The 72,089-nt window shown below is 41.8% G+C and overlaps 2 protein-coding genes and 1 long non-coding RNA gene across 3 annotated transcripts in view; all 3 read right to left on the bottom strand.

Annotated features, from left to right (window-relative positions):
• Positions 1–838, bottom strand: part of LOC307173428 — a 1,736-nt gene extending 898 nt beyond the window's left edge. The window contains exon 1 of the long non-coding RNA XR_013823848.1: positions 1–838. This exon is cut by the window's left edge and continues 567 nt beyond it. This is a non-coding gene — a long non-coding RNA (uncharacterized lncRNA).
• A 17,735-nt stretch (positions 839–18,573) lies between these two features.
• On the bottom strand, positions 18,574–58,625 carry LOC307154773 (uncharacterized protein). The gene is made up of 75 exons (XM_079864860.1): positions 58,583–58,625; positions 58,283–58,494; positions 58,113–58,198; positions 57,897–58,015; positions 57,587–57,763; positions 57,035–57,066; positions 56,847–56,944; positions 56,695–56,729; positions 56,498–56,519; positions 53,886–53,913; positions 53,721–53,796; positions 53,401–53,559; positions 53,101–53,312; positions 52,931–53,016; positions 52,715–52,833; positions 52,405–52,581; positions 51,914–51,945; positions 51,726–51,823; positions 51,574–51,608; positions 51,377–51,398; positions 50,631–50,658; positions 50,466–50,541; positions 50,146–50,304; positions 49,846–50,057; positions 49,676–49,761; positions 49,460–49,578; positions 49,159–49,332; positions 48,897–48,928; positions 48,718–48,815; positions 48,606–48,634; positions 48,487–48,508; positions 48,348–48,375; positions 48,187–48,271; positions 47,920–48,096; positions 46,697–46,893; positions 46,442–46,542; positions 46,210–46,322; positions 45,510–45,686; positions 45,398–45,429; positions 45,203–45,300; positions 45,056–45,078; positions 44,942–44,963; positions 44,789–44,816; positions 44,195–44,279; positions 43,961–44,107; positions 43,522–43,730; positions 43,343–43,446; positions 43,153–43,265; positions 42,910–43,065; positions 42,323–42,531; positions 42,158–42,243; positions 41,959–42,086; positions 41,718–41,843; positions 41,425–41,618; positions 39,195–39,283; positions 38,976–39,103; positions 38,726–38,844; positions 38,200–38,317; positions 37,886–38,101; positions 36,656–36,826; positions 36,418–36,567; positions 35,110–35,159; positions 34,892–35,021; positions 34,725–34,807; positions 34,507–34,636; positions 33,387–33,577; positions 28,960–29,050; positions 28,734–28,866; positions 28,355–28,542; positions 28,107–28,262; positions 27,881–28,017; positions 27,508–27,656; positions 27,313–27,407; positions 26,691–26,928; positions 18,574–19,251 (listed from the first exon to the last, which is right to left on the bottom strand). Exons 1-75 carry the CDS (start codon positions 58,583–58,585, stop codon positions 19,157–19,159), a joined length of 8,358 nt encoding a protein of 2,785 aa, XP_079720986.1. The 5' UTR covers positions 58,586–58,625; the 3' UTR covers positions 18,574–19,156.
• A 321-nt stretch (positions 58,626–58,946) lies between these two features.
• On the bottom strand, positions 58,947–70,369 carry LOC307154772 (uncharacterized protein; the record flags this gene model as incomplete). The annotated part of the gene is made up of 41 exons (XM_079864859.1): positions 58,947–58,978; positions 59,779–59,800; positions 59,976–60,010; positions 60,128–60,225; positions 60,316–60,347; positions 60,807–60,983; positions 61,117–61,235; positions 61,333–61,418; positions 61,503–61,714; positions 61,803–61,961; positions 62,123–62,198; positions 62,288–62,315; positions 63,257–63,278; positions 63,456–63,481; positions 63,599–63,696; positions 63,787–63,818; positions 64,339–64,515; positions 64,649–64,767; positions 64,865–64,950; positions 65,035–65,246; positions 65,335–65,493; positions 65,655–65,730; positions 65,820–65,847; positions 65,937–65,958; positions 66,058–66,080; positions 66,230–66,321; positions 66,401–66,432; positions 66,525–66,701; positions 66,870–66,979; positions 67,065–67,165; positions 67,269–67,471; positions 67,588–67,731; positions 67,831–67,915; positions 68,012–68,256; positions 68,366–68,440; positions 68,586–68,798; positions 68,909–69,021; positions 69,118–69,221; positions 69,359–69,537; positions 69,619–69,738; positions 70,352–70,369. 41 exons carry the CDS (start codon positions 70,367–70,369, stop codon positions 58,947–58,949), a joined length of 4,167 nt encoding a protein of 1,388 aa, XP_079720985.1.
• Positions 70,370–72,089: the final 1,720 nt, after the last annotated feature.

Below are 72,089 nucleotides of genomic sequence, written 5' to 3'. Positions count from 1 at the left end.
AAGGAATGCAATATCTGTCAAAAGTATAAACATGACAACACTAAACCCAGTGGTTTTTTACAGCATACCCAAGTGACAGAACCAGGGCATACATTGGGCATGGATTTGATGGGACCCTTCCCCAGCAGTAAGAAACAGCACACATACCTCCTAGTGATTGTAGATTACTACACCAAATGGGTAGAGATGTTCCCCCTTAGGGATAGCAAGACACAGAAGATTGTTAAAATTCTAAGGGAAGAAGTTTTTACTCGTTGGGGGGTTCCCAAATACCTGATATCAGACAGGGGAGCACAATTCACCTCCCACATACTGGCTGAGTTATGCAAGACCTGGGGAAGTATCCAAAAACTCACCACCAGTTATCACCCTCAGACAAACCTGACAGAGAGAATAAACCGGACATTAAAAACTATGATTGCATCATATGTGGGACAATACCATCAAGCCTGGGACCAGTGGTTACCTGAGTTAAGATTTGCTATTAATACTGCACACCAAGAAACCACCGGTAGAACACCGGCAGAGTTGATGCTTGGCAGACAGCTTCTCGGACCGCTGGAGAGGTTAATCTTCAAACCCCCCACACCAGACCAATCCTCGTACAATCTACTGGAACGACAAAACATCATTGCAGAGGAAGTAAAGCAAAGAGTGGGTGTGCAGCAAGCCAGACAAGCTAGATATTACAATTCCCGTCGGAAAGATGCGCAGTTTCAGCCGGGCGATCTAGTCTGGATAAAAACTCATCCTCTCTCTTCTGCCTCTAATAAATTCTCTGCTAAGCTAGCGCCCAAGTGGGAGGGACCAGCTGAAATAATGAAAAAAATGGGGCCAATAAATTACACAGTTCGTTGGGGTGACCCACCTAAAACAGACATTGTAAATGTGGTTAACCTGAAGCGCTGGTTCGGACGTTCTCCTCCGATGCCGATGGCTGGGGGGGGGATCTATGTAGCGTGGCCACATAAGGGGAAGTATATTTATAGTAGATCGACCTATAAGAGTGATTGGTTGATCATTTTGTTTTATATGCTTTCTCTTGTGTCTGTATTTTCTCCCTAACCTGTATGTGTTGTTGGTCTGGATCTCCCGTCTCGCGAGATGCGTTCCGAGCGAGACGGGTTGTCACGTGATTTCACGTCACCCAAACAGGAACTGAGAGGGTGTTTTTAAATATATAGGACCGGCATACCGGCGATCGGGAGCGCGCTCATTCATTCTCGATACGGACACGATCGTAGTGGATTACCTTTTTTTTTTTTGCCTGGCTGTTTTTGGAGCTTGGACTGATGATCCTTTGTGGAGTATATCCTTTCTTTGGAGTGTGGATTACTCATCCGGGGAACTTTAAACAGCTGGAGACACACAGATTCTGCTCACGGATTTACCATCCTTGCCGGTGAGGCTGATCTGACTTTGTACATAGTACACGCTGGACTGAGAGACTTCCACACACACACACACACACACACACACACACACACACACACACACACACTCGCGAACCTTTATTCACGAGTGTGCAATTGGTTTACTGGGTTTATACTGTTGTCTTATAAATACACTTTGGGCTTTTTTGCTATTCTATTTGTCTTATTTTGTGTTTATTACTCCTCCATTCTTTTTGATTTATTCCAACTGGACGACGGTTCTCCTTTTATAGTTTAAACTCCTCTTAGTTGCTTAGGGGAGTGTTACATATGTACATTTTTATAAATGTTTTTCGGAAACTATGAAATGTTGAATTTTCTCAAATAACACAGTTGTGGCATATAGAATCCAGCTCTTCTTTTCATGTGATTATATTCTTCTGCAAACACACACAGTTTGGTGAACTGCAATGAGGAACATTTATTATTTTCTTTATCTAATAAAAGCTCTTTTTTTCTAAATTTATTTTGTTGTGTCATAATTTTATTCACTGCATATTTCACTGCATGGAAATATTCTTAATGAATAGACATTCTGAATAATGTGCTGTAAAGTAAGACTGTCATGGGAAAATGCACAAAACATAATATTTCATATATTTATTTTGAACTCAAATTCTCCAGTGACAACATACTATACCCCTAATGGTGGGTAAGTTGAGCCACTTCTGTGTCACTAACTAACTAAATTTCTGTGTCCTTATGATCCTTTCCTTTATTTGTCCTGATAGAAGACAGCTGAAATATGATTTGTTGTATAATAATGCTGAAGCACAGATATTTGGCAGTGAAGAATATGTTCTCTGAGCTTCATGTTCTCTACAACAGTCTCAGCCTTCCTCCAACGTCAGGACACCTGAACGAAGCTCGACAAAATCTGTCCGATTAAACATTATTCAGCTGGAGTGTCTAAATCATTTCAACAAAGAGCAGAAAAGAAGTGTCCAGTGATGCTCTTCCCATGAAAGCAGCTGAGCGTTCTGATGCTTTAGAAGCAGAATGTGAGATTCGTCACGTAGAGCTGGAATATTTCTTCTCATGGTGCTCCATCAAGTCATGGTTTAATCTGTAGTTGCAGCACAGTTTGTGTCTCCAGGAGCTTTTGTTCTGCTTTTGCACACGTTTCTCCTCAAGTGGCTCCTGGAAAACATCCACAGCACTGCAAGTGTTTGTCAGCGCAGGTTTTTATCTATTTATTAAAATGATCATCTGTAAAGATGCCTAACTTTTAAGTCTGGACAACAACAAAGCTTGTGCTCTTATTGCTTTGGAGAAAAGATGCTGTTCATTTCACACATTTGACCGCTGTGTTGTGATGAACACAATGATCTGTCATGAACTTCAGCATCAACTCTAGAGAAATGTGTCCAGTAGAGGAACATCTGTGACTGTTGTAGTTAAGAGAGTTGTTGGCATCATTGAGCTGATAGGAAAGAAACACACAGGACACCTGAATTCTAGAGAGAGCGTAAGTCAGATTAATGGGATCAGACCAGATTTTTAAAGTGGGGGTGAAACACTCAGTTTCAGTCAATCTCATGTTAATCTTGAGTACCTATAGAGTATTATTGCATCCTTTATATCTCCAAAAAGCATTTAGTTTTATTATATTTCTAAAAGAAAGATAGGCTGTACCGAGTCGTTCTGGAAAAAAAACACGTGGCTGGAGGCGTGCCGTGTGGGCGGAGCTAAAGAATCACGAGCGCGAAGCTTTTGCGTTGAGAGCGTCTGGAAGCTGTGATATCCTTTACCGTGAGGAAATGGAGTTTTACAATAAACAAACAGACACCTACAGAGGCCAGCTAAACAAATGTATTTAAACAGACACACACACACACACACCATACATTGCATGCTCCATAGATACATTAACTATACGTGATCATGTTGTTTACTTGCTGTGCTTACCGCCTGCGGTTCCAACGCACGACCGTGAACCTTTATCATTGGGACTGCTCCATCCTTAAGCATTAGACGATCTGCAAATCCGGCGTCGAACTGGGTCTTGTTTATAAAACAATCATCGTCGAAATGCAGGGAAAAAACAAGAACACTTGCACAACTCCGTTGATGCTCTGGAAAAACAAACTCCATCCACTCGTCCCTTAACGCTGGGTTCTTTGGGAATCTGTGCAGGGTTGTCTTGCCCTTGCAACCAAAAACACACTTCTTTGGTGACATTGTTTATTTCTTTAAGTCCTGTGACTGCAGCGCAGCCGATGACTGCTCTAAAGCCGAGCACAGCGCTTTGATGGGCGTACTGCTTTCGCTCTCTCGCTCTGGTCTACGGGTGCACGCGCGCCCTTCCGGGAGAGAAGTGCCCTTAGGACCCGTATAAGGAAATTCCACCGCATCTGATGTCACAGTACTTACTTGAAAAAAACTTTCCGAAACTTGTGACAAACCGGAAGGAGTATATTTGGCACAGAAATATTCCATCAAACGTACAACTTAATTTTGGAAACTTTGTCCATGTTTAGCATGGGAAACCAACTCTTTTCCAACATCCAACAGTGTAAAAAACCCAGTATGCATGAAATAGCATTTCGCTATTCGCTATTTGCTATACAAATTGGGTATGAACTTGTCTCAAAATACTGCAGCATAAAAAAAGTCACGTTCTTATGCTGTTTCTCCCCACACTAAAAGATCATCTACTGTGTTTTTCACTCCATAATACAATCATTAAATACAATTATATATGTTTTCAGTGTGTCAGTGAGGCCATGTTTAAACTGTAAGCTACTGTAGTTGTCCTTCAGCAACACATGTAGGGATATGAGGCTGGAGCTGAACAGGAGCTAATACAGCTCCACATGCACTTTTCTCTTCTTCACAACAATGCACTGCTCTATTCTGTAGGTTGTCTGGCTGTATGGTGACATTGTTGTCTGGTTGTATGGCTGTATGGTGACAACCTATTCTGTAGGTTGTCTGGCTGTATGGCTGTATCTGAGTTCAAACTCCTCACACCTGAGAGAGCTGGATCTGAGTAACAATCAGCCATGAGATTCAGGAGTCAAGCTGCTCTCTGGAAAACTGAAGGACCGCTCACTGCAGACACTCAGTTATGTCAAATACTAATACTGACATACTGAACATGTGTGCATGATGCATATCTACATTAATGTGTGTTTATAGTGTAGATCAGGATGATTGCAGGACCACAAAAGTGTATGTATATACACACACACACAAATGTTGTGTTATTGTTATAGATGTTTCTCTTTTCTTGTTCAGATGCCTGTGATCTCACATTGAATTCAAACACAGCAAACACTCAACGCTAACACCGGCGCGGTACATAGAAGCGTTTTGACATGTTGGAAGACACTTTGACAAACAGGAGACCAAAAAAATTTGACTTTATCCCTCAACAAATCAGTGAGAGGTGCCACAACACTAGAAAAGTTTCTACAGAATGCTCTATAATAACCTACCAGGCCTAAAAAACGCATCAACTCTTTTTTTAGTTGTTGGAACTGGAAACTGTTCCACCGCCTGAATTTTTGCATTCACTGGACGCACCTGACCCTGCCCAACTACTCGGCCAAGATAGGTCACTGTCGCCCTCGCAAACTCACACATTGCGAGGTTGACCGTGAGCTTTGCCTCCGCCAAACGAGTAAACAATTCCTGCATACGTTCTAAGTGACTATCCCAAGTGTTTGAATAAATGACTACATCATCAAGATATACAGCGCAACCCTGCATGTCACCTACAACATGATTCATGAGACGCTGAAAGGTCGCAGGTGAATTCCGAAGCCCAAACGGCATCACCTTATACGAATATAAACCCTTTGGAGTAATAAACGCAGCAATCTCACGAGCACGTTTAGCCAAGGGGACCAGGTGTTGGCTCTGTTTCCCGTAATTAGTTCTCCGTTTCAGGCAAAGTTTGCAGGCCCCTATACGGTTGTAAAGAAGGTGTCAGAGCAAAATTACATTATTGCAACTCCTGAACGTAGGAAAAGTACACAGCTTTGTCATGTAAATTTGTCACGCCGGACGCACAGCCAGTGCGGCCTCACCCTGAAACAGATCACATTCAAGCATCACTTTATGCAATGGCACATGCAAAACATTTAACCCCATTCCCCGAACTGGCACTAAACTACCCAATTCGGACTCCCGAGAAAAGGGCAGTACTTTGGCCAGAATAAAGGAGTCAAATGCTTCCGTGTCTCTCAGAATTTTTACAGGCACTTTTACAGCACTGCCTACCAAAGACACAAACCCTGTTCTAACAAAAGGCTGGTATGAATTCAGTACTGCAGAACACAAGGTTTTACTTTGTCCAGAAGTATTCTCATCGAGTGAACTTGCGTCAGATGAACGCACAGGCACCGCTAAACCCGTACCTTTAGCTGAAGCACCTGAAAAAAATTTAGGCTTAAGGCCATTGCACACTGACTCCGAAATTCGCATCCGAAATTTTCGCACGTTAAAAAAAAAATTCGACCTCACGTTATGTCAATCACGCTTGCACACTGACCTACGAAACTTTCGTCCGTAAAAAAAATTTCGGATTGGGTTCGATTTTCTGCGTTTTTCGCATCCACAGACAGTGTTTTGAGAGGTTTTTTGAAAATTCAGAGCCACCGTAGCGAACGACAAAATCCAGAATGAGGTCTGACAAGTTGATACACTTCGTCTCGCAGCACAAGTACTGTATGAAAAATAAAATGCGGATTACAAAGACACTGAATAAAATATAACCTGTACACAGCTGTTCTGTCTGGCCAGCGCTTCTGCCGGTCGCGCGTGTGTGTGTGTGTGTTTGTGTTTGTGTGTGTGTCCGTCCATAGACATACTTCTTCCAGTCTCTGTTCAGGGTCGACTGGTTCACGGAAATTGGTGGTCTTCTTTTTAATATGTGGCTCCAGTATCGCTAGCAAAGCATCAAACTGTTCCACTGACATTCTGAGGTAAATTTTGAATCGCTCGGGATAATTTCGCAACTCCTTGATAAGGAGGTGAAACTCTCCTTCCTCTCGGCGCAATCTCAGTATTGGATGGACCCAATATTTCCTCTTTCTTTTTTTCTTTTTAAAAAGAAAGAGTGCAACAAATTCATCCTCACTGCTTGACGAATCTTTTTGTATTTTTTGCGTTTTTTTCCGCAAAGGTTTAATAAATACGCATCGGACTCAGTGTGCAAGGTTTCTGTGCGTGACGAATTTTAAGGCTGACGAACACGAAAAAACGCATACGAAAATTTCGGACTCAGTGTGCAATGGCCTTTCGATTTAAGCACATAACAGTCTGCTTTCCAATGACCCCGTTTATGACAATATTGACAAAATTTATCTGAGTCACGCAAACTATTATTTCTATTTTCTGACTGGAATCCTCTACCCTGGCGCAAACCAACATCGTCAGGCACATTAACATTTGGCATACTGTAACTTGGCTGGTACTCGTACTGATCAAAAGTACGTTTGTGCATTAACACATAATCGTCTGCAAGCATTGCCGCCTTGGTTGCAGTCTGTGCTTTTTGTTCACTAACATAGACTGCAACACGACTAGGAACCGAATTTTTAAATTGTTCCAAAATAATTAAGTTGCAAACCACTCAAAATCACTGACTTCGGCAGCAGAACACCAACGGAAAAAATGCATTTGTAAATCACGAGCAAACTCCAGATAACTCTGTTTTTCACTTTTCTTCCAAGTTCTAAATTGTTGCCTGTAAAATTCTGGAACACGTCCATAAGCTTTTAACACTGCTGCCTTTACTTCTACATAATCCTGACTATCTTCCACAGTTAAAGACGAATATGCCTCTTGTGTTTTACCTGTCAATACAGTCTGAAGCATTAATGCTCTGGCCGCATCCGGCCATTTACACGCATCGGCAATTCGTTCAAAAAGTACAAAAAAAGAATCTGGATCTCTTTCGCAAAATTTCGGTACAAGCCGCAAATTTCCTACGACATCAAAACCAGAAATACCCCTACTTGAGAAAGTAGTTGACTGCGCATACGAATCTGTACCAGCTGCAGCACCTTCCTTGTCCGTTTCTAGTCTAAATTCCAGCTCGAGCTTAGCCTGCATGTTTCCTGTCGCATTTTCTCCACTGCCAAATCCCTATATATTTCGACCTTTACTTTGAACCTTTCGTGCTCAATTTGCATGCTAAGTAACTCTCTCTGCTGTTCAAATGTTAAATTTGAAGTCGACATAGAACGCACAGGTAACGAGAAAGACTGGTTTTCTGCCAAAACTCCCTTTTCTATTAAGCTACTTCTTACAATTGCTTTCTGCCGCTCTTTAAGCATATTATTACTGATATCAATATCATAATGTTCAGCAATTTTAAGTAGTTGCTCTTTTGTGCAGAGATCTAATACTTCTTCCGACGAAGATGCTATAAATTCCTCTACAGCCGACATTTTAACCACGTGCGTGAAATCTATGCAGACTAATGGCAATCAAATTACTACAAACATACTAATAACAAAAAAGGTGTGCCCCTCTAACTACCTCAACCCCAAATTTATTACATAAACTCAACCCTAGTCTTCATGCGGCTACTATATCCTGTAATATATCATGCTGCGCCGCGTTATCGATTAGGCAGAACAATCCTTCCATCCACCATAGATAATTTTTCAAATAGCTTATCTGATCTGTCTCAGCTGCTCAGTGAACCCAAACAAACAGATGAACTTGAGGAATTAACTAGCACTATGAGAACCATTCTCTCTGGAACATTGGATATTGTTGCACCCATTAGATTAAAAAAGGTCAGAGAGAAAAGTAAAGCACCATGGTACAATAATACTACGCATGTTCTAAAGAGAGAAACCCGTAATTTAGAGCGTAAATGGAAAAAAAATAACTTAGAGGTCTTTAGAATCGTGTGGAAAGACAGTATGTCACGTTATAAAAAGGCCCTAAAAGAGGCCAGGGCTGAGCATCTCCGCAAACTAATAGAAAACAACCAAAACAATCCTAGGTTCTTATTTAACACCGTGGCTAGACTAACAAATAAACAGATGTCTCCTGAACAAAATATTCCGTTACAGTTTAGTAGTAATGATTTCATGAAGTTCTTCACTGAGAAAATAGAAAACATCAGAACCACAATTGTAAACGTTCAATCCTCAATTGCGCCTTATAATTCAGCCTCAATTATCACCCCGCAAGAACAATTACAGTGCTTTACAACTATAGAACAAAAAGAGTTAAATAAACTTATCACTTCATCTAAAACAACAACATGTTTACTAGATCCTATACCAAATAAACTATTGAAAGAAGTGTTACCTATAGTGGAAGAGCCTCTCCTCAATATTATTAACTCGTCTTTATCTTTAGGTCATGTTCCAAGAACATTTAAACTGGCAGTTATAAAACCTCTCATTAAGAAACCACAATTAGATCCACATAATCTAGCAAATTATAGACCCATTTCAAATCTACCTTTTATGTCTAAAATACTAGAAAAAGTTGTGTCCGCTCAACTAGGCTCTTTCTTGCAAGAAAATGACACCTATGAAAAGTTTCAGTCTGGATTTAGGCCGCACCATAGCACTGAAACTGCGCTCGTTAAAATCACAAATGATTTACTTTTAGCTTCTGACCAAGGCTGTATCTCAATACTAGTATTACTTGATCTTAGTGCTGCGTTTGATACTATAGATCATACAATACTCTTAGATCGACTACAAAATTATACTGGTGTTCAAGGACAAGCATTAAGCTGGTTTAGATCGTACCTATCTGACCGCTACCATTTTGTTTATTTAAATGGAGAAAAATCGATCATAACTACAGTAAACTATGGAGTGCCGCAGGGATCTGTGTTGGGCCCTCTGTTATTCTCAATATATATGCTGCCACTTGGAAATATTATAAGGAAACATGGAATTAGTTTCCATTGTTATGCTGATGACACTCAAATATATATTTCATCACGGCCGGATGAAAACGCTAAATTATCCAAATTGACAGAGTGTGTTAAAGATATAAAAGATTGGATGACGCGCAATTTTCTTTTATTAAATCCAGACAAGACAGAGGTACTAATCATCGGTTCAAAAAACCACCCACAAAACCTCTCACATTACAACTTTAACATAGTAGGATGTCCTGTTACTTCATCCTCTACAGTAAAAGACCTGGGTGTTATATTAGACTGCAACCTGTCTTTTGAAAATCATATTTCATATGTTACAAGAACAGCCTTTTTCCACCTTAGAAACATTGCTAAGCTACGTAATATGCTATCAGTTTCTGATGCAGAAAAGCTAGTTCATGCATTCATGACATTGAGACTAGATTACTGTAATGCTTTATTAGCCGGTTGTCCTGCAACCTCAAAAAACAAGATACAGTTAGTCCAAAATGCCGCCGCTAGAGTTCTTACTAGATCAAGAAATATGATCATATAACACCAATTTTATCATCACTACATTGGTTACCTATAAAGTTCCGTATTAATTACAAGGTATTGCTACTGACTTATAAAGCCCTAAACGGCTTAGCTCCAGTCTATTTAACCGATCTTCTATCGCCCTATAATCCATCGCGCTCTTTAAGGTCACTAAATTCAAGGCTTTTGGTTATACCTAGGATATCCAGATCCACCAAAGGAGGGAGAGCATTTTCACATTTAGCTCCAAAACTCTGGAATAGTCTTCCTGATACTGTTCGTTGCTCAGACTCGCTCTCCCAGTTTAAAACTAGATTAAAGACGCATCTCTTCAGCCAGGCATTCATATAATACTTTTAATCTTACAGTTAAATCCGACCTCTAGTTCATAAACGCCAGAGGAGAACTGGCCCCCGACTGAGCCTGGGTTCTCCCAAGGTTTTTTTTTTTCTCCAATAGGTCACCTGATGGAGTTTTTCGCATTACCAAACGTGGACATTCCACTAGAAACAAACATTGATGTATTGTTTTAATTTATTACTATGAAGCTGCTTTGATACAACCTATGTTGTGAAAAGCGCTATATAAATAAACTCTACTTGACTTGACTTGACTACTTATGGTGGTTCCATTATGCACCAAACCCGATGGCAAGGAAAAGCAACCAGAAACTGGCGACTCTCCTAAAATCCACGGAGTGCCCCCGAGACAACTGCTCTGTCCACTTTCACCGCAACACTACACCACCCCACCAGACGAAACGCAAAAGGGTAACGCCACTAAACCTACCAGAGATGCACCCCTTTGATAACAAATAATTACAATTTAAAATAACCTACTTACCTAAACTTCCCGCACACCGGTTAAAATCAAAGTTCTCCTCCACTATCACCGCGCCACACGGTCAAATACTGGCGTGTGACATCACACCAGCGAAACTTCATTCACAAATAAACCTAATATCCCGCCACTACACGACTTAATACGTAGCGAACAGAAAGAAAACAAATGGACGAGCCCCCGTTTTGTCATAACCCGGCTCGGAGTTTATGACAAAGAAGTAAAACGGAAACACTTAATAAAAAGATAACCAATTTATTTACCAAACAGAACCAAAACTAAACACAAAATGCCGGCAATAACAAAAACATAAAGGAGAAGACACGCCGGGGAGAGAACCACTCTCTCTCCCATGGAAGGCAGGAAGTAGGAAGCTTTTAACAGGACGTTAAACTCCAAACGCAGGTGTCCTCCATCCACCCTCAGGATCGCAGCCCCGCCCTACTGAAACAAAGAACAACAAAGACAGGTATGCAGGCCGTCACAATATTTAAAATGATTTAAAACAAGAAAAGATACTTTAAATGTGAAATTGAAACCACCAGTAGGTGGCAGCAAGGCACTGTTAATGAGCGAACCATTAAGATTCAACCGATTCATTCAAATGGCTGATTCTTCAAGGAAAGAAGCATTTGACTATCTTAATCTATCCTAGTCAACTGATCCGCTCAAATGGCTGATTCACTCAGTTAGGAAACTCTACCATGTGTGGCTTTGTTTTGAACTATTTTCATTGGCGAAATAGAGCAAAATCAGACAATATGGTGTCTAAAATGTAAGTCACTTAATATTAACTTCTTGTTTATTAAACTTGTATAAAATCAATATCACATGTGTTATGCTGATATTTGGAGAAAAAACGCACTCTTATGATATTTATTACTAAATGATCTAAATAAAGACTAAATCACGCAGTGAAAGTGTGCACTCTAAATGTGCACCCGCACAAGACTAATCTACAAGACTACATCACGTAGAGTATGCATGCACTCTCTGGGTGTGTGTGACGGATATACTCGATAATGTCAAATCGCACATCGTTTAAACAACAATTACAATATTATCGCAGACGATATATATCACACACCCTACTCTGCTCCCTTTATATTGTGATCCTTTCCTCATGTCTTTGCTGGTTGGTGTGTGTGTGTGTGTGTGTGTGTGTGTGTGTGTGTGTGTGTGTGTGTGTGTGTGTGTGTGTGTGTGTCACAGTTCTTCAAGTCAGTGCTAGATTTAGTTTTCCTTGTTTGATCATTTTCTTTTGATAATTCTATAGTTTTCCTTGTTCCTGTGTTTTCCCTCTAGTCAAGTTTCAGTCTTTTGATCCAGTTCTTATATTGGATTCTCTCTAGATTTTTATGTTGTTGCTATCTAGTTTTTAATTCTGATTTTCTCTAGTTCCCTGCAATGTATTTGTATTTCCAGGATTTTCTAGGATTTTCTTTCTTTTAACTCTTTCTTTATTTCTAAACTCTTAAAATCTTTATTACCTTTTGTTTGACTTCTTTGAGAATGAGACCTTTGTACCAGTTGCACTGAGAAATTTCAAATGATACCAAACATGTGTAATACTGTATGATAATTATTCACATTAAACCATATAGATTCTTGGGTGAATTCAGGTAGGGATGGGTGAAGGGAATGATGTGTAAATTGGGAGGTGATCAACTCAAGTGTGATCATGTCTCGGATGGGGATGGTAATATAGCAAGATAGTTCAAATGTTAATTTCCTTTGTTTTCTCAGAGAGTAGCCCTCTCTTACAGTTCTTCTAGTTTCTCCAGCCCAAACATATGCACACACATTTTTTTTTTATGCTCTCGCCTACATGTAATTTAGTCCAACACTGTAACAAGTATCCTCAGATGTGTCAGTTGTTTACAGTTTTGTGCTGTATTTCATTTCTTTCAGTTTTGGTCGTTCTAATCTCACTAGTCAGCATTGTCCAACTATGTCATCAGCTTACAGTCTGCAAACTGCTTCCTCAGAGATCTGCACCTGAGCTACAATGACCTGAACGATTCCGTGGTGAAGTTGCTCTCTGATGGACTGAAGAGTCAGCTGGATTCAAACTGCCCTTCAAACTGTCAGCTGGATAAACTTAGGTATTTTACAGTTGTATAATTCAACAATATTTGACAACTAAGTAAATTTTAGCAGGATTACTGGCAGTGATCGTATAGTTGCAGTGATTATATAAACAAGAAACATCTTGGGTCTTTGGATGAGTTTTGGTTTTGACTTTATAGGGAACACTCTCGGAATGACCAGAGTCTGAGCACGTGTAAACAGACACCAATCTATTGGCAGACAGCAGTTCTTGATGTAACACGTGGAGCACTAATGCACATACTAGGGCACTTAAGTTGCACATCATCAACTCTTTTGTTTGAAGGAGATGGGCAAGTATGCCCTGGAGAGTGGTAACGAGATGCAAGATGTTTTCATTCGAAGTGGAACTTTGATGCTTTGTCTTGGTGTTGACAGTATGGGGAACACAATACCCACTACGCCATGCTGAGGAAATGCCTGCCCACTAGGTTGTGAAATGCGCCAAAGTGAGCATAACATAAAGTGACAAATAGCATGTCAACCTAAGCACATCCTATGTGACTTTATAGAGGCACTAATGTCAATTTTAGCAGAACATATTCTGGCCATAGGGAGCAGACAACCGCAGGGAGCATGCAAACTTCTCAGTTAGTTCTTCTTCTTCAGTTACTTCAGTAGTTAGTGAAAAGGTTAGACGACTACAGCGTCTCAATGTCACCCAGTTGCCCTGCTGCACGGGCTCTACAGCCGGAACCGAACACTAAGCTAGTCGCATCCAAAGCCCTTGCACTCTTACAATTAACCTCGATTAAAGTTTGGATGTGTGTCTCTAGTTCTGAAATCTTCTCCATCAGCCTGACTCTCTCCCTGCATTTATCACATGTAAATCCTGTGCTGACAGAGAAGGCAATGCTATACATGTTACATGAAGTGCAAGTGACAATAACAGGAGAAGACATTACTCACCGTGTTTGTTGACTGATCCTACTCACCACAGTTTTTTGATTTGTAAAAGGCACGGGCGCGCGCGAGAGAAAAGACGGCAAGCACGGATGGCAAGTTAACAGGCTAGTGAGATACTAGCGTGTAGTGCAAGCAATAACGATTTAGATAAAAGCTAGCGATGTCAGATTAATGTGATAGGCAATATTAGACAATAACTAATATATGTTGATGAGTAAGTTAAACTTAGCAAATGAGAACAACGAGGAATGATATTAAATAGTGATTCAAAACAGAAGGCTATACAGAGCTTACAAACACAGACCAGCAGCAGCAGACAGGAGCAATCGATTAAGCATATTAAGCATATCGATCAAGCATATGTGTGTTCAGCTCTGAGTTTAAACCCATCACACATGAGAGAGCTGGATCTGAGCTACAATAAACCAGGAAAATCAGGAGTCAAGCTGCTCTCTGACAAACTGGAGGTTACTGACTGCTTACTGCAGATCCTCAATTATGAGACCCTGTTTGCACCTAGTATCACAATTAGTCTTGTCTGTCAAAGGTTCAGGGGCAGGGCCGCATTAAGACTATAAGGGGCTCCAGGGCTTTACTGCTTGAGTGGCCTTTCATCCACCAGAACTATTATCTACATTCACTTAATCTTCTTAATCTTAACCCCCTGAGGTCGGCTGTCGCGCCGGCGCGATAGGCTCGTTTTTTTCCGTATGAGTGCAAAAAAAAAATAAAAAAAAAATATTAATTTTTATCTTATATGCTTGTGTTATACATCAATCGATCCTGTTTAGTGTGTATTTTTTTGGTGTATGCTCATAATAAAAACAAAGTGTTGTGCTTTTCGCCAAATAAAGAAAAATAAACATGATGCGAGTTCTGCCTACTCTCCGTCAGTGAAGTCAATTCTGAAACGCGTCCGAAAATGAACTGTAACTCAGCGAATACTCAGTCAAACAGGCATGCAGTCACACAGGCATGAAGCTTGAATTCTCTTCTTTAAAATGAAGTAATTTTTATAAAAAACAAATATTCACAGTTTATGTAATATGCATGCAAAGAGAGAGATGTCAGTCGTTCTCATCTCAGCTCATTAAGTTTTAATGTGCTCCGCCCACGGAGAGCGCGCGCTATTCAAACGCAAATGTGAGGCGATCCAAACAAACCTGTGAAACGCCCACATCAGCTGGATAACACACACCGCGAGTTCACTTTCAGACTTATGTACTTTACGATGCTGTGAGGAATAATACTATCTTGATAATAATCCTGCAAAAATTTACCTCAGAAGTTCTGGAAGTATCATTTCGAGGAGCAAACGGATCCCGCTGAGGAATTAGGTCAGTTCTGTTTGCTTTGTTCTAATCGGAATGAATGAACGCACAGATGCCTGCTGTTGTGGAGCTACTACAGCTGGCAAAAATACTGTTTAAATATTGATCGCGTTTCTGTGTATGTATGAATGAATGAACGAACGAACGAACGCACAGATGCGCGCTGTTGTGGAGCTACTACAGCTGGCAAAAATACTGTTTAAATATTGATCGCGTTTCTGTGTATGAATGAATGAACGAACGAACGCACAGATGCGCGCTGTTGTGGAGCTACTACAGCTGGCAAAAATACTGTTTAAATATGAATCGTGTTTCTATGAATGAATGAAACAGCGCACAGATGCGCGCTGTTGTGGAGCTACTACAGCTGGCAAAAATACTGTTTTAATATGAATCGCGAATACAAAGAAAGATTACACTGGAAATATTGTTACAATTTTAAATGTTGTTGTAATTGTATAACCTTAAAAAAACAAAAAAAAACAAAAAAAAACACACATATATATATATATATATATATATATATATATATATATATATATAAGGATAGATGTAAACAAAATCTTAAAAGGTCATTATAAGCCTTCTCTTTAAATAATTGTATTATGCTTTATTAGTGACACATTTGGGAAGAGAATATATTCCAAATCTGAAAATACAGTATGAGAACAATTAACTGCACAATTACTAGAAATGTTTACCTCGGATATTGTACAATTTGCAAGCAAAATTTGTGGAAAAAAACAACAAACCAGTTATATATTGTCCTTGCATTCTTGTGGCTGAGTCACACACCTGAATGAAAGGCTCATTACGTATGCAGCCTCATTATGCGGGCCCCATTGTCTCCGCAGGTGTGAATCACGCCCACCCGCATATGGCCTTTCCAAACAAAAAGTGTTTTACAAGATTTAAATCAATGTATTGTGTTATGTGAATGATTAGGCAGGATGATTTTCACATAATTTTGAAGAAAAAATTCTAGGCAACGTCATCCATTAGTCAGAAGTCTTATTTACATATATTTAGAATATGTTTTATGGCCTTATTTCAGAAACTTTAGTTTTTTGTTTTTGAAAAAAACATGCATAAACATTATTCTATCAAAAATACAAACATGTACATGCAAGTTGTTCACATATTATGGTAGCCCTATTTGTGCTAAATAGAGTGAATTTACACCTTTGCCATTAATATGTTTATAAGCAACTGAAAAAAGCACAAATGTCAGGGCATGTCAGAACATCTCAAGGACCCCAAAAACCCATCAGACCCCAGAGGGTTAAAGTGCAAGTTATCAGCCTTTTATTTTGTAGGAATAAATGCCATTGACAAAACATCCGAACTATAGGTCTATCATATAAAATATACACAAATATCACTACATATTGGTGAGTCTGATAGTTTGAACATAGTCTGAACTATATGCACAGGCTGCTTACTACTCTGCCTACATAAGCTCCATCTTGCTTACAAATCAATCTTTTGTTTTGCAGAAATAAATGCAATAAAACTTTCATATACCAAACTTCACTCAGTTTCATTTATAATTTCATATAAAAAATATAGCCTACAAAAAAAATTACTCTCTGATTTTTTTTTTTTTTTTGTAATTCTGAAAATGTTATCAGATCATGGGGTCTACCTTGCAAAGAATCTTGTGTATTGTATTGTGTATCTTTTAGCAAAACATTTGTCTTTCTGTGGCTTGAATGAAGTTATGCTTCACATAGAGAGATAATAATATAGGCCTTGATTGAGATTTCTCTTTCCGTTAGCTCTGTTTTTTTCAAACACCGAACTTCAAACTCATCTACGTCACTTCGCTCATTCTTGAAGTGAACTTTTGCCTGTTAGGTGATTAGATTTACCTGTTTTGGACTTCTGTTGTGAACTGAAAGTGACACGTCCAGTGTGTGATACCTGTGAGTTGCTAGACCCCATTTAGAAAGTTTGCTGAGGCCCCTGGTTATACTGATAACCTGTACCTGCAGTGTATATTTTAGGTATCAATCACATGATTTTTTTAGGCAGTCCATTTAAGCCCTTGAGCAAAACACTGAGGAAAGTCCTTTTAGAGTTACAGTAGTTTTACAGTAGTTTTTTATTATGCTCCTCATGTTCTGTCAGTTCCTCAATTGCATTGTGTTAGATACAATTGGTAGCGGTCAGCAATATACCTCATATACCTCATTGTTTAATTTGATTGTTGTTCTTTTGAACTGTCAGTCAGTTTTAGACAAGCCCCTTATTATTCAGCAGATCAAAAACAAACATTATTAGATGCCACTTTAATAATTACGCATTTGATTAAGTGTCATTTATTTGTTATTTATGATTTATTTCATGCATCAGGCACAACATAGGCTACACACTATTCATAAAAATGTCATTCAGCGACTAAATTCAGCTTTATTTGTATACTATGCGCATATAATTTACTTAAAACAGGGCCTAATTATTGTGGCTGTTCCTGATTCAGATTCACAATCTAAAAACAAGTAAAATTTATAAATTGTGTCATGTTTGCATTGACGGACATGGTGCTTTGACACATCTTCTGAAAGAGTATAGAATCTCCTGATCAAAACAAATGCGAAGAAACAGCAGAAACAAGCGATCTCATATGTAATCATGTGCATATGTAAAATAAATGATCATCAACATTAAACGGCATATAAATCAAAACTGCCTAATGTTACTGAATGAAATGTCGACCCAGGACGAGCTATTCTTCAATGTTGAATAAAAAAAAAGAATGCATGAAGCTAGAATGAAACAGTTTGTTTTTTTTGTTTTTTTTTAAGCAGAGGGTCTGTTGTTTTGATATATAGCATATTAAGATATTCATACTAACAAATATTCTGGGGTCCATGACATTTTTGTGAAAATTATCAAAAACACAGGCGATATTTTTAAAAGATGCTGACGGGGAAAGAGTTCAGAGTTAAAGTCGCATGATTGGACTGTAAAATTGATCAACAAACCGGCACTTGTGTGTACTTTGTATCCAATCATTTTCCAATCAGAGTAAGGGCCACGGCATACTACACAATTTAAAATTGTATTATTTTTAGGGAGCTTTTCATTAAATCATAAACAAACTTTCTGTATTCTCTTACTTCTCTAATAGCATTGACTAGTATTTTGGCAAGTTTTCTGTCTGTGGTGTACGGATCTTTCTCACTCAGCTCCTCAAATTCCTTGTCATTATTACACTTGAATAACTTTATGATGAACCCTCTGTTTATTCCGGCAATTCTTTTTTCTTTATGCTTACATTTGTGAGTCCCTCCACACAAGGAGAGCACGGACCTCAACCAGTCAACATCACGGTGGGCGGGTTTATCGAAATAACACAGAGTTCTCTACGAAATTAGACAATAAACTTTAGATTTGCCAGATAGATGCTGTGTTTGTGAGGAGAAAACTCTGAGCATCTTGTGAACACAGTATCAGACTTTGATGGTGATGGTCTGTTGGATTTGTTGGTGGCACTATGTACATGCAAGCGATGATAAAAGCCCAGCACATTATGTCCTCTGCCTACCCATGCTGAACTCTACAGTGTGAAGAAAATGGTGTGCAGAATTTGAAATAAAATTCATTGAATGATTAAAAAGAGAACAAAATTATATTGATTTTTTTTTTTTAACATAGAAGGAAATGTGTGAAAATGATAACCAAGACAACAATCATCTATCATGTGCTGTTATCCATACACAGTTTTTACATTTATTATAGTTTCAGCTCCTGCAGTGTTGATGGTTCATGGATAATCTCTTTACAAGGTTTACGACAGTTAACATTACATTCGCAAAAGTTCATTTTCATCACACATATGCAAAACAAAAACGATTTTTCAGTTATTTTAACTAAATGTATTTGAGATACAAATTTAATTTGAATTTAATTGGGTCGAATCTTAACAATGTTGATGTAAATCAGATGTGAGCACATCAAGCGTTCTCTCTGAAACATAAGCAGTAAATGACTGACTAGGTCCTGATAAATGTGTGTCATCTGAATCAAATATGATTTATTCGTCAATTCCACACAGAAACAGTTCACGACAATTTGTGAAAAGTGAAAGTGCATTACAGGCGAAAGTACAGAAACTTTTAAATACTAGACACAGAGAGGAGAAATGGTCAGTACAGAGAGGATGATGTCATCAGTGTCGTCATGGTAACAGCCAATAGGAGCAAGTGCAGAAAGGCCGGTGCCCAAACTCTGGATGCAGCAGCTGCAGAGACACACACAGATATTAAGATCAAATTACCGTTTACAAACACACATTCAGCACATTTCTTCAGTCACCCGAGCTGAGCATTTCAAAAAGACTAATGGACACTTGACATCTTTAGATCTACATCAGACACAAACAATGATAGTTCAAGGCTGATTTCCACATCTATAGCACAACCACACCTTTGATGATTGAACTGCACTCAGTCTTAAATGTATTCATTTTATATAGTGAAACTCCCCTCTCAGTTCCTGATAACTCTCATTAACCCTCTGGGGTCTAAGGTGTTTTTGGGGTCCTTGAGATGTTCTGACATGCCCTGACATTTTTGCTTTTTTCAGTTGCTTATAAACATATTAATGGCAAAAAAAAATTACACACTATTTAGCACAAACAGGGCTACCATGAAATGTGAGCAACAAGAATGTACATGTCTGCATTTTTGAGAGAATAATGTTTATGCATGGTTAATGAAAAAACTAAAAACTAAAGTTTCTGAAATAAGGCCATAAAACACATTCTAAATATGTGCCAATAAGACTTTTGTCTAAAAGATGTCATTGCCTAGTGTTTTTTCTTCAAAATGAAGTGAAAATCACCCTGCCTTATCATTCACATAACACAATACATTGATTTGAATTTTGCAAAGCACTTTCTGTTTGGAAAGGCCATATGCGGAGTGGGCGTCAACGGTCATGTATATGTAGTGGTTCACACCTGAGGAGACAATGGGGCCCGCATACTTAATTAGCCATTCATTCAGGTGAGTCACTGAGCCACAAGAATGCAAGAGCAACAGTTGGAAGCATCTCAATTCTTTTTTATTTTTCCACATATTGGGCTTGCAATTTGGCCTATAATATCCAAGGAAAACATGTCTAGTAATTGTGCAGTTAATTCTCATACTGTATTTTCAGTTTTGGAATATTTTTCCTCTCCCCAAATTTGTCAATAATAAAACACAATAAAAGTTATTTAAAGAAAAGGCTTATATTTACCTTTTAATAGTTTGTTTACATCTACCTTGTAAATATATTTTTTTTTATTAAAAAGGTTACAATTACAACAATTCAAGTGTAATCTTTCTTTGTAAAAACTAAAGTATACATTTTATCATACATATTTCAAAGTTAAGGATTTGATTGATTATTTGATAACTTTATTTTTGACAAAACATATTATATTTAACATAAGCAAATATTGGCAAACTTATTTGAAAGCTTATTTGAGGTGGCAGATATTTTACATTAAAAATGTATAATCTATCCAAAACTAATCAACGAAATGTTGTCTTTCATATGTCTGTAATATAGGTCTTTCATTTTTATTATAAGAAATATAAATGTTAATTTGCAGTTTAATACGTTGCTTATACAAATACATTTTATTTCAACATATTTTAGTCGATATTTACTGAGTGTAGCAATACAGTTTGCTAAAACCGAAACATTCATACACAAACAGAAACGCCTGACTGTAACGTTGTTTTTATGAAATATTAGGGCATATAAATGTTAATTTTCAGTTTAAAACGTTGCTTATACAAATAGCCTACATTTTATTTCAACAAATTTCTGTCGATTTTTACTCAACTCAGTACGGCAATACAGTTTGCTAAAACATCATCATTCATTCACACAGGAACACAATTTAAATTTAAACTGTCTTTTTGCGAGCTGTGGTAAACAGCGCGCATCTCTGCCGTTCATTCATCAAAAACAGAAACCCGATTCACGTGAGAAGAAAAAAAAACTTACAGTATTCCTCAGCTCGCTCCTCGATATACCCGCACTTCTGAGGTACTTTTTTCATTATTGTTATTCCTCACAGCGCTGCGAGACGGTGTAAACAAGTAATGATCTGAATAAACTTGTGTTTCTCGAGCTGATATGGGGGCGTTCACAGGATTGCGCGGATTGCCTCATTCATTTGCGTTTGAATAGCGCGCGCTCTCCGTAGGCGGAGTCACATTACATTTGAATCAGTTGTAATGAGGTCGACTGGAATCGCTCTCTTTTAATACAGATTTCACAAGATGAGAATATTTGTTTTTTATATAAATTACTTCATTTAAGAGAAGAGAATTCAAGCTTCATGCCTGTATGTCTGTTTGCCTGTTTGACTGAGTATTCGCTGAGTTATTGTTCATTTTCGGACGCGTTTCAGAATGGACTACACTGAAAGATAGAAGGCAGAACTCGCATCACGTTTATTTTTCTTTATTTGGCGAAAAGCACAACACTTTGTTTTTATTGTGAGTGTACACAAAAATAATACACACTTAACAGGATAGATTGATGTACAACACAAGCATATAAGATAAAAATTAATATTTTTATTTTATTATTTTTTTGCACTCATACGGAAAAAAACGAGCCTATCGCGCCGGCGCGATAGCCGACCTCAGGGGGTTAATAACAGGCCATCAGAAGAGCAGTGCAGCTTGTCATCATCTTATCTATGTTTGTAATCTATGTTAGTAATTTATGTTATCTATGTTTGTAATCTGTATGTAGTCTATGTTTGTAGTCAATGTTATCTGTTTGTAATCTATGTTTGTAATCTATGTTTGTATTCTATGTTTGTAATCTATGTAATCTATTTTTGTATTCTACGTTTGTAGTCTACATTTGTAATCTATGTAATTATGTTTTTAATCTATGTAATCTATGTTTGTAATCTATGTTTGTTATCTATGCAATCTATGTTTGTAGTCTATGGGCCCTATTTTAACGATCTGAAACGCAAGTATCAAACGCGAAACACAAGTAACTTTGTGGCCGGGTCTCGGGCGGGATAAATGACTCTCGTATATGTTATATATGTTGGGATGTAAAAAAATAATCTTGCATCACAATATACAATATTGACTAATTTGGATAAATATTAGGTACACAAGATAAAATAGGCATTTTTCTCAAGAAAAAAAAAATCTCACCTAATGCTGTAGGCTAAACATACAGAGAGCCCTATCAGCTGGTAGTATTATTTAAGGTTAAAAATAATTCAAATTAAATATAATGCGTTTTTTATCATAATAACAACTCTATTAAATGACATAATAAATATGTAATATACTGTAGTACACATATTTAGCTAAATATTCTCTATAGCTGTTTTTTTCTAGCCAACTAACGTGCTATAGCCTATATTATGGTCATCAAATGGCTTTCCTGAGGTAAATGTTATGTGACAATTGTTCTCCAGCTGTTTTACTGACCATTTCCGCGATTGAAAAACACTGATTGATCGATATTATGTATGATGAATATACATTTCGGTAAGTTGTACTGTTTCTTTTAACATTGTGGTCATTCGTGTTTATTTAACTTACTTTTAGCTAGTAGAGATGATCGGTTCACGTGCGCTAGGGATCAGTCACGTCACATTTACAAGCGCCAAAACGGTATTTATTGTTTGAATTGTAATAAAATTGACAGAATCTGAGAGCTGAGATTTTTTATATCATAACTACCCTGCTCTGTCTCCGTCGTCTACAATAACGGGAGGTCCTCCAGTAGGTGCTCGTGCTTCCATGGCGGTTTCAGTTGTGCTTCCTCCTCCTTTGACATGGCAACAAACAACCATTACGCTGAAATAGAGCATTTCTTCTGATTTTATTTTGTAGTAACGAGTAACGAAGATGCTTAGTGGAAATATATTGGAGTCAGAGTTTCCGCTAGAAAAAAATGGTGTCTTAAAGAGGTTTCGTTTTCCGGACATTTTGAAGATATGCCGGTCAAATGTCGCCTCTTAATTAGTCAAGTTGAGGAAAACTGGAGGAAGGCTATGTAACTTAAAAAATGACATAATCAGGCCGAACGCAACATGTTTATTAGCCTAACTTTCAAATAAAAAAACGGAAAAAAAATATGAACATCCGATTGGCGTCAATCAACGCCAATTGTTTTTTATGGTTTCACATTCATAGTTTAACAAACCAATCCCCCTTCCCCACATAAAATATCTGAAGCCTATTGTTTTTACTCAAGCGAACTTCCCAGTGTCTCTCCACAACTTGCAATGCGCATAAGCCGCGTAACCCGCAAGGCGACTTCGCTGCTTCGTCTTGATCCGATTCTGCAGCGAGAACCCCCTCTCTGTAGGAACACTCGAGACCCATTTTCTACTATGGTTATGTAGCCTACGTTTCTTCATTCGGATCTATTTGCGATCCATTCCATTCTAAACAAACAACGCAGTTTATATGCTTCGTCCTTGTTTCATTATTCATTAAGATAATAATTAATAAATGCGCCCATAATTATCAGTGAACTTGATAAATGTTGCAGATATGTTTTGCTATGCATGCACAAACAAATGCCTTTCAACTTATGTGTGCAAAATTCAGAATAAAATGAATGTGCAGCAATTTGTAGAGAGTCTAGGTCTACTATACGTGTTGTAGTTATTAAATGAGCTGATTTAGTTTAATATTTGTTAAAATATTATAATGTTATTTTTTTTATTTATGTTGATTATGAAAAGTGAACCGCACGAGTAAGATATGATGCGCAATATCGAGAGACATGGAGCGGGTCAGACATGATTTTGACCACTTAATTAAGTTTGGTTTTGTAGAATGACTTTTTTGAAGTGAATTTCGTTTTGTATAAATTGTATCTTAATTTTAATAATTTTTTTATCAACCAATTGCCTGTATTTAATAAATAAGCAGCAAAATATAGCAGACGATAGGCCTAATCATGCGCGGGCGCCTCGGTCACTTGCATTGCTCGTGAACAGGAGCGCATCTCATCCTAATTTAATGAAACTCAACGTAGGCCTCACAGACATGAAATGTATCTTAAAGCTTGAAATGTATTTTTAACAATTTAAAACGAAAAGAAATAGGCTACTCTCTGATTATGTAATCCATGATGTGCATTTCTCTCTATAGGCGTGTTCACTACGGAGATGGCGATCGTCAACTTCATCTTTACAGCTGTTGTTGCTGTTAATAAACTAAAAATAATAGGCCTATAATTTTATTAAACAATAAATTAAATGAAATTGTAATTGTATTAAAAAAGCAACAAAAAAAATCCTGTTTAAGTTTTTTTTTTTTTTTTACCTATACGCATTAAATTCAGGTAGGCTACTGAGTCACTGCCCTCAGTGCCCAGAAAAGCGCTGAAACGGAGATGAAGGGGAACCCGTTTTTATATATTTTTTGGCTTATTTTAACTGGCCCATCCAGTTTTCTGGAGGTGCACCTCAAAATCCTGGCGCCGCTAGTGCTTCGCAGTGGTCTGATATCAAGAAATAACAGACCGCATTCCACATCGGAATTCAACCAAGCCATGTAATAATGTTTAAAAACTTTCAAACGGTAGAGCCTGTTCCTTTATAACATAGCCAAAAGTCGGTGTATTTTTGCTTTATTACATTTTAGGCTTATTCTCAAATTCAGATTGTGTTAGGGGGGTGGGATTATAAGGCAATTTTAATCGGACAATTTGACCGGAGAGATTTAATTTTGTCGGACATTTCATTTTTTTTCCGGCCAATGTCCGGCAATTACCGGACAACGGAAACCCTGATTGGAGTAAAAGTATACATTTTATCTAGGAAATGTAGTGGAGTAAAAGTGAAAGTTGAAATAAATTTAAATAGCGAAGTAAAGTACAGATACGTGAAATTTCTACTTAAGTACAGTAACAAAGTATTTGTACTCCGTTACATTACAACACTGCTGTACACAACATCATAATGATAAAAATCCATCCAGTGTTTTTTTTTTAAATCTCCTTATATGTTTTCCCCTATCTCAAATCAAGCCGTTCGATTTTGTGACGTCACAAAATCGACGCCCCTCCCATGATTGTTGATTGACAGCAGCGTTTCAACGCAGACCCGCCCTCGCTCATGAGCGAGCTGTCAATCATAGTCCGCGGTCATTGTTGATACGCTGGAGCACTGTCTATGAGCAGAATGGCGTCTAAGCGATTGTGGTGTGGTGTTCTGTTCTTGGGTGTAATAACGAACACAACAGTCATTTTGACCCGAACCGCTGAAGACGCAGTGGCTGAGTTTTGTTTTCGAAAGGAAAAAAATATTAATCTTTATATTAATCTTTGCAAATCGCTTGCACGCTTCACGATGAATGCGGCTAAGGTTTACACTCAGGGTACATTACGGCATGTTTTCTATGTACGACGTTATCAATATAATTCATAATCCGATGTTTATAATGAACAACGCGTTATGGTTATTGTGTTATTGTGTTACGGTGTACACACAGAACAGAGGGGCAGGCACAGTTTTCCTGGTCTGTGGCGGAATTGGTTTCTGGAACTGCAAAATAGCACCAGGGAACGTTTGCGCCGGAACACGCCTCCTCTTTTCGCTGAACCGCCCCCGGGAGCGCAAGTTCATTCCCGAGTTTACCGACGTGCGTCTGTGGAGGGAAAAGTCTGCTGTGCGCGGTGCAAAATGGGAATGATACATGCGTCGGTGTACAAAGTCAATTGCGCTGGGTGCAAGAAGATAGGGCCCTATGTTTGTAGTCTATGTAATCTGTTTTTAATCTATGTTTGTAATCTGGATGGAAACCCCAGGAAGTGCATTCATTCTAAAAATGTGCATAAAAAAGGTATGCGCTCAATTGAGGGGGATAATTGTTTTATCCGAAACACATTTACTGAATAAATCCCCCAAACCTCATGTGACTTCGCCTCAGGAGAGGCTGTGATTGGATCACTGGACTAACCAGCGGACCAATGGCCCGATTGCAGCAACTTACAGTTTTATTACTGATATTTTGCACCAGTTTCCCAAGAAGTGAGGATTTTGTTCTCTTGATCACATGGGTTGGAAACACTGCTTTATTCAGTGATTTCATTTCATTTATTTCATTTATAAAGCACAATTAAAACACCGTAATGTTGACCAATGTGCTGTACAGTCACACAATAAAATGATATAAATAAAATATACTTTCAGACAAAACAATGACTAACACACATCTGTGAAGAGCCTCTTGCCAATTAACTAACTGAACCAAACACTAATTCTAGCAAATGTAATTTCAGGTTTGGTTTAAAGTAAGCAAAAGAGGGAGCCAGTCTAAGATGTAGAGGTAGATTGGAGCTGCTACAGCAAATGCTCGATCACCACTCAATTTCAGTCTAGTCCTTGGAATGTCTAGGATCATCTGATTTGCTGACCTGAGAGACCTAGAAGCTTAATGTATATGAAGGAGATGCACTAAGTATGCTGGGGCCAAATTATGCAATGCTTTGTATACAAAATTCAGTAATTTAAAATCAATTCTGAACTGCACAGGCAACCAATGAAGTGAGGCTAAAATCAGTGTTTTTTACGAGTCCCAGTTAAGAGTCTAGCAGACGCAGTAATGTTTCATGAGATATTCCAGTCTTACGCAGGAGATACGGTGTGTGTATGCGCTGGTGTTGGTGGGGTGTGAGTGTTACCTGTGGTGGCGCTGGCTGACGGGGCTTTAGTGCTGCTGGTACTGGTGCTGCTGGTGCTGGTGGTACTGGTTTCAGTGACGCTGGAGTTCCTGCCGCCCGTCAGGCCGATGTTCAGCGAGTCCAGATCCGACTGAGGCTGAAGCCTGATCCACTGCTGCACCGGTGCCGTGTTTTCATACGTCTTCAGATCGCCTACATTCACTCCCAGCAAACCCTTCACATCAGGCACATTCAGCACCTGCACAAACACACACCAGCTCATTATTAATGATCAATAAACACCTCGACCAATGACGCGGAGCAGACGCAAAAACAAGCAGCCCACATACAGATTACATTAGTGTCTGTTCGCTAATGTTTCCTGTGCATTTACACCAGGGGTTCCCAAACTGCTCTGTCAGCCAAGCCCCTTTGACATTAAATGTGTGTTAAGTATTTTTATTTTCCACCACAATTCCACATTGAAAGCCTTGAGCTTATAACTTATCAAATCCTCAAGCTGTTATGTTTGGAATATGGAAATGCTGTAAATTCCTGTCTACAAATGATGAAATGAATCTAGCACACACACACTGATGATTCCCAAGCGCAGGTTAAAGCAGCAGGAGTGACAGAGACTCACGTTGATGATGTTCTGGTTCAGACTCATGAAGGTCGGCACGTCCATATTCACACTGGAGTTTACAAGTCTACGGATAAACGTAAAATCGGCACCACCTGAAAACACACACACACACAAACACAAGTTGAGCCTGACTGCAGAAGTGTGAGGTCAGTGTGTGTGTGTGTGTCTGTGTGCGTGAGTGTGTGTTGTTACCGAGGTAGTTCTGCAACAGCTGGTACGTCGGGATGCTGACGCTGTTTGTACTGCGTGTGTTTGTTGCGCTGAATGCGTTCAGAGCGATACTGAACAGAATCGACTTCTTCTCTGAGCTGCAGTTGGTCAAAGAGAGAGCAGAAGCTCGCCTGAAACACACACACACACACACACACACACACACACACACACACACACATCCATGTCGCACATATGAGTCTACAGGTTTAAACTACATTTGTCCAAAAGTCCCAAAAAACAAAGAACAACCAACAGGAAAACAGATCAATAAACAAACTAAGTGTGTGTGTACTCACTCCACAAGACGTGTATGTGTGTGTGTGTGTGTATGTACGTGTGTGAGTGTACTCACTCCACACTGGCGGCCGTGATGTTGTTCAGCACACTCGCGGTCAGCGCACACAGGTTAGTTCCTCCCAGTGCGTTCAGCTCAGAAGTGCCGAGAGTGTTTCCACTCACACTGAGATACTTACTGACCAGCAGCTGGACCTGAGAGAGACACACACATCAGAACACTGAACCAGCCCGACTTCATGACGTTTGGTTTGCTGAAACACACACACACACACACACAGTACCATCTCAGGGTCCCAGTCTCCGTTGCGTTGGTCCATCAGAGACGAGAGTGTGTCGATCTTCGTCACGTTCCACTTTCTGACATCATCAGGTGTGGCGGTGCGGGAGGCGGAGCCTAAGACCTGCAGCACCTCGTCAGACAGTCTGTCAGGATACGCCTGCGAGGGGCGGGAAACACTCAACGTTTCTATGGCAACACTGTGATTGACAGCACAGTAACAGCAGTGTTCAGGTGTGTGTGTGTTGTTACCTGGTTGAGTCTGTCCAGGACGATCCTCTGGAAGCTCCTGTCGTGAACTCTATCAGTGATGGCCTCCAGGTTGTCCTTCACAGTTTGGACTCTCAAACACGCGTTAAACTGCGTCACGTCGTAGGCAAACGGAAACATGTCGCTGTAAACCTGAACCTGCTTTATTTCTCCAGCAGTGCATGCTGTTTCTACAGGACACGACAGAAAACACACACCAGTGCAGCTTCAGAAATATTAGAAATATGAGCACGGCAGTTCATAATGTAGTGTGATTATATCTGTTGTTCTTGAAATCCTGCTGTTTCTGCTGTGTTTATACTTTTTCTGCTGGGTAAATACGTAAACTTTAGTGTGATAATGTTTCTGTGGTAGCTCTCACCTGCGGATCTCTTGATTTTGACTCGTGTGATTTTGTTGACCTCGTTCATCATGTTGAGGATCTTCGCTTCTGAAGCCTTTGCATTGTTCCTCAGGTCACGGATAAACGTCTTCAGGAACCTCTGCTTGTTTTCCTGATAACACACACACACACACACACACACTCAGAGATTTATCAGTGAAGCACACAAACAGCCGTGTGTTTACCTGTGTTTACCATACTCTACCTGTGAGAATTTGCTCCATATGTTTGTGGTGACGTACAGTGGCAGGATCCCCAGGTTGTCCAGAGTCGCTCTGTTCCAGCTGGTTGGAGACCTGAGAGGAACATCTCACATCATGTAATGACAGCAGAAGTGTGTGATATGTGTTGCTGTCAGGCCCGTTCACACCAAGAACCATAACTATTAGGGCCGGGACAATATATCAATGCATCGCCATTCGTGGATCGATTCCTCGTGGATGCCTCGCGAATCGATTCTGAGCTTAGTTTTTAACTGCAGATGGCGCTCTAGGCTAGTATTTAACAGCAGAGGGCGCTCTAGGCTAGTTTTTAACAGCAGAGGGCGCTCTAGGCTAGTTTTTAACAGCAGAGGGGGGCGCTCTAGGCTAGTTTTTAACAGCAGAGGGCGCTCTAGGCTAGTTTTTAACAGCAGATGGCACTCTAGGCTAGTTTTTAACAGCAGAGGAGGGCGCTCTAGGCTAGTTTTTAACAGCAGAGGAGGGCGCTCTAGGCTAGTTTTTAACAGCAGAGGGCGCTCTAGGCTAGTTTTTAACAGCAGAGGGGGGCGCTCTAGGCTAGTTTTTAACAGCAGAGGGGGGCGCTCTAGGCTAGTTTTTAACAGCAGAGGGCGCTCTAGGCTAGTTTTTAACAGCAGATGGCACTCTAGGCTAGTTTTTAACAGCAGAGGAGGGGGGCGCTCTAGGCTAGTTTTTAACAGCAGAGGGGGGCGCTCTAGGCTAGTTTTTAACAGCAGAGGGCGCTCTAGGCTAGTTTTTAACAGCAGATGGCACTCTAGGCTAGTTTTTAACAGCAGAGGAGGGGGGCGCTCTAGGCTAGTTTTTAACAGCAGAGGGGGGCGCTCTAGGCTAGTTTTTAACAGCAGAGGGCGCTCTAGGCTAGTTTTTAACAGCAGAGGGCGCTCTAGGCTAGTTTTTAACAGCAGAGGGGGGCGCTCTAGGCTAGTTTTTAACAGCAGAGGGCGCTCTAGGCTAGTTTTTAACAGCAGAGGGTGCTCTAGGCTAGTTTTTAACAGCAGAGGGCGCTCTAGGCTGGCGCTCTAGGCTAGTTTTTAACAGCAGAGGGCGCTCTAGGCTAGTTTTTAACAGCAGACGGTACTCTAGGCTAGTTTTTAACAGCAGAGGGCGCTCTAGGCTGGCGCTCTAGGCTAGTTTTTAACAGCAGATGGCGCTCTAGGCTAGTTTTTAACAGCAGAGGGCGCTCTAGGCTAGTTTTTAACAGCAGAGGGCGCTCTAGGCTAGTTTTTAACAGCAGACGGTGCTCTAGGCTAGTTTTTAACAGCAGAGGGTGCTCTAGGCTGGCGCTCTAGGCTAGTTTTTAACAGCAGAGGGCGCTCTAGGCTAGTTTTTAACAGCAGAAGGCGCTCTAGGCTAGTTTTTAACAGCAGAGGGCGCTCTAGGCTAGTTTTTAACAGCAGAGGGCGCTCTAGGCTAGTTTTTAGCAGCAGATGGTGCTCTAGGCTAGTTTTTAACAGCAGAGGGCGCTCTAGGCTAGTTTTTAACAGCAGAAGGCGCTCTAGGCTAGTTTTTAACAGCAGAGGGCGCTCTAGGCTAGTGTTTAACAGCAGAGGGCGCTCTAGGCTAGTTTTTAACAGCAGAGGGCGCTCTAGGCTAGTTTTTAACAGCAGAGGGCGCTCTAGGCTAGTGTTTAACAGCAGAGGGCGCTCTAGGCTAGTTTTTAACAGCAGAGGGCGCTCTAGGCTAGTGTTTAACAGCAGAGGGCGCTCTAGGCTAGTGTTTAACAGCAGAGGGCGCTCTAGGCAAGTTTTTAACAGCAGATGGCGCTCTAGGCTAGTTTTTAACAGCAGAGGGTGCTCTAGGCTAGTTTTTAACAGCAGACGGTGCTCTAGGCTAGTTTTTAACAGCAGATGGCGCTCTAGGCTCTAGGCTAGTTTCTAACAGCAGAGGGCGCTCTAGGCTCTAGGCTAGTTTTTAACAGCAGAGGGCGCTCTAGGCAAGTTTTTAACAGCAGACGGCGCTCTAGGCAAGTTTTTAACAGCAGAGGGCGCTCTAGGCTAGTTTTTAACAGCAGAGGGCGCTCTAGGCTAGTTTTTAACAGCAGAGGGCGCTCTAGGCTAGTTTTTAACAGCAGAGGGCGCTCTAGGCTAGTAGGCTAGTTTTTAACAGCAGAGGGCGCTCTAGGCTAGTGTTTAACAGCAGACGGCGCTCTAGGCTAGTTTTTAACAGCAGAGGGTGCTCTAGGCTAGTTTTTAACAGCAGAGGGCGCTCTAGGCTAGTTTATAACAGCAGAGGGCGCTCTAGGCTAGTTTTTAATAGCAGAGGGCGCTCTAGGCTAGTGTTTAACAGCAGACGGCGCTCTAGGCTAGTTTTTAACAGCAGAGAGCGCTCTAGGCTAGTGTTTAACAGCAGACGGTGCTCTAGGCTAGTTTTTAACAGCAGAGGGCGCTCTAGGCTAGTGTTTAACAGCAGACGGCGCTCTAGGCAAGTTTTTAACAGCAGAGGGCGCTCTAGGCTAGTGTTTAACAGCAGACGGCGCTCTAGGCTAGTTTTTAACTGCAGATGGTGCTCTAGGCTAGTGTTTAACAGCAGAGGGCGCTCTAGGCTAGTGTTTAACAGCAGACGGCGCTCTAGGCTAGTTTTTAACTGCAGATGGTGCTCTAGGCTAGTTTTTAACAGCAGAGGGCGCTCTAGGCTAGTTTTTAACTGCAGACGGCGCTCTAGGCTAGTTTTTAACTGCAGACGGCGCTCTAGGCTAGTTTTTAACAGCAGAGGGCGCTCTAGGCTAGTTTTTAACAGCAGACGGCGCTCTAGGCTAGTGTTTAACAGCAGAGGGCACTCTAGGCTAGTTTATAACAGCAGATGACGCTCTAGGCTAGTTTATAACAGCAGAGGGCGCTCTAGGCTAGTTTTTAACAGCAGAGGGCACTCTAGGCTAGTTTTTAACAGCAGAGGGCGCTCTAGGCTAGTTTTTAACTTTTAACAGCAGAAGGCGCTCTAGGCTAGTTTTTAACAGCAGACGGCGCTCTAGGCTAGTGTTTAACAGCAGAGGGCACTCTAGGCTAGTTTATAACAGCAGAGGGTGCTCTAGGCTAGTTTATAACAGCAGAGGGCGCTCTAGGCTAGTTTTTAACAGCAGAGGGCACTCTAGGCTAGTTTTTAACAGCAGAGGGCGCTCTAGGCTAGTTTTTAACTTTTAACAGCAGAAGGCGCTCTAGGCTAGTTTTTAACAGCAGAGGGCGCTCTAGGCTAGTTTTTAACAGCAGACGGCGCTCTAGGCTAGTTTTTAACAGCAGAGAGCGCTCTAGGCGCTCTAGGCTAGTTTTTAACAGCAGAGGGCGCTCTAGGCTAGTTTTTAACTTTTAACAGCAGAGGGCGCTCTAGGCTAGTTTTTAACAGCAGAGGGCGCTCTAGGCTAGTTTTTAACAGCAGAGGGTGCTCTAGGCTAGTTTTTAACTTTTAACAGCAGAGGGCGCTCTAGGCTAGTTTTTAACAGCAGAGGGTGCTCTAGGCTAGTTTTTAACAGCAGAGGGTGCTCTAGGCTAGTTTTTAACTTTTAACAGCAGAGGGCGCTCTAGGCTAGTTTTTAACAGCAGAGGGTGCTCTAGGCTAGTTTTTAACTTTTAACAGCAGAGGGCGCTCTAGGCTAGTTTTTAACAGCAGAGGGTGCTCTAGGCTAGTTTTTAACTTTTAACAGCAGAGGGCGCTCTAGGCTAGTTTTTAACTTTTAACAGCAGAGGGCGCTCTAGGCTAGTTTTTAACAGCAGAGGGCGCTCTAGGCGCTCTAGGCTAGTTTTTAACAGCAGAGGGCGCTCTAGGCTAGTTTTTAACTTTTAACAGCAGAGGGCGCTCTAGGCTAGTTTTTAACAGCAGAGGGCGCTCTAGGCTAGTTTTTTTAAGAAGAGCCTCAGAATGCTTTTATGACGTGAGATTAATGTAAACAGACACTGCAAACACCCTTGTAATTCACTTAAACTTTTTCAGACTTTATGAATGTTTATTTTTTAGAAGGTTTAAGTGGTGTGAGTAAGGCATTGGAAGCAAGCAGAGGTACGACTGTTTCTAGAGCACGCAGCGCCATCTGCTGTTAAACAATAAGCTCAGAATCGATTCAATAACGATAACTATATTAGTATCAACACCAGTAGACAACAGCTATAATGATAACTATAACTGTAACGATAACTATATTAGTATCAACACCAGCAGACAACAGCTATAATGATAACTATAACGATAACTATAACAATATCTATGAAAACAATTATAACTAAAAAAACAGATGCTACATTAATTGCGTTCAATATTTTTAATGCGTTAAACTGAAAAAAATGAATGGCATGCATTAACAAGTTAATTCTGACAGCCCTATTTAAACTATATCTTGATGGTTATCGGTACAGTTATCGTCCTTGGTGGGAACGGCCTTGAGTGGCGTGTGCGAGTGAGTTTGTACCCGTAGGTGGTGTTTCCTCTCAGCAGGACAGTCTCGACCCCAGAGATCTGCTGAGATGATAGATCCTGACACTGTTTGAGTTTCTCCAGCACGTACGGCTCTGAGTTCTGGATGTAGTCGGTGCTCAGGAAGCAGCACATGCCGCCCAGAACCTCCAGCTGCGCCCGAGTGATGCTGAAGCCCGAGATTCCCTGAAACACCAGCTCACGTTCACTAATGCTAATGCAGCCTTACACTTTACAGTGGTAACACTCCAACTAAAGGAATATTGTTCCATATTTGAACCATGTTTATACTTTTTAACTGCATAAGGTTAATTGTTTTCACAATGAACAGATTTATGCTGATTCTAATCCATTTGAATTTAAGTATGACTGACAAACACACATCACAATAAGTTTATTAGTTTGTTTATGTTAAAACTGTGTGATACAAAGTGATGGACATTTTATATGCAATTCGAATGCATAAATCTGATCTGTATATAATTATGATTTTTTTCCTTAAATATAAAGTTTTGGAATTGAGAATACATTATTGATCTGTTGATTCTGATTTGTATACATTATTTCATTTATGATATTTTTGACTTGTGGATTTTGATACATATATTCTAATGTATTTATCTATGATAATGTATGTGTAATTAATACGTTTGTTTGTTGTTGTTGCTTGGTTTAGTCATGTTTTTGATGATATATATGTTGTTTGTAATATTTGAGCTTCCTCTCTTCTGTTTGTCCTGTGCCGCTTGATTGCCGTGTGATTAATTGATTGCTGTTTAAAATACTCTGATTGTGTTTGTCACACACACCCTGATGAAGGCTGATTGGCCACAACATGTAGGTGTGCCGTTGCTTGTCACCCGTTTTTTAAATCTAAGCCATGAAAGAATAAAGGCTTTTTATATTTTTCTAAAAACTAACTACTCGAGTGCCTTGGATTGTTTTTCCTCATGAGTGGAACCATCCCTACACCCAAAGAGCACGAGATCCTGAAGTTCACTTTTTCCATTCCTTGTATTTATGCATAAATCTTACATTTAGGCCTAGATATTTTGGACTGTAAAAATGAATACAAAAAGCTGAAATATGATCACGATTTGTGTGTTTGCGCTTACCAGACACTCCCTGGCGCTGCTGAACAGGACTTGCTTCTTGAAGGACAGAGCGCTGGACAGCACTGAGAAGTTGGCCGTTCCCAGAGACGAGAAATACGAGCGGCACAGAGATCTGTCAATCATTGAGTAACTGCAACACAAGCAAGCAGACAAACAAGCTTGTGATGAGCCAGTCTTCAGCAGCTCCTCCATGAGCACCAGTAATGCTGCTGACGTACTTGTAGTAGATGAGCACTTCGGCGGGATACTGAGAGAAGGCGTTCAGGTCAGCACTCTTGATGTAGTAGTACATGCAGGTCAGCTGAAGGACACACACACACACAGATCTTTAAACAGGGTTTGAGGTCACCCAGAGCAGATTTCTGAGAATAGTGTCTGTGTTCACCTGTGACTCCTGCAGGACGAGCGTCTGGTTGCCTCGCTGCCGGCAGCCGCGGATCAGACTCATGGTTTTGCTAATGCTGAAGCCCTGGATTCGAGAACATGTGAAACCCTGCAGCACCTGGAAAGACATGCTGCACAAACACCAACATCCGGTCAGAACTACAGCCTCACCATCCAGTCTGACTGATGATAATAATGATGATAATTCTATTCACTCACGCGTCCGGGTCGCTGAACTCCGCCGCAACGGTTTCGAAGAGCAAAACGGCCTGAGAGGAAGAAATCTCAATGTCATTTTCCATTTTTGAAAAAGGTTCAATGGGGATCAATATCGAACTCCAGCGCTCCTGAGGAGTGTCTTATAGAGGCCCTATTATGCTCCACATGTTCCACTTTCTTTAGTGTGTAATGTTGATGTTTGAGCATGAAAAAGTCCCTCCAGCAGGTCCCTCCCTCTATATCAGTGTCAGTGTTTCTGAACTCCCTGAAACGCCTCCATTGTAGTCTTGAATTTCTTCCGGGAACAAACATGTCACAATATTCCTCATTATATTAATTCATACGCAGAATAAAGGGGCGGGGCCTGGTTGAGTTAGTTAGTAGTTTGTTAAACTGGCGGTTATGGTAAGGGGCGGGACATTTCCCAAGCACACTCGAAGCGCTCGACCAATCACAACACACTGATCCAGCCGACCAATCAGAGCACAGTGTGCTTTTCAGAAGGAGGGGCTTCATAGAGACACGAAGTAAACAGAGCGTTACTGACAGACTGGGAAGAGAGGAGCTGCAACAATGGCTAATCAGAGCGTGCAGACGAAGCTCAATAGATGTGTTATCTTGCTTTCTGAGGCAGATCCCGCTGTTTGGGAACTCAGTCGTGTAAGTTCTGCGAGGAGATTATACCAAACCACACTAACAACAGAGTTTGCTCAGGCATTTCAGATGCTGTGCAGTGAGATCGGTCCAGTGGTTGGTCCGGTTATGCCGTCCCATCGCAGTCACATGACTTTTTTGATGTCCATCGAGGAATTTGTTTGGTAAATGTTTTCCATCGTAGTTTATGCATATGTTTTCATTATGGATAAAAAATGTATCCGGCTCAATTGAGTGCATACGCTTTTATGCACATTTTTAGAATTTACACGCATCTTGGCATTTTTTTTATGCAAAATGTGCATATAAATAGGTGAATGGAATCAAAGCTAAGGATAAATATGAGGAAAATAACATGTTGTTGAACATTCAAGCATGAAAACCTGTGCTTGTGTTCTCTAAAAACAACATCAAGACTTTGTAAAAGGGCATAATAGGTCCTGTTTAAATAATTACATACTTTCATATTTAATGGGATACATAATTGTTTTCTCATGATATGAAGTATGTTTACGAGCTGTTTAATTCATAATTTTTTTTTATTTATTATTTTAATTAAAACTAAATCCATAAACTGGTCCATTGATGGGAAACTCTGAAAGGTCCTACAGATGAAGGGTCTTTCTTCTAAGATTCGTGACGAGCCTGACGTACCTGCTCGTGTTTCCACTTCTTCTGATTGACCGTCTGCACCACCGCGGAGGAGGACGACACGCTTAGCAGGAAGTTGCGCGGAATCTCCGTCGCCATCAGGTCAGGAACGTTTGTGATGATGCCGTCAGACGAGCTGTTCACAGAGATGATCTAGAGAGACAGAGAGAGACGTCACGAGACAAACCTGAGACGTACTCGTGTGTGTGTGTGTGTGTGTGTGTGTGTGTGTGTTAGTTACCTGGCTGACGATGGTCTGTTGGAGAATAATGGGTGCGCCGATGACATTGGCCAAGAATGATTGAGATTTCATGGCCAGAAGCAACACATTTCCTGAGATACCGTTGATGACTGATGTTTGTACACCGATGATCAGCGAACCCAATCCTACCAGTCCGTCCGCACTATCAATCTGCCGTGGACAGAGACACAGATGTGTATTGGTACATCGAGCCACGTTTGTTCATTTATACAGCTCCAGTTTAACATAACTGTAGTTGATCCAGTGAGCTTTACAACACAATACAAATAAATAAAAATGTAAGAGACTAAAGGAGTAGAAAAATAAAGACAGAAATGGAGATACAAATCAAGTATTAAAATCAATCTAAATGTATAAAAATACACACACATAATGTATAACACCAGCTAACACATACACAGCATCACTAGAATGCTAGAGAGTAAAAATAAGTCTTTAACCGGATTTAAAAGCATCCAGCGATGGAGAGGCCCTGATGCTTAAAGGTAAACCGTTCCAGAGCTCACCTTTGATTTACTACGAGAGTGAGGGACAGATAAAAGTGTCTGATCTCAAGATCTTAATGACCTAGAGGCTGAGAATGGCCTAATAAGATCACAAATATAATCCAGGGCCGAACTGTGCAGTGCCTTGAATGCGAAAAGAAGAATCTTAAAGTCGACTCTAAACTTTATAGGGAGCCAATGCACTGAGGCAAGGACATGGTAGATATGATCCATTCTTAGTCCATGTTAATAATCTGGCTGCTGAATGTTGAAGCATCTGTAACTGAGGCCGAGTAGACTGAGGTAGGCCAACGAGTCTGTATGAGTGAGTCACTGAATCACCGACTCAACCCATTTGTTCAACAACACTGAGGCTGTATCTGAAATCGCACTCTTCCCTACTATATTATAGGCAAAAAAAACAAAACAAAAACAGCATGTCCGAAATCACTGTAATCGGATGACCTACTACTTCCAGTGAGATTCTGAAGTGTGCATACGATGGACACTTTACTATCCCATGAGGCCACGGGAGAGGATTTATGAATGGCAGTGAAGAGATGCTGGTAGATCACATGATAATGACAACATGCTAAATACAGTGCTTTTTAAAATAAATCACTGATATGACGATTTGTTCAACAACACTGATCCATTCAGGAGTTCCTCGGAGACGCAAGCGGTTGATTCAGCGTTGGCTCTGAAGCGTTACTGGGGTTTGTACCTGGTAGAGTCCAGACGACAGCAGGGTTTGTATGATCATCATGGCCTGATCGAGGTTCCAGCCCTGTACGAGTGTGAGCACAGACAGAGCGCTGAACAGAACATTCCCTCCGGCGCCGCTGATCTGAGCCGTGCTCAAACCCGTGCTCGACTGACCCAGAGCCTGGATAGAGTCCACCGTCAGAACGGCCGCATTGCTCGCCAGAGCCGCCGACACCTGCACACACACACACACACACATGCATTTAGCTTGTATAGAGCTAGTTTTTGACGACATAAACACACACACACACACACACACACTCTTGTACGTACGTCGGGTTGGATGTTGGAGCAGTTCTGATGGATGCTGGAAGAGACGTTCTTCAACTGCTCCGCACTCAACTGAAGGAAGGAGCTCGCTGGAGCCGAGCAGCGGAAAGCCATAGGCAGACTGTAAACACACAAACATCATGATAAAGCTGTTAAAGCTCATCAGGGCGTCTTCTACAAACACTCTAGCTTCAAACTAATGCCAGTGTCACAGTTCTGTTGAAACGACAATGGTACATTGTTAAGAAAAGGTTCTTGATGGGTATTGATGGATCCCTGAAGACACTTTAACATCCATAAAATCTTTCCATTGCACAAAAGGTTCTTTATAGTGGGAAAAGGTTGTATAGATTATTGAAATGTTCTTCACTCAAAGAAAAAAAAGGTTCTTTTAAGAACTGATCGCTGAGATGATCTTTGAGGAACCCGAAATGGTTCTTCTATGACATTGCTATGAAAACCCCCTTTAGAAACCGAAGTTTAGTTTAGTGGGATGTGATTAAGGATGGTTATTGTTGGTGTCTCTCACTAGTAGGCGCTGAAGAACGGATCCAACTCGAACAGCCGACTCATGTAGTAATCCATGACGTCGCCCGGAACGCTGATCTGACCGAAGAGCTGCAGGTTCTCCAGGTTCTCCAGGAACGGCTGAAAAACAAACACATTTTTGAGTCCCACAAAAGAAAACAGTCAAAACGGTTTGGAACAACATGAGAGTGAATAAATGAGGACAAAGTTATCATCTTGAACTGGTCGAGCTCTTCAAACCGTTGTCACACCTGAATGGAGCCGAAGAGGAGCAGGTCATCCAGCGTGACGAAGCTCAAGAAGACGGAGATGTAGTCGACGAACCAGGCGGTGGAGTTGAGATCGGGGCTCGAGGCGTTATAACATCTAGGAGCTGACGCTGAGAACACATGACAAACACGGCTCACCGACGAATCTTCATTATCATTAGACAGCAGAATCAATCATGCAATCCATCAGCCGTAACTCACAGGTGTTCAGGTAGACCAGGATGGTGTTGTAGACGTCTCTCTGAGTGAACTCTGCTGCACTGAAGTTATATTTAGCCATCACTGAAACACTGAACAGAGAAACACACGAAATCCGGCATCAGGGGGAAATTAGTCTAGGGGCAAAAAGATCTTTCCTTCATCGGCAAAGCAAACCCAGTGAACAGGGAAAGTTCTGGAAAGGTTCTCCCAAAGTTATGAACAAATGTTCTTCCACTAACATTAATAGAGCGTTTGTTCAAAGGTATCTGGTCTTTAAAAATGTTCTCAAAACGTTAGCACAAAAATATAATTTATACATTGTTGGAACGTTTTTTTTTTCTGACACTTTTTTTTTTTTTTTAAATGTAACTACTTGTTTCAGAACGTTCAGAGAACATTCAAAAGTAACGTTCCCATAATGTTTGAATGGAATGATACTATGGAATGTTCCCCTTAACGTTCACATAACCAAGAAAAAAACTTTTTTTAATAATTCAAAAAACTGAACATTTTGATTGTCCAGATTACATTTAGAAATAATGTTTTCTTAACTTAATGAGAGTGTTAAGCTACTGACGCACGAAGTTGAGCCACGGTCACATTTAGAGTTGCTTGGCGAAGTCTCATGGGTGGAATCCAGTCATTTCAACAGGAGTTTAGCATGAGGGTGAAAAGACCCCCGAGCAGATCTCGCTTGTGTTGACATGAACACGTCATGTTCACCAACAAAAAATCTGCTTGGTTTGAAAGTAACTTTGCTGTGAGCAGTGCTTCATCTTTGCTACATGATTGACAACAGAAAATATCACTGAAATCTTGCTGGATCTGTCTGCTGCCTTCGACACAGTTAACCACCAGATCCTCCTGTCAATCCTAAAGATGAAGGGCATCTCGGGAACCGCACTCCAATGGTTCAAGTCTTACCTCTCAGGTAGGTACTTTAGGGTATCGTGGAGGGGTGAGGTGTCTAAGACACAACATCTAGCTACTGGAGTGCCTCAGGGCTCAGTGCTTGGACCACTTCTCTTCTCCATCTACATGACATCACTAGGATCTGTGATTCAGAAACATGGCTTTTCCTATCACTGCTACGCTGATGACACACAACTCTACCTCTCATTCCAGCCCGACGATCCGACGGTAGCTGCTCGTATCTCAGTCTGCCTGACAGACATTTCTGGCTGGATGAAGGACCACCACCTTCAACTAAACCTTGCGAAGACAGAGCTACTCATGGTCCCGGCCAACCCAACACTTCACCACAACTTCTCCATTCAGCTAGACTTGTCATCCATAACTCCATCTAGGACAGCCAGAAACCTTGGTGTGGTAATTGATGATCAATTGAACTTCACAGACGACATTGCTAGAACTGCCCGGTCATGTAGATTTGCCTTGTACAACATTAGGAGAATCAGGCCCTTCCTATCAGAACATGCTACTCAACTCCTTGTCCAAGCACTTGTTTTATCCAGACTTGACTATTGTAACGCTCTCCTGGCTGGTCTTCCAGCTTGCACAGTCAATCCTCTGCAACTGATCCAGAACGCCGCAGCTAGAGTGGTCTTTAACGAGCCGAAGAGAGCACACGTCACTCCTCTCCTCACAAAATTGCACTGGTTGCCAGTTGCCGCTCGCATCAAATTCAAGTCACTGACGTTTGTCTACAGAACAACCACTGGTTCTGCTCCCTTTTACTTTAACTCTTTACTTCAGACTTGCGTGCCATCCAGGAACTTGCACTCTGCAAGTGAACGACGTCTTGTGGTGCCATCTCAAAGAGGCACAAAATCTCTTTCTCGGACCTTCACCATGACTGTTCCCTGCTGGAGGAATGATCTGCCTAACTCAACCAGAGCTGCTGAGTCCATAGACACTTTTAAGAAACGGCTGAAGACACTTCTTTTTCGACAGCACTTGATCCAGTAATACTAACACTTTCTCTACTACTCTATTCTATTCTGTTCTTGAAAAAAAAAAAAAAAAAAAGTTCTGCGTTAGATTAAGCTGAGAAGGGTCATGGCACTTGCATTTTGTTGTCCTACTGTTAGTTTCACTGCTTCTATTGTTCTCATTTGTAAGTCGCTTTGGATAAAAGCGTCTGCTAAATGAATAAATGTAAATGTAAATCTCACCGAAATCCCACTTATGTGACGACCACACCTTTAGTCTTGTGTCTGCTCCCCAGCACAGTCACATATTATCATAATGTTGAAAACGTGCTACTCACAACTTCTTGAAGGAGAGACAGGAGGAATTTCGCATGACGTCTGGGCTGATTAACTGTAAGGTGAGCAGCGGTAGGTACTGAACGAGTCGAGACTCGAACCACTGGTCCACCTCAGACCGGACCTCCACCTTCAGAACCTGAGGCCACACGCAGGACAACACCTGCCGGGCCAGAGCCAGCGACCCCAGTGGCGCCTGCGGGACACGGACACACACAGACTCATGCACTGCAGCGATACGGCCATTCACAGTCATTCATAAGCTGTTAAACGAGGGAGTGTAAGATGTCTCTACCGTCTGCAAGTACTGGGGCGTCTTCGGGTAGATGGTGAAGAACTGGCAGATTCTGGTGACATCGTCCACAGCGTTCGGGCGGTTCAGGAGACTGCTGACCTCCACTGGAGACATCGACTCCATCAGCTGAGACACACGTCACACAACAGAAGCACTCATCAACTGAACAGTCAACACGTGAAGGACTCTATCATCGGATCTAATCGTGATCACTGGATGGAGACGGTCTGACGGGTCTGACCTCTGGCACACGGGCGGGAGGCATCAGGGACAGGAAGGTGCTCAGATTCGGGAACTGGAAACTCATGAAGGATGAGGTCAGGAAAGCGTAGTAGCTCTGGTTGCTGTAGCAGCGCAGCGGGGTGGGGCCTGTGGAGACAGAGGGGTGAGCGGATGGAGTGATGAACACATGGATGATGAAGGGACGGGTGGACGGACACCTGTGAGAGAGCCGAGGATCTGCTGGTAGATCTGATCTTGTGTTGCGGGCTGGAAGGTGGAGCTGGAGGAGTTCAGCAGCTGCACCCTGTGAGAACAAGCCACGGTGAGCACACACAACAGTTTGAGTGTGTCCACAGGTGTGTGTGTGTGTGTGTGAGTCTTACGCCTGCTGGCTGATCGGACAGGGGCGCTGCTGGACGACGCTGAAGTAAGTCGTCACTTGTTGAACTGTAATGTTCGCTATGAACGGAGGCAGTATGTTCAGGATCCAGATCTGCAGATTATCATCTGATAACGTGGTCAGATTGGCCCGGTCAAACACCTGCTGCAGGAACGCTTCCTTTACTGGAGGAGGGAGAACAACACCCTGTTTCTGACACACACAGACCACAGCCAATCAGAACACAGATACTACACACACAGCCCATCAGAACACAGATACTACACACACAGCCAATCAGAACACAGGTACTACACACACAGCCCATCAGAACACAGATACTACACACACAGCCAATCAGAACACACATACTACACACACAGCCAATCAGAACACAGATACTCCAAAAACAGTTGATCAAAACTAGGGCTGCAACTAATGATTATTTTTGATATTCGATTAATCAGAGAATTGTATCTTTGTGTGTGTGAGAGTGTGTGAGAGAGAGTGTGTGTGTGTTTAGCAGGAGATTATAGACGGCAGCGGCAGTGTGTGTGTGAGTGTGAGTGTGTGTGTGAGTGTGTGCGTCACCTTTAGCGTTGCAGAGAGAGAAGTGTAGAAAGCGGTGAGCTGTGTGTCCGGCACGTGGATCAGGAGATTATAGACGGCGGCGGCGCTGGACAGAGTTCCAGGAGTGCTGGAAACCTCCACTAACTGTCTCACACTCAGCAGACTCAGAGTGTCCAACTGCACAAACACACACACACAGGTGAACACGCGTCAACATCTGTACATGCTGGATGTCTGCTGTGCTGTGAGTGTGTGTGTGCGTACCACACTGAAGCCGGGGTTAAGTCTCTGCAGGTCAGTCACTGTGGTGAAGACCGAGAACCGTCCAAAGCTGCTGATCAGCCAATCAGAGCTGCCCTGAGAGACGCCCACACACCCTAAACACAGAGCAACACGTCACAGCTGAGCGCTAGCCACAAACCCTGAGGTTCACCTGTTCCTGAGAGACGCCAACCTGCAGTGCTGTTCTTAGAGAGGAAGACTTTGATGAAGTCGACGTAGACGTTCGCTTGAGTCTCGGAGGACAATAGGTCAAAACTCTGACTGAAGCTCTGGACACTGTGAAGGAGAGGAAGTCTTAGAGCTGCGTCATCATGCAACACGTGTGTGTGTGTGTATGTGTTGTAAACTCACACTCTACTGAAGGTGTCACAGCTGAAGTCTAAGGTGGACAGACAGGACAGGAACGTCTCGGAGGCGTAGGGTAGAAATGGGCGGAGTCTGGAGTTAAACCAGCGCTGGACAAACAAATCATCTCTCAGGTTGGTGGAGCTGAAAGAGCTCAGAGTGACTTCTCCAATCATATTCAAGAATGACACTGAGGGGCGGGACTTATTCAGCCTCTGATGGAGACAGACACAGTTCATCCTTCTTAATTACTCACTGATAATGCTTTCTTGCTTTACAGAGTTTTTGGCCATTTTCAAAGCAAAAGGTTAGGGTCTTCACTTAGAAGAGCATATTAAATAAAATCCAGTCTTAGTGTGTAAACATGGAGAACAGCTGGGCTTCAGGTTTATCTGTAGCCTGAACTGGACTGAGAGAGACGGCCGAGCGAGTGTGTTGTCTGTACCGTGTTGGCGAGCAGGTCGAGCGCCGGACCCAGCACAGGGTTGACCTTCTGCGTGAACAGCTTCCACGTCTCTGCGGACGAGCTTTCGTTCCCATTGAGACTGCATGTCAACACCGTCGCCAAGTCCTGCGCGCTCAGAACTGTCAACTGAACACAACACAAAACACACGTTTACAGAGAGAGAGAGAGTGTGTGTGTGTTCACATGTGTGTGTGTACGGGTGTGTTTGAGTACCTCTGCACAAGCGTACTGTGCGACGCTGAATTCACAGAGCCGACTGCCGTTGTAAGATGAGCTGAGAAACGCCAGCAGACCAGAGCTATAACACACACAGCCATGAGGATGACAGATATGCATCAAACTGCCAATCACAACACAGACACTCTAAATACAGCCAATCAGAACAGAGAAACTCTAAAACAGCCAATCAGAACACAGACACTCTAAAAACTCCCAATCACAACACAGACACTCTAAATACAGCTAATCAGAACACAGAAAGCCCTCAAACAGCCAATCAGAAGATAGATACGCCTCATTTTCCAGCTAACAAGGAATGTTAAAATTTAACTTTCGCATAACCAACAAAAAACAAGATTTAAAATGTTACTTTACTTAATGGTAATGGTAGCAACATGTTAGCAAATGAATAGCAAAATGAATGTATTTCTGTTAGCTGGGATGGCCAATCAGAACTTGGCCTGAAATTAATCGGCTGTTTTCTTCTTCGGGTAATCAATTAATCTGCCGACTTTCTTAGGATAATCTATCAATCGATTAAAAGTAAGAGTTACAAAATAACTGAAGGGTTCTTGGAAGTGTTTTCACCTGTTGACACTGCTGCACACTGCCGTTTCTGAGGGAGAGAGTGAGAGAGAGAGAGAGAGAGAGAGAGAGAGAGAGAGAGAGAGTCGTCAGCTCACATTTTGCACAATTAAGGACAGAAATCTCAACTCAACTGGTTTAGAGAGGAATACTGACCGTTCACTGGTGTCACGCCACACTGGGAGAGACAGAAGAGACTCACATAAGCATCAAAGGAGCTTAAATCATTAGCTTAAAACTAACCGTAACCAAAGCATCTTCAACACTCACCTCTCTGCTGGAGCTCACACAACCTAAAACAGAAGAACACACACTGATGAGCTTATATGAAGCACACTACTGTCCAACACACTCACATATGAGGGATCCCAGTTCAGGAGACTACGAGACTTCAAAACAAAGGGGAGTGTGTCTCACCCGGCGGGACTTGCTGCAGCAGAGCCGCTTTGCTCCTCAGAATCTCCGTCTCCAGATTCACAGACACGCGGACCATCAGGTGATCCAGACGGTGGAAACTAGCAGACAGACAGACAGACAGACAGACAGACGTGTGAGTGTGAGAGCGTGAGATTCAACACTGGAAACACACGCAGCATGCGACAACTCACTCACATGATTTGGTACGACGCACAGGAGATGTTCCTCTGAAAGAAACCCGTCCACACATTAATGCTCGGACAGCAGTGAGAACGAGATGTAAAAGTGTGCTGGAAAACCCTTTTACCGTCTTTGATGACTCCACCATGAGGTGAAGCGTGGTGAGGATCCTCTGTTCCTGTGGAGATGCGATCAGCTGATCAAACACGGCATTGATGACCACAGCTTTCTCTGGAAGACCAGGAACATCCTCAAACATCAGCCCAACCAGCTGCTCTGGAGAGAGCGAGATCAGGCTGCTCAGCTGCACACAGAGGAGGAGAGTTAACACTCTTCTGCACTTCCAAACATCTTCAGTCACATGAACTTGAGAAGAAAAACTGTATATGTTTCTTGTTCTGTTATGTTCTGGCCTCATAATGTTTAATCAAATCTCATGACTGGATCTTCCAGCGAAGCGTCAGTCCTGGTGACCTATGCAGGATTCTCCAATCACTGAGTGTGTTTAAGCTCCGCCCCCTGCAAGCTCACGCTCATCTGCATACACTGCTGAGTGCCACGCCCACATCTCAACATCCAATCAGCAACTGAGGCACAAAACTAAGTACCTGCCCTACATTTTTTTTAAGAATCCATTTAACTTAGATGTAAGTCACACTGCGGAAGACAGGATCTGGTGATACTTCCATTCACAAACGTAAACCTATACCTAAAAAATTATTAAATCTCAATATATTACTCAGTTTTGCTTCTCAAAAGGAAAACCGACACATTGCTGACGAACACAGTGATTGTGTTGTGCAGTGTATCTTTGACTTTGCCTGTACCGGGTTGAACTGTGTGTTGAGTGAGATCAGCTGATTCAGAGGGACGATTGCAGAAAACGGGCCAAAGTTACGGATGAGCCACTGGGAGCTGTCGTTGGACACACACGCCGCACCTGAGCAAACACGCACACATGAACTCAAAGTCATCACATCACTGCAGAGTATCAATAATGAGCTAGTCTGAGCAGGACAGGGGAATGAAACACAAAGGAGAAGAGTGTGTGTTCTTCACCTGCTTTCTGTCCAGAGAGGAACGGCACGATGAAGTCCGTCACTGTTAGCTGTCGCTGAAGGTCATTCATATGGAGAAATCCTGCACTGAACGCCTCAACCCTTCATCACACACACACACACACACACACACACACACACACGTCAATAACACTCCACGGACACAGATTCACCATAAACAGCAACGCTCTCATTACAGCCTGTGCTAATCATAAGCGAGGTGTGTTGTGCATTGTGAGGAAGATCTGGTGTTTACACTGTCTGGAAGTTCTGACAGCTGAAGTTCTGGCTGCGCAGACACTGCAGGAACGGCCCCGAAGCGACCGGCAGGAACGGTTGGAGACGCTCGCCAAGCCAGAGCGCGACGCTGCCATCGTCCGGGAGTCTGTCCAGCCGCAGCTCGCGCAGAGCGTCCAGAAGAGCGGAGCCAGAGCTGCTGCTCCACCACGCCGGCTGAACACAGAGAACAGTGCAGCACACTTCCTCAAACTCACACCAGCAATCCCACAACTAACACTCAACACAGTTGTGCAAGAAAGCACTGATGAAGTGAGTTGAGATTTAACTTTGTTAAGCATATCACGTTCCCAAAGCTTTAGCTAACGTTCTGGGAAGGTTCTCTCAAAGTTACCGTTCGTTCAGTTATCTGAGTTAATAATGTTCTCAAGGTGTTAGCACAAATACATTACTATACATCAATCATGGAAGTTCTGTGCTTGAAACATGTTAGTTGGACGTTCGTCTAATGTTTCTTAACCCTTGTGTGACCTTATAGACATTTTTATCTTTTTCAGTGTTTTTTTATATATTTTTTTTTGTCATTTTGCCGGCACAGGTCTGTATTTTGCAGCCAGGGCAGTCTAGCAACTCTCCATTGACCTTCAAGTTGCAAAAACCTAAATTGGGTCAGGCCAATCACGTCGTGTATAGAGTAGGCGGGGCGGGCTTAACATAATGACGACAGAGTTGCGACGGTTCCCTGCTACTTGAAAACAAAGAATGGCGGAGCTGCTGGAGAACAGTCTTTCGAATCGGCTTTAGCCGCGACTCTGGAGGACTTGGAGTTTAGTTTTTCTTTGAGAAAAGAGCAAAGAACGGCACTTAAGTCATTCTTAAAAAAAGGAAGATGTGTTCATAGTTTTGCCTTGCAAAACCGTGCAAAAGTTGAATCTATCAACTAGCTCCGCTGTTGGGAAAACACTCTGGTTGGTTGAAGCGCTGTCCTATTGCGTGTCCTATAGAGCCAATTGGATAAATTGTGCAGCTATAAATCATTTTCATAAACTTAAACCTCTATCAATTTTTTTTTTTTTTTACTTTTTAAACTTTTTACTTCAACAATAATTTGCCAAGGGTCTTCTTTAAAATGAGACCAAACTTAAGTCTGTGCTCCCAAGCTTCACATTTTTATGACAGTTTTAGACATTGACATTTTCCCATGCTTCATGGGAAGTGACTGTGAATCCAGCTGTCTCGTACCCTGTTGGAGAGCGTGAGGAGTGCGGCGTCCAGCAGCTGCGAGACTCTGGTCAGGAGGAGCTTCCAGCTCTCAGGTGACCCGGTGACATCAGCGGACAGGTCAGGTGACCCGATGACATCAGCGGACAGGTGACAGTCCAGCACAGACACCAGCTGCTCCACACTAATATTCAGCACCTGAAGCACATCCGAACACAACTGTTGACACAACTGCCTCATGCCTGATCAGAGAGGTGCATTCTGGGATAGAGACTCATGTCTGATTACCGGGGTACATGCATATTCTGCGATACTGAAGTCACAAAGCCTCTTTGCAGCATCTCCGTTGTTCAGGAAGAGCTGTAATGCAGAACTGAGGACCGAGATGACACAATTAATCAAAGTCGAGGCTGGGAAACAATAAAGCAGTCATTAAAACCTCACTCTACCTGTCCACTCCACGACACACTTGAGTCTCTGAAATACACAAACAGAGGAACACATCACATACACACATACACACAACACGTTCCTGCACACTCACACATGATCACGCACAGACAGAGATGAAGAGGAGTCGCTGACTACCGTTGTATGGAGTCAAAGGACACTGTGGAGGAAAAGACAAATACGGTGAGAAATGTACCAAACTAAATGATAGAAATCTGTAAACATAAAACGAGATTCACTTTAAATAACAGACATACCTCATCCACAACTGGGAGTAGAGAGCAACCTGTGGGAAAGGCAGAAACAGCATTAAGGCACACGGGGAACAGACATGATGGCTCAGAGAAGCACAGATGGCACGGCGCTGACCTGCTGGAGCCGAGAGACTGAGGTTATAAACGCTCGCCCAGATGACGGGCTCCAGATCGCCCGCTGCTGATCTCAGGATGAGCTCGAGTCGCGTGAAGCTGATCATAACAGAGAAGAAGCAGCCATGAAGATCCCAACACTGATGTCTCGGCTTCTCTTGGTTATTAATAAACACTTACATTATCTGGTTGGTTTGACAGCTGAGTGGACTCTAGAACAGAAAACCAGTGTGCATAAACACATTAAACTCATTTATTTCCAAGCAGCAATAACACGAAACATAAGATCAATAGCATAATAGGAAAGAAGAGCTATGACATTACAGTTCAATCAATCACAGAAAAGTGTTTGCAGAAAAACTTCTACTGTATGGACCGTGACTACTGTATGAACCTAGAAATGGCCAAAGACTTCCAGCCATAACTCTTAAACACTGCTCACCTTTGTGGAGTAAACATACAGGAGCTGGAGAACTTCAGGAAGTCCTCGATCCACAGGAGACACTAGAAGATGATCAAACACTCTGTTGATAACATCATTCTGTTGAAGGCCAGGAAGACCATCAACCATCAGACCAGCCATCTGCACTGGAGACAGACTGTCCAGCGTCTCCAACTAAAGACACACAGAAGAACAAGAGGGCAAACATTAGAGGAAAAGTACAGATAACACTGATGATGTTCGTCAAGATTATTGTATTTATTCTTCTATCATGTTCTTTGATGAAGAAGTAAAGACATACCGGATCAAAGCGTGCGTTGATGGAGAGCAGTTCTGTGAGAGACACAAACTGAGCGAACGAGCCAAAGTTCTTCAGCAGCCACTCAGTACTGGTGTTGGCACTCGACAGACAGCCCGCATCTGACACACAACACACACAGTAAAATCAGCTTCATGAACTCCAGAAGCTCAACATGAGGGACATTCTGCCTCAGACCACTGCACACCTCCACCTCACCTGTTGCGTTTCTGAGGAAGGGCAAGATGAAAAACTCCACCATGCTCATTCCTTGCGTCTCATTGATGAGCGGGAACTCTGCCAGACTGAGAAATGGTTGGAAATAATGTTGAACAAAGCATCTTATCAAGGATAGTCTTGAGCTATTGTTGAGGAAATGCTTTTCTTACATGTGCTGGTAAGTTTGGCAGCTGAGGTTTCTGCTGCTAGTGCACTGCAGTAGGGATGGAGACACGAACGGTAGAAACGGCTTCAGATATTGACCCAACAACATGCTGATGAACGTTACGTCACTCCATTGGTCAGGTCTGATGCGCTCCAATCTCAGCTCCCCAATCACATCCAGCACTTGGGACACGACATCACCTCTGATTGGCTGAGACTGATGATGTCATGAGGAGGAATTATTGCCATATTCTCAGTCAATCTTCCAAGTAACACTAGAGTAGAGTTGTACAAGGCGTATTTACCATATTTGCTGCCGTGCTGGAAAAGATGCTGAGGGCTCCATCGAGCACATTGTTTGTTTTGGTGAAAAGCAACTTCCAGATCTCCTTGGAGTAACTGCTGCTGCTGGATAGTTGACACTTCAGAAGTCCAGCCAGGTTTTCAGCAGTGAAGCCTGTGAGCTACGAACACAAAGGATTTCATCAGTGGAGATCACAGTTCAGGAAATATCATGATGACTCCAGAAACTGCTGCACATTTGCTCTCTGGAGGGATGTAGATCCCCAGAAAGTCATCAATATCAGCTCATTGTAAAAGAGTTTTCTGCTTGTCGTCTTCTTACCGGAGAGCAAGCGTACTGCAGCAGGTCGATACTACAGGGGGCGCTCACGAGACCAGCGGACAGCAGAGTCTCATTACTGTGGAAGACATTACACTTTCATGAACACTTCCTGTCTCATAGATGATGTCATAGTGTCAAAGTGGAGAAAAGAGTATTTGCTCGTACCTGTTGACTCCTGAACAAACTCTGGTAGCTGTTAAATTCATCAGAAAACATTGATTAGTGCTACTGGATTTCATTAGGATTCAGTATAACACCATTGAATTACAATGTGACAGTCAAAAAGGTTAAGAAAAAGTAATAAAAAGTATAAACTTGATCAAAACAACACTGGTTCAGACTTGTTGGCAGATTTGATCAGTGACTCTTTCTGTTGGCTACATGGAGACAGCAGTAGGTGACGACCAGCGAGTGACATTAAGTCTCGAGTCTCGTTCAACACTGTTCGGTCAAAAAGTCCCTCTAAACAATATCCAGTGCTGAACAAATCTTATTTTCAAATTCCTTGTCAAACATCTACTAGAATTGAAAACGACTGGGTTTAACCCTTTGGAAATGTAAAAATCATAATGAATGAATGTGATATTATCTTTAACCTGTTAAAAATCGTTTAGCGCGTGTGTTTCAGTGTGCTTGTCCAACAGGCTACTCGCAATTGGTGTCATACAGAGCAAAGCATGAAGGTGTGAGGGGACCTGTTTTATATATGAAGCTTATATACAGTACCAAGAGATGCCAGTATAGCACACTCAATAGTCTGATCAGAGATCACAGCAACCCTGAGCTCAGATCTTGAGGATGGTCGGTAGTGGACGAATGAGGGTTCAGTTTATCGCAATATTCTTAAGGACTCGATCAGAAGCCCTGATTAGTTCACTTCAGAAACAAACATAGAGTATAGATGCACTTACCATTCACTGGAGTGATTACACACTGAAACAGATGAACACAGGAAAACAAGATAAAAGACTAAATGTAAATGAAAAATGTTTTATGTACTGTGTATCTTGCAGCTTTGTGAAGAGGTTTTAAAGAGTGATTTAATGAAAGGAATCGTGTAGGACTGTAAGAGATTCAGAGGGAAACTTTTGTTAAAACAATCTCTTACTGTTGGAGCAGGTGGAGGTTCAGGAAGTGAGCAGCCTGTAAATAAGAGACACACATTTGATCATGAATTCCATCAGAAATACTGAGAAACATGCTAATCTTCTAGTGAAGTCAACAGTGAGAGATGATGAAGACACAAAGACTGAGAATCACCTGGCACTGCTTTCTTCTTGAGTTCTCCAGTTGTGTGGAAGACCAGAGTCTGCATGTCTGACGGCAGAGAAGGTAGAGCCTGAAACAGCCTCTCTAAACTGAGAAAGAAACACAGGATTAGAGGAGATTTCATCACAAGGGACACCAGAGAGTCAATAACATGACAGGAGAGGCTCAAGTACACTTACATCAGTGTGAGGGAGCTGCACTGTATTACGGTCTGAGGAAACACAAACAGGCGTCAGTGCCTTCATCACATATCTGATTCATCAAACTCTGACACTGCGTATTTAACCTACAATCACATCTCAGTCTGTTGTTTGGGTTGCTCTGATTTAGGGTCGTGTGACTCGTGTGTAACATTTTATTTTCACAACATGTTTTTAAGAGTCTTTTGACTGTACGTCTCTCCCCCAAAACCTCATTTTCATTTGTAGAAAAATAAAATAAGGCGTCTACCCTGAAAAGTTTTTAAAAAAAATGCCTTATTGTATTCTGGGATTGTTTAACGAGACACATAATTCTGTTATAATATTGGATGAGTCCTAATAATTTAGCTGTCCACTGTTTGGAAATGACTTTGTCACAATCACACCCATAATGCCCAAAACTGCCTTCTGGATGGCCATCTCACTACGGTTTAAAGCAGAGCCATTGAAAACATCCCAGTGAGTTTTACCGTCTGTGGGAGTAAGAGCAGGTTTTGAAGAACATCAGGAAGTCCTCGATCCACAGGAGACACTAGCAGATGATCAAACACTCTATTGATGATGACTTCTTTCTGTGGAAGACCAGGTAGATCTACAACCATCAGTCCAGCCATCTGCACTGGAGACAGATAGACCAGGGTCTCCAACTAAAGACACACAGAAGAACAAGGAAGCAACACTGAGTGGAAAAGTCCTACAGACAACACTGATGATGTTGGAGGTTATTTAGCCTTCTTGTCATCTTTGGTTTTTGATTATATCACATGTGAAGATACATACGGGATCAAAGCGTGCGTTGATGGACAGCAGATCTGTGAGAGACACAAACTGAGCGAACGAGCCAAAGTTCTTCAGCAGCCACTCAGTACTGGTGTTGGCACTCGACAGACAGCCCGCATCTGACACACAACACACACAGTAAAATCAGCTTCATGAACTCCAGAAGCTCAACATGAGGGACATTCTGCCTCAGACCACTGCACACCTCCACCTCACCTGTTGCGTTTCTGAGGAAGGGCAAGATGAAGAATTCCACCATGCTCATTCCTTGCGTCTCATTGATGAGCGGGAACTCTGCCAGACTGAGAAATGGTTGGAAATAATGTTGAACAAAGCATCTTATCAACGATAGTCTTGAGCTATTGTTGAGGAACTGCTTTTCTTACATGTGCTGGTAAGTTTGGCAGCTGAGGTTTCTGCTGCTAGTGCACTGCAGTAGGGATGGAGACACGAACGGTAGAAACGGCTTCAGATATTGACCCAACAACATGCTGATGAACGTTACGTCACTCCATTGGTCAGGACTGATGCGCTCCAATCTCAGCTCCCCAATCACATCCAGCACTTGGGACACGACATCACCTCTGATTGGCTGAGACTGATGATGTCATGAGGAGGAATTATTGCCATATTCCCAGTCAATCTTCCAAGTAACACTAGAGCAGAGTTGTACAAGGCGTATTTACCATATTTGCTGCCATGCTGGAAAAGATGCTGAGGGCTCCATCGAGAACATTGTTTGTTTTGGTGAAAAGCAACTTCCAGATCTCCTTGGAGTAACTGCTGCTGCTGGATAGTTGACACTTCAGAAGTCCAGCCAGGTTTTCAGCAGTGAAGCCTGTGAGCTACAAACACAAAGGATTTCATCAGTGGACATCACAGTTCAGGAAATATCAAGATGACTCCAGAAACTGCTGCACATTTGCTCTCTGGAGGGACGTAGATCCCCAGAAAGTCATCAATATCAGCTCATTGTAAAAGAGTTTTCTACTTGTCGTCTTCTTACCGGAGAGCAAGCGTACTGCAGCAGGTCGATACTACAGGGGGCGCTCACGAGACCAGCGGACAGCAGAGTCTCATTACTGTGGAAGACATTACACTTTCATGAACACTTCCTGTCTCATAGATGATGTCATAGTGTCAAAGTGGAGAAAAGAGTGTTTGCTCGTACCTGTTGACTCCTGAACAAACTCTGGTAGCTGTTAAATTCATCAGAAAACATTGATTAGCATTGAATTACAATGTGACAGTCAAAAAGGTTAAGAAAAAGTAATAAAAGTATAAACTTGATCAAAACAACACTGGTTCAGACTTGTTGGCAGATTTGATCAGTGACTCTTTCTGTTGGCTACATGGAGACAGCAGTAGGTGACGACCAGCGAGTGACATTAAGTCTCGAGTCTCGTTCAACACTGTTCGGTCAAAAAGTCCCTCTAAACAATATCCAGTGCTGAACAAATCTTATTTTCAAATTCCTTGTCAAACATCTACTAGAATTGAAAATGACTGGGCTTGACCTTTTGGAAATGTAAAAATCATAATGAATGAATGTGATATTATCTTTAACCTGTTAAAAATCGTTTAGCGCGTGTGTTTCAGTGTGCTTGTCCAACAGGCTACTCGCAATTGGCGTCATACAGAGCAAAGCATAAAGGTGTGAGGGGACCTGTTTTATATGTAAAGCATATACAGTACCAAGAGATGCCAGTATAGCACACTCAATAGTCTGATCAGAGATCACAGCAACCCTGAGCTCAGTGCCCGGTTGCATAAAGCACCTTAAGTTTTTCCCTTAAGTATGATACTTAAGGGGCAATTTCCCCTTACCTAAGAGAATAACTTAAGGGTGTTGCATATAATCTCTTAAACGGTTCTCTTAGGTAAGGGAAACATTTAAGTGTTTCACGACAGCGATCCTGGATTCACGTTATAAAAGTCTGTTGTTGCCATAGATACGCAAAACACTAATGCTGGGTACACACCAAAAGATTTTTTACATCTTATAAGATTTTCAAAATGTGATAGACCACAAACATGAGGACAAAAAATCCTAGATTTAAGCATTTTGCTCCTATAGTGTGTGGTGTGCCATGATGTGACAAAGACAGCACACCACACACAAACAGATTTTCAACCAGTCTCGACTGTGAACACAGGAAATCTCACAAAAGCTCGCGAGACTTCAGAATAAGCATGTCGGATGATATGCAGGAAGAAATTATGATGATAGTGTTTGATGAATGATTTTCACAGAAAATTCACATAAAAAAAAAAAAAAAAAAAAAAAAAAAAAAACATTGTACCCACCATTATATATAACCTTTTATACAGAAATATATTCATTCTTTATTGTCTTAATTTATTCTTTATTGTATTTATTTTCTCTTTAGAAAAAGTTAGCCTATTTAATCCCTCACTGAACCCTTAGCCTATAACACTCAGCTTCCTGCGTGTGTGCGTGTGTGTGTGTGTGAGAATGACCGTCTTCCATCATCTCACTTTCTGATTGGATATTGTTTCGCTTCACGTGATAATCTCCAGAACGTTCGCGCGTTTGTCCTCGGGGTTCCCCCCACACATCAGGATTTCTGATCGTAAATATTAAACATGTTTAATATTTACGATTCGCGATCGGGGCGGCTCCGACGTTCTTCCGAGCAGGTTCGGACACTCTTAACACACCTCACACCAAGGGAAAATCTGATAAGATAATCTGTTGAACCATCAAGATAATCGGGACATAGCTAGGATTGTCGGAAGGGGGGAAATCGGCCCAAAATCAGCCCGATTATCTTTTGGTGTGTACCCAGCATAACACGCCGCGTCGCGTCTACAACTGTATCACACACCGGACGCGCACTTTCTCAGTTTATGGCCAGCATATTGTTATGTTAAGGACATTATGTAATTAAGATAATGTCTGTACGTTATGTTATGACTGTACTGTACAATTAAATATGATCGTTGCTGTCTGCAGTCTGAACACTTTACCTCAGAGCGTCCGTTAACTGAATGAATTGAGAATATCACCTGAAAATCTGATACACACTAATTGTAGCCTACATTTATTGAATGGTAGCCGATTTATGCACGTGTAAAACATATCCCACTACTGAAAACTCCCAGTTGCAAAAAAACGCAGTGCTATTAGCAGTTGTAACACCGCAGGTAAAGTGAATGCGATGTGTGACATGGTCAAGGTCGCTCTCTAGTTTGTTAGCGATTTATTGCGCAAATATTGCGCGTCGATCAAATCGGTATTCTTGCAACAATTTTTCATCGCTAAGATGGTCCAAAGGGTTCTCCCTATCCCTAAAAATTCTTCTTGGCACATAATGATCTTCAGCTGGTTCCATAAATTCAGCCATGTCGTCTTATTTTTGTCCGCGTTACTCTTAAGGTTACGATTTCCAAACCTTAAGTTATACTTAGGGAAATGACCGTTAAGGGGTTTTATGCAACACTTAACGCTTTTTAAGGGATTATTTAAGTGAAAAAACAGCATTTAAGGGAAATTCTAAGTGTTTATGACGTTTCACTTAAAGAAACCCTTAAGTAACACTTAAGGGTTTTTTTCTGCAACACCCTTAGGTTTAAGGGAAACATAAGGGCGAACTTAAGGGAAAATTACACTTAAGGTGCTTTATGCAACCGGGCACAGATCTTGAGGATGGTCGGTAGTGGACGAATGAGGGTTCAGTTTATCGCAATATTCTTAAGGACTCGATCAGAAGCCCTGATTAGTTCACTTCAGAAACAAACATAGAGTATAGATGCACTTACCATTCACTGGAGTGATTACACACTGAAACAGATGAACACAGGAAAACAAGATAAAAGACTAAATGTAAATAAAAAATATTTTATGTACTGTGTATCTTGCAGCTTTGTGAAGAGGTTTTAAAGAGTGATTTAATGAAAGGAATCGTGTAGGACTGTAAGAGATTCAGAGGGAAACTTTTGTTAAAACAATCTCTTACTGTTGGAGCAGGTGGAGGTTCAGGAAGTGAGCAGCCTGTAAATAAGAGACACACATTTGATCATGAATTCCATCAGAAATACTGAGAAACATGCTAATCTTCTAGTGAAGTCAACAGTGAGAGATGATGAAGACACAAAGACTGAGAATCACCTGGCACTGCTTTCTTCTTGAGTTCTCCAGTTGTGTGGAAGACCAGAGTCTGCATGTCTGACGGCAGAGAAGGTAGAGCCTGAAACAGCCTCTCAAAACTGAGAAAGAAACACAGGATTAGAGGAGATTTCATCACAAGGGACACCAGAGACTCAATAGCATGACAGGAGAGGCTCAAGTACACTTACATCAGTGTGAGGGAGCTGCACTGTATTACGGTCTGAGGAAACACAAACAGGCGTCAGTGCCTTCATCACATATCTGATTCATCAAACTCTGACACTGCGTATTTAACCTACAATCACATCTCAGTCTGTTGTTTGGGTTGCTCTGATTTAGGGTCGTGTGACTCGTGTGTAACATTTCATTTTCACAACATGTTTTCAAAAGTCTTTTGTCACCTGGAATTGTTTTGAAAGTCATTTTGAATGTCGCATTAGACTGTACGTCTCTCCCACAAAACCTCATTTTCATTTGTAGAAAAATATAATAAGGTGTCTACCCTGAATAACGTCCGTTAGATGAAAAAAATTCACAAATTTTGCCTTATTGTATTCTGGGATTGTTTAACGAGACACATAATTCTGTTATAATATTGGATGAGTCCTAATAATTTAGCTGTCCACTGTTTGGAAATGACTTTGTCACAATCACACCCATGATGCCCAAAACTGCCTTCTGGATGGCCATCTCACTACGGTTTAAAGCAGAGCCATTGAAAACATCCCAGTGAGTTTTACCGTCTGTGAGAGTAAGAGCAGGTTTTGAAGAACATCAGGAAGTCCTCGATCCACAGGAGACACTAGCAGATGATCAAACACTCTATTGATGATGACTTCTTTCTGTGGAAGACCAGGTAGATCTACAACCATCAGTCCAGCCATCTGCACTGGAGACAGATAGACCAGGGTCTCCAACTAAAGACACACAGAAGAACAAGGAAGCAACACTGAGTGGAAAAGTCCTACAGACAACACTGATGATGTTGGAGGTTATTTAACCTTCTTGTCATCTTTGGTTTTTGATTATATCACATGTGAAGATACATACGGGATCAAAGTGTGCGTTGATGGAGAGCAGTTCTGTGAGAGACACAAACTGAGCGAACGAGCCAAAGTTCTTCAGCAGCCACTCAGTACTGGTGTTGGCACTCGACAGACAGCCCGCATCTGACACACAACACACACAGTAAAATCAGCTTCATGAACTCCAGAAGCTCAACATGAGGGACATTCTGCCTCAGACCACTGCACACCTCCACCTCACCTGTTGCGTTTCTGAGGAAGGGCAAGATGAAGAATTCCACCATGCTCATTCCTTGCGTCTCATTGATGAGCGGGAACTCTGCCAGACTGAGAAATGGTTGGAAATAATGTTGAACAAAGCATCTTATCAAGGATAGTCTTGAGCTATTGTTGAGGAACTGCTTCTCTTACATGTGCTGGTAAGTTTGGCAGCTGAGGTTTTTGCTGCTAGTGCACTGCAGTAGGGATGGAGACACGAACGGTAGAAACGGCTTCAGATATTGACCCAACAACATGCTGATGAACGTTACGTCACTCCATTGGTCAGGTCTGATGCGCTCCAATCTCAGCTCCCCAATCACATCCAGCACTTGGGACACGACATCACCTCTGATTGGCTGAGACTGATGATGTCATGAGGAGGAATTATTGCCATATTCCCAGTCAATCTTCCAAGTAACACTAGAGCAGAGTTGTACAAGGCTTATTTACCATATTTGCTGCCGTGCTGGAAAAGATGCTGAGGGCTCCATCGAGAACACTGTTTGTTTTGGTGAAAAGCAACTTCCAGATCTCCTTGGAGTAACTGCTGCTGCTGGATAGTTGACACTTCAGAAGTCCAGCCAGGTTTTCAGCAGTGAAGCCTGTGAGCTACGAACACAAAGGATTTCATCAGTGGAGATCACAGTTCAGGAAATATCATGATGACTCCAGAAACTGCAGCACATTTGCTCTCTGGAGGGACGTAGATCCCCAGAAAGTCATCAATATCAGCTCATTGTAAAAGAGTTTTCTGCTTGTCGTCTTCTTACCGGAGAGCAAGCGTACTGCAGCAGGTCGATACTACAGGGGGCGCTCACGAGAGCAGCGGACAGCAGAGTCTCATTACTGTGGAAGACATTACACTTTCATGAACACTTCCTGTCTCATAGATGATGTCACAGTGTCAAAGTGGAGAGAAGAGTGTTTGCTCGTACCTGTTGACTCCTGAACAAACTCTGGTAGCTGTTAAATTCATCAGAAAACATTGATTAGCATTGAATTACAATGTGACAGTCAAAAAGGTTAAGAAAAAGTAATAAAAGTATAAACTTGATCAAAACAACACTGGTTCAGACTTGTTGGCAGATTTGATCAGTGACTCTTTCTGTTGGCTACATGGAGACAGCAGTAGGTGACGACCAGCGAGTGACATTAAGTCTCGAGTCTCGTTCAACACTGTTCGGTCAAAAACTCCCTCTAAACAATATCCAGTGCTGAACAAATCTTATTTTCAGATTCCTTGTCAAACATCTACTAGAATTGAAAACGACTGGGTTTAACCCTTTGGAAATGTAAAAATCATAATGAATGAATGTGATATTATCTTTAACCTGTTAAAAATCGTTTAGCGCGTGTGTTTCAGTGTGCTTGTCCAACAGGCTACTCGCAATTGGTGTCATACAGAGCAAAGCATGAAGGTGTGAGGGGACCTGTTTTATATATGAAGCTTATATACAGTACCAAGAGATGCCAGTATAGCACACTCAATAGTCTGATCAGAGATCACAGCAACCCTGAGCTCAGATCTTGAGGATGGTCGGTAGTGGACGAATGAGGGTTCAGTTTATCGCAATATTCTTAAGGACTCGATCAGAAGCCCTGATTAGTTCACTTCAGAAACAAACATAGAGTATAGATGCACTTACCATTCACTGGAGTGATTACACACTGAAACAGATGAACACAGGAAAACAAGATAAAAGACTAAATGTAAATGAAAAATGTTTTATGTACTGTGTATCTTGCAGCTTTGTGAAGAGGTTTTAAAGAGTGATTTAATGAAAGGAATCGTGTAGGACTGTAAGAGATTCAGAGGGAAACTTTTGTTAAAACAATATCTTACTGTTGGAGCAGGTGGAGGTTCAGGAAGTGAGCAGCCTGTAAATAAGAGACACACATTTGATCATGAATTCCATCAGAAATACTGAGAAACATGCTAATCTTCTAGTGAAGTCAACAGTGAGAGATGATGAAGACACAAAGACTGAGAATCACCTGGCACTGCTTTCTTCTTGAGTTCTCCAGTTGTGTGGAAGACCAGAGTCTGCATGTCTGACGGCAGAGAAGGTAGAGCCTGAAACAGCCTCTCTAAACTGAGAAAGAAACACAGGATTAGAGGAGATTTCATCACAAGGGACACCAGAGAGTCAATAACATGACAGGAGAGGCTCAAGTACACTTACATCAGTGTGAGGGAGCTGCACTGTATTACGGTCTGAGGAAACACAAACAGGCGTCAGTGCCTTCATCACATATCTGATTCATCAAACTCTGACACTGCGTATTTAACCTACAATCACATCTCAGTCTGTTGTTTGGGTTGCTCTGATTTAGGGTCGTGTGACTCGTGTGTAACATTTCATTTTCACAACATGTTTTTAAGAGTCTTTTGACTGTACGTCTCTCCCCCAAAACCTCATTTTCATTTGTAGAAAAATAAAATAAGGCGTCTACCCTGAAAAGTTTTTAAAAAAAATGCCTTATTGTATTCTGGGATTGTTTAACGAGACACATAAATCTGTTATAATATTGGATGAGTCCTCATAATTTTGCTGTCTACTGTTTGGAAATGACTTTGTCACAATCACACCCATGATGCCCAAAATTGCCTTCTGGATGGCCATCTAACTACGGTTTGAAGCAGAGCCATTGAAAACATCCCAGTGAGTTTTACCGTCTGTGAGAGTAAGAGCAGGTTTTGAAGAACATCAGGAAGTCCTCGATCCACAGGAGACACTAGCAGATGATCAAACACTCTATTGATGATGACTTCTTTCTGTGGAAGACCAGGTAGATCTACAACCATCAGTCCAGCCATCTGCACTGGAGACAGATAGACCAGGGTCTCCAACTAAAGACACACAGAAGAACAAGGAAGCAACACTGAGTGGAAAAGTCCTACAGATAACACGGATGATGATGGAGGTTATTTAACCTTCTTGTCATCTTTGGTTTTTGATTATATCACATGTGAAGATACATACGGGATCAAAGTGTGCGTTGATGGAGAGCAGTTCTGTGAGAGACACAAACTGAGCGAACGAGCCAAAGTTCTTCAGCAGCCACTCAGTACTGGTGTTGGCACTCGACAGACAGCCCGCATCTGACACACAACACACACAGTAAAATCAGCTTCATGAACTCCAGAAGCTCAACATGAGGGACATTCTGCCTCAGACCACTGCACACCTCCACCTCACCTGTAGCGTTTCTGAGGAAGGGCAAGATGAAAAACTCCACCATGCTCATTCCTTGCGTCTCATTGATGAGCGGGAACTCTGCCAGACTGAGAAATGGTTGGAAATAATGTTGAACAAAGCATCTTATCAAGGATAGTCTTGAGCTATTGTTGAGGAACTGCTTTTCTTACATGTGCTGGTAAGTTTGGCAGCTGAGGTTTTTGCTGCTAGTGCACTGCAGTAGGGATGGAGACACGAACGGTAGAAACGGCTTCAGATATTGACCCAACAACATGCTGATGAACGTTACGTCACTCCATTGGTCAGGTCTGATGCGCTCCAATCTCAGCTCCCCAATCACATCCAGCACTTGGGACACGACATCACCTCTGATTGGCTGAGACTGATGATGTCATGAGGAGGAATTATTGCCATATTCCCAGTCAGTCTTCCAAGTAACACTAGAGTAGAGTTGTACAAGGCGTATTTACCATATTTGCTGCCGTGCTGGAAAAGATGCTGAGGGCTCCATCGAGAACACTGTTTGTTTTGGTGAAAAGCAACTTCCAGATCTCCTTGGAGTAACTGCTGCTGCTGGATAGTTGACACTTCAGAAGTCCAGCCAGGTTTTCAGCAGTGAAGCCTGTGAGCTACGAACACAAAGGATTTCATCAGTGGACATCACAGTTCAGGAAATATCATGATGACTCCAGAAACTGCTGCACATTTGCTCTCTGGAGGGATGTAGATCCCCAGAAAGTCATCAATATCAGCTCATTGTAAAAGAGTTTTCTGCTTGTCGTCTTCTTACCGGAGAGCAAGCGTACTGCAGCAGGTCGATACTACAGGGGGCGCTCACGAGACCAGCGGACAGCAGAGTCTCATTACTGTGGAAGACATTACACTTTCATGAACACTTCCTGTCTCATAGATGATGTCACAGTGTCAAAGTGGAGAAAAGAGTGTTTGCTCGTACCTGTTGACTCCTGAACAAACTCTGGTAGCTGTTAAATTCATCAGAAAACATTGATTAGTGCTACTGGATTTCATTAGGACTCAGAATAACACCATTGAACTACAATGTGACAGTCAAAAAGTTTAAATGAAAGTAATAAAAGTAGAAAGTTGACCAACAAAACTTGTTCAGATTTGTTGACAGGTTCATTGTTTCTTTTTGACTATAAAGATATAGGGAGTCATTCTTACATTCCCATGTCCTATGATCCCTAGATATATAGGACAAATAATTACATGACAAAGGGTCCTATGTCCCCAGGGTTGGGGTTCAGCTAACATAGGAACATGGAACCCTGGGAACTTTAAGGCCTCGGAAAGTTGTACCTTGGGAATTTTGAGCCCTGGAAACATTGTACCCTGGGAAAATAGCTATGCTCCTGATCACTGCAGTAGGAGGCGACTAGTGAGTGACACTGAGTCTCGAGTCTCGCTCAACACAGTTTGGTCAATAACTCTTTCAGAACATCCAATGCTGGGCAAATCTTGTTTGGATACTCTCCAAAATCTAAATCACAAAATCTACTAGTCTTGTAAACTACTGGCATGACCTTTTTGAAAGGTATTTGTACAAGGATTTGATTATATATTTAAGTTATTTATCGTTTCAGTTTGCTTGTCCAACAGGCTGCTCGCAATCAGCGTTGTATGGAGCCGAGAACTGAAGGTTTGTAGGCCCCTATTGTATAGGTTTGTGTAGTTATTATTGTTCCTTGGGATGGGCACTAGGGCTGCCCATAGATCTGGACAGACAACAGCTGCCAATGTAACGCACTCAATAGGGAGGAAATCTGAGGAAAGCTGGGCTTAGTGCTTATGGATGTGGTCTAGTGGAGTAATGCAGGTTCAGTTCATCGCAGCGCTCATTCAGACTCGATTAGACACAGAGTAGTAAAGATCAAAACATTGCAAGGTGTACAAAAACACTTACCATTCACAGGTGTGATCAGACACTGAAACAGAAGAAAAAAGGTAGAACAAAACAAAAGACTAAATATAAAACACGTTTTTTTTAAATCTCTGAATGCTTTGAGTTTTGTGAAAATGTTTTAAAGAGTGAGGCATAGAGAGGATTCCTATAAGACTGAAAGAGGTCCATAAGGAGAACTGTGTTAAAAACAATCTCTTACTGTTGGAGGTTCAGGAAGTGAGCAGCCTGTAAATAAGAGACACACATTTAATCATGAATTCCATCAGAAATACTGAGAAACATGCTGATCTTCTAGTGAAGTCAACAGTGAGAGATGATGAAGACACAAAGACTGAGAATCACCTGGCACTGCTTTCTTCTTGAGTTCTCCAGTTGTGTGGAAGACCAGAGTCTGCATGTCTGACGGCAGAGAAGGTAGAGCCTGAAACAGCCTCTCGAAACTGAGAAAGAAACACAGGATTAGAGGAGATTTCATCACAAGGGACACCAGAGACTCAATAGCATGACATGAGAGGCTCAAGTACACTTACATCAGTGTGAGGGAGCTGCACTGTATTACGGTCTGAGGAAACACAAACAGGCGTCAGTGCCTTCATCACATATCTGATTCATCAAACTCTGACACTGCGTATTTAACCTACAATCACATCTCAGTCTGTTGTTTGGGTTGCTCTGATTTAGGGTCGTGTGACTCGTGTGTAACATTTTATTTTCACAACATGTTTTTAAGAGTCTTTTGTCACCCGGAATTGTTTTAAAAAGTAATTTGAATGTCGCATTAGACTGTACGTCTCTCCCACAAAACCTCATTTTCATTTGTAGAAAAATAAAATAAGGTGTCTACCCTGAATAACGTCCGTTAGATGAAAAAAATTCACAAATTTTGCCTTAATATATTTTGGGATTGTTTAACGAGACACATAAATCTGTTATAATATTGGATGAGTCCTCATAATTTTGCTGTCTACTGTTTGGAAATGACTTTGTCACAATCACACCCATGATGCCCAAAATTGCCTTCTGGATGGCCATCTAACTACGGTTTGAAGCAGAGCCATTGAAAACATCCCAGTGAGTTTTACCGTCTGTGAGAGTAAGAGCAGGTTTTGAAGAACATCAGGAAGTCCTCGATCCACAGGAGACACTAGCAGATGATCAAACACTCTATTGATGATGACTTCTTTCTGTGGAAGACCAGGTAGATCTACAACCATCAGTCCAGCCATCTGCACTGGAGACAGATAGACCAGGGTCTCCAACTAAAGACACACAGAAGAACAAGGAAGCAACACTGAGTGGAAAAGTCCTACAGACAACACTGATGATGTTGGAGGTTATTTAACCTTCTTGTCATCTTTGGTTTTTGATTATATCACATGTGAAGATACATACGGGATCAAAGTGTGCGTTGATGGAGAGCAGTTCTGTGAGAGACACAAACTGAGCGAACGAGCCAAAGTTCTTCAGCAGCCACTCAGTACTGGTGTTGGCACTCGACAGACAGCCCGCATCTGACACACAACACACACAGTAAAATCAGCTTCATGAACTCCAGAAGCTCAACATGAGGGACATTCTGCCTCAGACCACTGCACACCTCCACCTCACCTGTTGCGTTTCTGAGGAAGGGCAAGATGAAGAATTCCACCATGCTCATTCCTTGCGTCTCATTGATGAGCGGGAACTCTGCCAGACTGAGAAATGGTTGGAAATAATGTTGAACAAAGCATCTTATCAAGGATAGTCTTGAGCTATTGTTGAGGAAATGCTTTTCTTACATGTGCTGGTAAGTTTGGCAGCTGAGGTTTTTGCTGCTAGTGCACTGCAGTAGGGATGGAGACACGAACGGTAGAAACGGCTTCAGATATTGACCCAACAACATGCTGATGAACGTTACGTCACTCCATTGGTCAGGTCTGATGCGCTCCAATCTCAGCTCCCCAATCACATCCAGCACTTGGGACACGACATCACCTCTGATTGGCTGAGACTGATGATGTCATGAGGAGGAATTATTGCCATATTCCCAGTTAGTCTTCCAAGTAACACTAGAGCAGAGTTGTACAAGGCGTATTTACCATATTTGCTGCCGTGCTGGAAAAGATGCTGAGGGCTCCATCGAGAACATTGTTTGTTTTGGTGAAAAGCAACTTCCAGATCTCCTTGGAGTAACTGCTGCTGCTGGATAGTTGACACTTCAGAAGTCCAGCCAGGTTTTCAGCAGTGAAGCCTGTGAGCTACGAACACAAAGGATTTCATCAGTGGACATCACAGTTCAGGAAATATCATGATGACTCCAGAAACTGCTGCACATTTGCTCTCTGGAGGGACGTGGATCCCCAGAAAGTCATCAATATCAGCTCATTGTAAAAGGGTTTTCTGCTTGTCGTCTTCTTACCGGAGAGCAAGCGTACTGCAGCAGGTCGATACTACAGGGGGCGCTCACGAGAGCAGCGGACAGCAGAGTCTCATTACTGTGGGGTAGATAAACTCTTCTCATTAACTTGATTTACTTGACATGAGTTTTATTTTCATTTAGTAAAAAGTCTAAAATGAACACTACCTGCTGATTCCATAACAAATGTTTGTTTCTGTAAATGTAAAAGAAAAGGAAATTAAGAAAAACAGATAATAACATATGCATATTTTATAGTACTTTACAGCTCAATATTTCACTCACCATTGAATGGTGTTGAAATACACTGGAAAGGATATGACCACAAAACAATAGTAGATTATGAATAACTTTTCATGTTTGTAAAAAAAGTATAAACCATGAGATATAGACTTGTGTTTCTTACCGTAACAAGTGGAGGAAAGCAGCCTGTTAAAAATGAATGTAAAATTTCAAAAATGTTGTTTAGAAATAGGTGTGTCTGTGAATCCAAACTATTCTTTAGAAACTAAAATGTTGAAAAACCTCCTCAGATATTTAGTTTTTCTGCCATAATTTTTTTTTAAATGTGTGCTTACCAGGAGGTGCCATCTTCTCCAGCTGATTCACGTTGTCCTTGATGGGTTGCATCATGTGTGGAGGAACCACAGCTTCCTGCAGTCTCTGAACTCTGAAAGAAAGAGCAATTATGTGAAACGGAAGCAGTTCAGAAACTGTGGTAGAAACATTAGCTTATGTGTATTACTTACATCTGCTGGTATGATGAGCACTCCAAACCCATCTGATATCAAAATAAAACATGAAACAATTCAACTTACTGCAAACCTTTTATACTGTATGTACTGCAATCTCTCCACAGACAGACAGTCTTACCTTGCCAGCGAGTACGATCAGATTACTGAGCATCTCAAGTAGACCACGGTCTTCAGGAGAAACCAAGATATGATCAAAGACCATGTTTATGGTGACGGTTTTCTCTGGGAGACCTGCAAAATCCTCAACTATCAGTTCAGCTGTCTGTCTGGGGGAAAGAACCACCAGTGCATCTATCTGAAATACACAAAGAAAAGATTTCATTAACAGACAAGCATTGAAGTGCAGAGCATGCATACAATCCAATTAATCAATCACACAGAGTTGAATCTCTGTTGCAGAAACATAATAAAACAAGTTAAAATATAGTAGCTGTTCTTGACAGTGGGAATGTGTGTAACTCACAGCGTTGAAGTCTTGGTTCAGCTGATACATTTCCCTCAATGTTGCAAACTGGGAAAATTTGCCAAGATTCAGAGTAACCCAGATGCTGCTGTTCTCAGCAGGGCAGCCACCTGGAAACATGTTGATAACATATTTTTATAGATAAATTGATAGACTGATGGATGAACAGATAGATGGACGAATGAACAGACGTGCCTGAAACATTTTGTCGGCTCAGGAAGGAGAAGATGAAATACTTATAAACATTCTGCGCTCCTTCCGACATCAGGAACATGTTGTCACTGAGCTCTGAAATACTGAAAGTGATGAATGAAAGTCAGGTGAGAGTGGAGGTCAGTTAACAATAAAGGTCTTCAAATGAGATCAACGTTTAGGTGAGAATGCGTGCCGTGGACGTACAGTATCTGGAAGGTTTGGCAGCTGAACTCTTTGTGACTGAGGCATGTGAGATATTCTGGAGTCAGTGTGGAGAGCAGAGGCTTTAACTTGACCTGGAACCATAATCTAACAAACGACTCATCCTGCAAGTTGCTCATCGTGAAGGTGTCATCAACGATTTGGTCCAGGATGTCACTGAAGGGGGAACTCTGGGAACTGAAGTTCTAGGAGAGTGGCAAGAAGCAATATTATAATAGCAGAAATTAGGCTTAAACAATGCTCCTCCTTAAGAGCACTGACTGGTTTATACAGCACTGATGTGAAATCTGGTGGTTCCTACAGTCATGGAGAGCTGCTGCAGTAGAGCGTTGAGGTTCTGGGAGAGATGCAGGAGAACATTCAAGAGCGTCTCCTCGTTGAGCGTGAGGTTTGAACGAGCTGCACAGTGCAGGACAGTGGCCACATGTTCCACCAAGTCAGTCAGCTTGAGAGACATATACACACATTGAATGAGATTCAATATGAAAACATATTTTCATCCCAGCAGAGAAGATACTTGGAATAATAAATTCTTTCAGCTTACCCCACATGTTCTATTATCAATAATGACGCTGCAGATGTCCTGACTTTCATTCTGGGCTCCAGATCCCATCCCTGTCTCGATGTAGCTGAAGAAAATACCCCAAACCACACCAGAATGTTCTCATTACTCTATGAGAGGTGTTTTGTGGATAACTGTGACAATTCTAGCATGGAAAACTCACAACTGTTTATGGAAGACAGCCGTGAGGTTGGGGTGGATTTCTATCTGGCTGTCAGGAAGGTATCGCCGGAGTATGGGAGAAACCACATGTGTGAACCAGTCGTTAACATCCATGGGGTCAAAAGTAACCAGGTCCACCTGCTGCTGCTGGGTGGTGTTCTGCTTGAAAGGAGCGGCGATCTCGGCGAGTGTCAGGTTTATCATGGCCTGCAAAAGTGTGGCGCTCCGCATGCCGCTCAAGTTTTCCTTCAGGAAGAGAGCAGATACCGACAGAAGAATTCCTTAAACTCAGGACATGGTGTTTAGGTTTGTAATGCTATAGTGTGTGTGTGTGTGGGTGTGTGTGTGTCGTTACCTGCTGTGTCAAGGACACAAATTCTCTCACAAAACTCCCGACAGGTCTAAATGCCGTCATGAAACCATTCAGTGCCTGTAGCCACACATCAGACATTCTAAATTAATCATTCAATATCTCAATAGATAAGCATATTTGGGTAACTTTACTAGTGCTCTTAAAGTACTGCAACAGATTTAGTCATCTACATCCATGAGACTGTGATTGATGTCTTTCTTGCCTGTCCCAGGGGGTCTTGCGGTGAAGAGGATGGAGCAGTGCTCATATAATACGTGTTGCTGTTATTTGAAGTCCATGGATCCTCAGAGGGAATCAGAGAGGATAGCAAACTCTGATACACCAGGCCGAGGGAGCTGTCAGTCAAGCCCACCACCTCTGGGTGAAGGAGAAGCTCTGCCTTCTGTTCAGGACTCAAGAGGTGCAAAACCTCCAACTGGCAAGACAGGGAAGAACCTCAGAATATCTCCAGGCCATCAACATAGTATTGAAGTGAAACTGGGGCTGTCAAATGACCCTCAGATGCAGGTGGTGCAGTGTTCCTACCCCGCTGAAGAGCATGTTGATGGACGTGAAGTCTCGCACTTGAGCCACAACAGCGAACGAGCCAAAGTTTTTCATCAGCCAGTCTTCAGTGCTGTCCTCTGGATCGACACAACCTACAACAACATACAATCAAACATGAGCAAAACCTTCACAGAACACACACAACATGACCTGACGACCAACACTCCATCCTAAAGTAGAAGTGTTACCTGAGGATGTGTTCCTGGAGAGGAATGGGTACATGAAGAAAGAATAGATCCACTTCTGTCTCCCTGGATCCAGACCGGAGAAATGCTGACTCAACTCCTTGACACTATATACACAAACAGACACCAGAACACACAAAACACACACACTTGTTTTACAAGTGTGTACTTCTTTTACACACACATGCACAATGAACTTAAGTCATTCACGGTATTCCACTAGTGCTCATGTGTGTTGCCGTACACAGTCTGGTAGGCGCTGCAGCTGAAGTTCCTGTTGCTGAGACATGTGAGGAAGTTTCTGGAGATGGTCGACAGCAGAGGAGTGAGCTTGATGTCCAGCCACGCTCTGATCACGTGATCCTCGTTCAGACTGACCCCTCCCGACAGATCCACGACTGGAACCCCGGTCACACTGGAGCGCTGCGAGACAGACCGTGTCACAGCAGAACCACAGCAGCGAAGGCTCATGGGATATGTGTGTGTGTGTGTGTTCTGGCGTACCATGAATGAGTAGACGTCCAGAGCAGCGCTGATGAGGCCCTTCAGGTTCATGATGTGGTCAGCATCAGGCTCTGATGGGATGCCAGCACACGTCAGGAATCTCTGCGTGGGGCCGTCCATCTGAGGCGACAGAAACAGTACGGATTGAGAACATGAGTTTACAACAATTCAGTTCTTTATAACGCTGATGGCGTGACTTTTGCTAGCTTCCCCAAGGTGTGTACACCTGTACTGTTGTTCAATCAGCTACTGTGTTACAGAGAAAGCAGTCTTTCCATCAGAGCGATGGTGTCGTAGAGGACTACATGGGACGTTGGTGTGCTGGTTTATATAGTCCACCAGGAAATAAAGTTCCCAGTTGCAACAACAAGCAATTTTGATGAAGAACTAGTGCTCAATTTTTCTTGTGGCTGCTTATTTCTAGTTTATGTGCATGAGGAGGACAGCACTTTCCACTCCAGGGAAAGCTAGTCCAAGAGGAGGAAGGCATCACATCCTTCCAGAATCCCAGGGATGACCATGTGGATGTTGTCTCTGGCACTCCCTCTCCTGATCCCTGTAGTTATTTATCCCTGTCCTGATCCCTGTAGTTATTTATCCCTGTCCTGGTTCCTTGTGTTTCCTCCTATGCCTGTGTTCTCCTAAGCCAAGGGTTCCTGTCTCTACCCACTGGGTTCCGTTTCTGGCCTGTCTCAGGGCTTGAACACAGACACCAATCAGCCCACTGACTAACCGGAGGACTACAGCTCATGGCTCTCTATGCACTCAGTATTCCTCTTGGTTTGTGCTCACTGGCCCACAGTCTCATGCCTTCTTGGGTTTCCCTTCTATCGTACTGTTCCAATTTCAACAGAATCTGTAATTCCTGTTTCATACATTACCTGGCATGCTGGACAGGAGAAGCTTCTCTAGATGGGTTTAAAGTCTAAAACACGTTCCATAGACTTTCCCCAGTGACTGTTAGGGGTGGTGAGGTTTCAATCTTGTTTTTGTCTAGGGTACTTTTATTGGTAACACTTTATAATAACTGCACACTATTAGTCATTAGTTAAGCATTAGTAAACAGTTAATTCATAATTTATAAAGCATTAATAGACATTAATAAGCAGTTTATAAATACAGTTATAAATGCCGTATTCTTGATTTAAAAGCATATCTATAATGTGTTTAATAATTGTATTTTCATACTTTATTAATTATCAATTTATAATTTCTAAATGAAGCATTGCATTATTTACCAACCAGTTATTTAGGAGTTGTCAGTGGTTCATAAGATCACTTAGAAAGTGTAAGTAAATTATTAATAAATTATTTAAATGTACATTCATACATCTTATTATTCAGACATATAGTAAAAGTTACTTAGTGTGTTAATAAATGCTTTATTAACATGTATTTCTACTGTAATTCAGGGTTAATTCAGGTAGCTATAAAACAATTATTAGTGGTCAGTTAACTATTTTTGTGAGCTCATCTAAAGTGAGGACTATTTATGATTTGTAAAGCATTTACAAAGGAGATTTAAAGGAATCTTGTTGATGGTTTTGGTGAGTCTTTGTAGATCCTCTGAGAGCCTTGATTCTTTGATTGAGTCATTTTAGTTATTTTAATGTTAGAAAACTGCACCTGCGTTTAATATGTTGCTTTGCTTATGTTACATTACTGCTTAGTTCATGGTGAGTTTGTGTGTTTAGCTGCTGACTTACCAAACAAACATAATTCTCTAACAAAGAACAACCTAAAAATATCTGTGTGTGTGTGTGTGTGTGTGTGTGTGTGTGTGTGTGTGTGTGTGTGTGTGTGAACTCACATCAGTGCATTGTTCTGCTGTAAGTCCACCACTCGTTCCACAGGTTTTACTGTGAATAATGAAATGATAAGGAGATTAACAGAGAGAAATGGGAGAGTGAACGGAAAGTGAGCGATAGGTCACAGTGACTAACGAAAGCCAGAAATGTTAAAGTCATTTCACAACAACAACATAAAGCACAGGAAAGACTGCATTCTGGTTGGGTTCTTTTGTCCCAAAAGTTTCTTTAGGTTGCATAATGGGCAGATCTGAAGAGTTTCACTCACGTCTGTACTGCTGAACATGTGCTGGCTGAAAACAGAGAGACAGAGAGAGATCATCTACAATGAAGTTGAGATCACCACATCTAACCGGCATTTCACATGCCTACTGTAAAATCAACACAATGTAATATTGAGTCTGTGTGAGAGTATGGAGCGATGAAACGAGCACAGCTATAGAGAAATGACTTGACGGAGAAAATTATAAATTAAACATTCATTATACATGAATATTTGAACACAGACATGACATGAACATTATGCACCTGTTTGATTAGTGTGTCGTTTTAATCAACGAGTTTAAACATAAATGATGATTGTGGACTCACCGAAAGCCATCACTCCCACATACAGGAGTGGGAAAATAAGAGGCGTTCTCATGAGGACAGTTCTTCTCCTCT

This window comes from Squalius cephalus (genome assembly GCF_949319135.1).
Source record: "Squalius cephalus genome assembly, chromosome: 2".
In the NCBI taxonomy this organism is placed as follows: domain Eukaryota; kingdom Metazoa; phylum Chordata; class Actinopteri; order Cypriniformes; family Leuciscidae; genus Squalius; species Squalius cephalus.
The sequence above is the reverse complement of the archived record's forward strand: the minus strand, read 5'-3'. Positions and strand labels throughout refer to the sequence as shown.

Excerpts from the sequence above, each read along its gene's own strand:
- LOC307154773 (XM_079864860.1), bottom strand. Across the intron at positions 45,430-45,509 it reads TGGTGGAGTCATCAAAGACG|AGGAACATCTCCTGTGCGTC; the intron begins GTAAAAGGGTTT and ends GGTTTCTTTCAG. Across the intron at positions 44,964-45,055 it reads GTGTGAGCTCCAGCAGAGAG|TGTGGCGTGACACCAGTGAA; the intron begins GTGAGTGTTGAA and ends TGTCTCTCCCAG.